Here is a 65,371-nt window from a genome sequence, read left to right as displayed (position 1 = left end):
TGTGTGGGGATGGGGTTTCAGTGTGTGGGGAAGAGGTTTCAGTGTGTGGGGAAGGGGTTTCAGTGTGTGGGGATGGGTTTCAGTGTGAGGTTAAGGGGTTTCAGTCTGTGGGGAAGGGGTTTCAGTGTTTGGGGAAGAGGTTTCAGTGTGTGGGGAAGGGGTTTCAGTGTGTGGGGCAGAGGTTTCAGTGTGTGTGGAAGGGGTTTCAGTGTGCGGGGAAGGGGTTACAGTGTGTGGGGAAGGGTTGCAGTGTGTGGGGATGGGTTTCAGTGTGTGGGGAAGGGGGTTTAGGGTGTGGGGATGGGTTTCAGTGTGTGGGGAAGGGGTTTTAGTGTATGGGGAAGAGGTTTAAGTGTGTGGGGAAGATGTTTTAAGTGTGTGGGGAGGATGTTTTAAGTGTGTGGGGAAGGGGTTTCAGAGCGTGGGGAAGTGGTTTCAGTGTGTGGGGAAGAGGTTTCAATGTGTGGGGAAGAGGTTTCAGAGTGTGGGGAAGGGGTTTCTGTCTGTGGGGATGTGGTTTCCGTGTGTGGGGAAGAGGTTTCAGTGTGTGTGGAAGGAGTTTCAGCGTGTGTGTGAGGGGTTTCAGCGTATTGGGGAAGGGTTTCAGTGCGCGGGGAAGGGGTTTCAGTGTGCGGGGAAGGGGTTTCCGTGTGTGTGAGGGGATTCAGTGTGTGGGGATGGGGTTTCAATGAGCGGGGAAGGGGTAACAGTGTGTGTGGAAGAAGTTTCAGTGCGTGGGGAAGGAGGTACAGTTTGTGTGGAAGACGTTTCAGTGTGTGAGGAAGGGGTTTCCCTGTGTGGGGATGGGTTTCAGTGCTTGTGGAAGTAGTTTCAGCGTGTGGGGAAGAGGTTTCAGTGTGTGGGGAAGAGGTTTCAGTGTGTGTGGAAGAGGTTTCAGTACGTGGGGAAGGAGTTTCAGTGTGTGGGGAAGAGGTTTCAGTCTGTGGGGAACAGGTTTCAGTTTTTGGGGAAGAGGTTTCAGTATGTGTGGAAGAGGTTTCAGTGCGTGGCGATGGGGTTTCAGTGTGTGGGGAAGGGGTTTCAGTGTGTGGGGATGGGTTTCAGTCTGAGTGGAAGAGCTTTCAGTGTGTGGGGAAGAGGAATCAGTGTGTGGGGATGGGTTACAGTGTGTCGGGAAGGGGTTTCAGTGTGTGGTTAAGGGATTTCAGTCTGTGGGGAAGGGGTTTCAGTGTGTGGGGACGGGTTTCAGTGTGTGTGGAAGGGGTTTCAGCGTGTTGGGAAGGGGTTTCAGCGTGTGGAGAAGGGGTTTCACTGCGTGGAGAAGAGGTTTCAGTGTGTGGGGATGGGTTTCAGTGTTTGGGGAACGGGTTTCAGTGTGTGGGGAAGAGGTTTCAGTGTGTGGGGAAGGGGTTTCAGTGTGTGGGGTTGGGTTTCAGTGTGAGGTTAAGGGGTTTCAGTCTTTGGGGAAGGGGTTTCAGTGTGTGGGGAAGGGGTTTCAGTGTGTGGGGAAGGGGTTTCAGTGTGTGGGGAACGGGTTTCAGTGTGTGGGGAAGAGGTTTCAGTGTGTGGGGAAGGGGTTTCAGTGTGTGGGGTTGGGTTTCAGTGTGAGGTTAAGGGTTTTCAGTCTTTGGGGAAGGGGTTTCAGTGTGTGGGGAAGGGGTTTCAGTGTGTGGGGAAGGGGTTTCAGTGTGTGGGGAAAAGGTGTCAGTGTGCAGTGAAGGGGATTCAGTGTGTGGGGAAGAGGTTTCAGTGTGTCGGGAAGAGGTTTCAGTGTGTGGGAAGTGTTTTCAGTGTGTGGGGAGGGGTTTCAGTGTGTGGGGATGGGTTTTAGTGTGTGGGGAAGGTTTTTCAGTGTGTGGTGATGGGTTTCAGTGAGTGGGGAAGGGGTTTCAGTGTGTGGGGAAGGGGTTTCAGTGCGTGGGGATGGGTTTCAGTGTGTGGGGAAGGGTTTCAGTCTGTGGCGAAGAGGTTTCAGTGTGTGGGAAGAGGTTTCAGTGTGTGGGGAAGGATTTCAGTGTGTGGGGATGGGTTTCAGTGTGTGGGGAAGAGGTTTCAGTGTGTGGGGATGGGTGTCAGTGTGTGGGGAAGGGGTTTCAGTGTGTGGGGATGGGTTTCAGTGTGTGGGGAAGGGTTTCAGTGTGTGGCGAAGAGGTTGCAGAGTGTGGGGAAGGGGTTTCAGTCTGTGGGGAAGTGGTTTCAGTGTGTGGGGAAAAGGTTTCAGTGTGTGGATAAGGCGTTTCAGTGTGTGGGGAAGAGGTTTCAGTGTGTGGGGATGCGTTTCATTGTGTGGGGAATGGTTTCAGTGTGAGGGGATGGGTTTCAGTGTTTGGGGATGGGTTTCAGTGTGTGCGGAAGGGGTTTCATTGCATGTGGAAGAGGTTTCAGTGTGTGTGGAAGGAGTTTCAGCTTGGGGGTAAGGGGTTTCAGCGTGTGGGGAAGGGTTTCAGTGTGCGGGGAAGGGGTTTCAGTGTGCGGGGAAGTGGTTTCCGTGTGTGTGAGTGGATTCAGTGTGTGGGGAAGGGGTTTCAATGTGCGGGGAAGGGGTAACAGTGTGTGTGGAATGGGTTTCAGTGCGTGGGGAAGGGGTTACAGTTTGTGTGGAAGACGTTTCAGTGTGTGTGGAAGGGATTTCAGTGTGTGGGGATGGGTTTCAGTGCGTGTGGAAGACGATTCAGTGTGTGGGGAAGATGTTTCAGTGTGTGGGGAAGAGGTTTCAGTGTGTGTGGAAGAGGTTTCAGTGCGTGGGGAAGGAGTTTCAGTGTGCGGGGAAGGGGTTACAGCGTGTTGGGAAGGGGTTTCAGCTTGTGGGGAAGGGGTTTCACTGTGTGGGGAAGAGGTTTCAGTGTGTGGGGATGGGTTTCAGTGTTTGGGGAACGGGTTTCAGAGTGTGGGAAAGGGGTTTCAGTGGGTGGGGAAGGGGTTTCAGTGTGTGGGGAAGAGGTTTCATTGTGTGGGGAAGGGGTTTCAGTGCGTGGGGAAGGGGTTTCAGTTTCTGTGGAAGACGTTTCAGTGTGTGAGGAAGGGGTTTCACTGTGTGGGGATGGGTTTCAGTGCTTGTGGAAGTAGTTTCAGCGTGTGGGGAAGATGTTTCAGTTTGTGGGGAAGAGGTTTCAGTGTGTGTGGAAGAGGTTTCAGTGCGTGGGGAAGGAGTTTCAGTGTGTGGGGAAGAGGTTTCTGTCTGTGGGGAACAGGTTTCAGTTTTTGGGGAAGAGGTTTCAGTATGTGTGGAAGAGGTTTCAGTGCGTGGGCATGGGGTTTCCGTGTGTGCGGAAGGGGTTTCAGTGTGTGGGGATGGGTTTCAGTCTGAGTGGAAGAGCTTTCAGTGTGTGGGGAAGAGGTATCAGTGTGTGGGGATGGGTTTCAGTGTGTGGGGAAGGGATTTCAGTGTGTGGTTAAGGGATTTCAGTCTGTGGGGAAGGGGTTTCAGTGTGTGGGGACGGGTTTCAGTGTGTGTGAAAGGGGTTTCAGCGTGTTGGGAAGGGGTTTCAGCGTGTGGAGAAGGGGTTTCACTGTGTGGAGAAGAGGTTTCAGTGTGTGGGGATGGGTTTCAGTGTTTGGGGACCGGGATTCAGAGTGTGGGAAAGGGGTTTCAGTGCGTGGGGAAGGGGTTTCAGTGTGTGGGGAAGAGGTTTCAGTGTGTGGGGAAGGGGTTTCAGTGTGTGGGGTTGGGTTTCAGTGTGAGGTTAAGGGGTTTCAGTCTTTGGGGAAGGGGTTTCAGTGTGTGGGGAAGGGGTTTCAGTGTGTGGGGAAGGGGTTTCAGTGTGTGGGGAAAAGGTGTCAGTGTGCAGTGAAGGGGTTTCAGTCTGTGGGGAAGAGGTTTCAGTGAGTCGGGAAGAGGTTACAGTGTGTGGGAAGAGTTTTCAGTGTGTGGGGAAGGGTTTCAGTGTGTGGGGATGGGTTTCAGTGTGTGGGGAAGTTTTTTCAGTGTGTGGTGATGGGTTTCAGTGAGTGGGGAAGGGGTTTCAGTGTGTGGGGAAGGGGTTTCAGTGTGTGGGGATGGGTTTCAGTGTGTGGGGAAGGGTTTCAGTCTGTGGCGAAGAGGTTTCAGTGTGTGGGAAGAGGTTTCAGTGTGTGGGGAAGGATTTCAGTGTGTGGGGATGGGTTTCAGTGTGTGGGGAAGAGGTTTCAGTGTGTGGGGATGGGTTTCAGTGTGTGGCGAAGGGGTTTCAGTGTGTGGGGATGGGTTTCAGTGTGTGGGGAAGGGTTTCAGTCTGTGGCGAAGAGGTTGCAGTGTGTGGGGATGGGGTTTCAGTCTGTGGGGAAGTGGTTTCAGTGTGTGGGGAAAAGGTTTCAGTGTGTGGATAAGGGGTTTCAGTGTGTGGGGAAGAGGTTTCAGTGTGTGGGGATGCGTTTCATTGTGTGGGGAATGGTTTCAGTTTGAGGGGATGGGTTTCAGTGTTTGGGGATGGGTTTCAGTGTGTGCGGAAGGGGTTTCATTGCATGTGGAAGAGGTTTCAGTGTGTGTGGAAGGAGTTTCAGCTTGGGGGTAAGGGGTTTCAGCGTGTGGGGAAGGGTTTCAGTGTGCGGGGAAGGGGTTTCAGTGTGCGGGGAAGTGGTTTCCGTGTGTGTGAGGGGATTCAGTGTGTGGGGAAGGGGTTTCAATGTGCGGGGAAGGGGTAACAGTGTGTGTGGAATGGGTTTCAGTGCGTGGGGAATTGGTTTCAGTTTGTGTGGAAGACGTTTCAGTGTGTGTGGAAGGGGTTTCAGTGTGTGGGGATGGGTTTCAGTGCGTGTGGAAGACGATTCAGCATGTGGGGAAGAGGTTTCAGTGTGTGGGGAAGAGGTTTCAGTGTGTGTGGAAGAGGTTTCAGTGCGTGGGGAAGGAGTTTCAGTGTGCGGGGAAGGGGTTACAGTGTGTGGGGTAGGGTTTCAGTGTGTGGGGATGGGTTTCAGTGTGTGGGCAAGGGGTTTCAGTGTGTGGGGATGGGTTTCAGTGTGTGGGGAAGGGGTTTCAGTGTGTGGTTAAGGGGTTTGAGTCTTTGGGGAAGGGGTTTCAGTGTGCGGGGAAGGGTTTCAGAGTGTGTGGAAGGGGTTTCAGCGTGTTGGGAAGGGGTTTCAGCTTGTGGGGAAGGGGTTTCACTGTGTGGGGAAGAGGTTTCAGTGTGTGGGGATGGGTTTCAGTGTTTGGGGAAGGGGTTTCAGAGTGTGGGAAAGGGGTTTCAGTGGGTGGGGAAGGGGTTTCAGTGTGTGGGGAAGAGGTTTCATTGTGTGGGGAAGGGGTTTCAGTGCGTGGGGAAGGGGTTTCAGTTTCTGTGGAAGACGTTTTAGTGTGTGAGGAAGGGGTTTCACTGTGTGGGGATGGGTTTCAGTGCTTGTGGAAGTAGTTTCAGCGTGTGGGGAAGAGGTTTCAGTGTGTGGGGAAGAGGTTTCAGTGTGTGTGGAAGAGGTTTCAGTGCGTGGGCAAGGAGTTTCAGTGTGTGGGGAAGAGGTTTCTGTCTGTGGGGAACAGGTTTCAGTTTTTGGGGAAGAGGTTTCAGTATGTGTGGAAGAGGTTTCAGTGCGTGGGCATGGGGTTTCAGTGTGTGGGGAAGGGGTTTCAGTGTGTGGGGATGGGTTTCAGTCTGAGTGGAAGAGCTTTCAGTGTGTGGGGAAGAGGTATCAGTGTGTGGGGATGGGTTTCAGTGTGTGGGGAAGGGGTTTCAGTGTGTGGTTAAGGGATTTCAGTCTGTGGGGAAGGGGTTTCAGTGTGTGGGGACGGGTTTCAGTGTGTGTGGAAGGGGATTCAGCGTGTTGGGAAGGGGTTTCAGCGTGTGGAGTAGGGGTTTCACTTTGTGGAGAAGAGGTTTCAGTGTGTGGGGATGGGTTTCAGTGTTTGGGGACCGGGATTCAGAGTGTGGGAAAGGGGTTTCAGTGTGTGGGGAAGGGGTTTCAGTGTGTGGGGAAGAGGTTTCAGTGTGTGGGGAAGGGGTTTCAGTGTGTGGGGTTGGGTTTCAGTGTGAGGTTAAGGGGTTTCAGTCTTTGGGGAAGGGGTTTCAGTGTGTGGGGAAGGGGTTTCAGTGAGTGGGGAAGGGGTTTCAGTGTGTGGGGAAAAGGTGTCAGTGTGCAGTGAAGGGGTTTCAGTGTGTGGGGAAGAGGTTTCAGTGAGTCGGGAAGAGGTTTCAGTGTGTGGGAAGAGTTTTCAGTGAGTGGGGAAGGGTTTCAGTGTGTGGGGATGGGTTTCAGTGTGTGGGGAAGTTTTTTCAGTGTGTGGTGATGGGTTTCAGTGAGTGGGGAAGGGGTTTCAGTGTGTGGGGAAGGGGTTCCAGTGTGTGGGGATGGGTTTCAGTGTGTGGGGAAGGGTTTCAGTCTTTGGCGAAGAGGTTTCAGTGTGTGGGAAGATGTTTCAGTGTGTGGGCAAGGATTTCAGTGTGTGGGGATGGGTTTCAGTGTGTGGGGAAGAGGTTTCAGTGTGTGGGGATGGGTTTCAGTGTGTGGCGAAGTGGTTTCAGTGAGTGGGGATGGGTTTCAGTGTGTGGGGAAGGGTTTCAGTCTGTGGCGAAGAGGTTGCAGAGTGTGGGGATGGGGTTTCAGCCTGTGGGGAAGTGGTTTCAGTGTGTGGGGAAAAGGTTTCAGTGTGTGGATAAGGGGTTTCAGTGTGTGGGGAAGAGGTTTCAGTGTGTGGGGATGCATTTCATTGTGTGGGGAATGGTTTCAGTGGGAGGGGATGGGTTTCAGTGTTTGGGGATGGGTTTCAGTGTGTGCGGAAGGGGTTTCATTGCATGTGGAAGATGTTTCAGTGTGTGTGGAAGGAGTTTCAGCTTGGGGGTAAGGGGTTTCAGCGTGTGGGGAAGGGTTTCAGTGTGCGGGGAAGGGGTTTCAGTGTGAGGGGAAGTGGTTTCCGTGTGTGTGAGGGGATTCAGTGTGTGGGGAAGGGGTTTCAATGTGCGGGGTAGGGGTAACAGTGTGTGTGGAAGGGGTTTCAGTGCGTGGGGAAGGGGTTTCAGTTTGTGTGGAAGACGTTTCAGTGTGTGTGGAAGGGGTTTCAGTGTGTGGGGATGGGTTTCAGTGCGTGTGGAAGACGATTCAGCGTGTGGGGAAGTGGTTTCAGTGTGTGGGGAAGAGGTTTCAGTGTGTGTGGAAGAGGTTTCAGTGCGTGGGGAAGCAGTTTCAGTGTGCGGGGAAGGGGTTACAGTGTGTGGGGAAGGGTTTCACTGTGTGGGGATGGGGTTTCAGTCTGTGGGGAAGGGGTTTCAGTGTGCGGGGAAGGGTTTCAGTGTGTGTGGAAGGGGTTTCAGCGTGTTGGGAAGGAGTTTCAGCGTGTGGGGAAGGTGTTTCACTGTGTGGGGAAGAGGTTTCAGTGTGTGGGGATGGGTTTCAGTGTTTGGGGAACGGGTTTCAGAGTGTGGGAAAGGGGTTTCAGTGTGTAGGGAAGGGGTTTCAGTGTGTGGGGAAGAGGTTTCAGTGTGTGGGGAAGGGGTTTCAGTGTGTGGGGATGGGTTTCAGTGTGAGGTTAAGGGGTTTCAGTGTGTAGGGAAGGGGTTTCAGTGTTTGGGGAAGAGGTTTCAGTGTGTGGGGAAGTGGTTTCAGTGTGTGGGGAAGAGGTTTCAATTTGTGGGGAAGGGGTTTCAGTGTGTGGTGAAGGGGATTCAGTGTGTGGGGAAGAGGTTTCAGTGTGCGGGGAAGGGGTTTCAGTGTGTGTGGAAGAGGTTTCAGTGCGTGGGGAAGGAGTTTCAGTGTGTGGGGAAGAGGTTTCAGTCTGTGGGGAACAGGTTTCAGTTTTTGGGGAAGAGGTTTCAGTATGTGTGGAAGAGGTTTCAGTGCGTGACGAAGGGGTTTCAGTGTGTGGGGAAGGGGTTTCAATGTGTGGGGATGGGTTTCAGTGTGTGTGGAAGGGGTTTCAGCGTGTGGGGAAGGGCTTTCAGCGTGTGTGCAAGGGTTTCAGTGTGTGCGGAAGCGGTTTCAGTGTATGGGGAAGGGGTTTCAGTGTCAGCGAAGTGGTTACAGTGTGTGGGGAAGGGTTTTAGTTTGTGGGGATGGGTTTCAGTGTGTGGGGAAGGGGTTTCATTGTGTGGGGATGGGTTTCAGTCTGTGGGGAAGGGGTTTCAGTGTGTGTTTAAGGGGTTTCAGTCTGTGGGGAAGGGGTTTCAGTGTGTGGGGACAGGTTTCTGTGTGTGTGGAAGGGGTTTCAGCGAGTTGGGAAGGGGTTTCAGCGTGTGGGGAAGGGTTTCAGTGTGCGGGGAAGGGGTTTCAGTGTGCGGGGAAGGGGTTTCACTGTGTGGGGAAGAGGTTTCAGTGTGTGGGGATGTGTTTCAGTCTTTGGGGAACGTGTTTCAGAGTGTGGGAAAGGGGTTTCAGTGTGTGGGGAAGGGGTTTCAGTGTGTGGGGAAGAGGTTTCAGTGTGTGGGGAAGAGGTTTCAGTTTGCGGGGAAGGGGTTTCAGTGAGCGGGGAAGGGGTTTCCGTGTGTGTGAGGGGATTCAGTGTGTGGGGAAGGGGTTTCAATGTGCGGGGAAGGGGTAACAGTGTGTGTGGAAGGGGTTTCAGTGCGTGGGGAAGGGGTTTCAGTTTGTGTGGAAGACGTTTCAGTGTGTGTGGAAGGGGTTTCAGTGTGTGGGGATGGGTTTCAGTGCGTATGGAAGTAGATTCAGCGAGTGGGGAAGAGGTTTCAGTGAGTGGGGTAGGAGTTTCAGTGTGCGGGGAAGGGGTTACAGTGTGTGGGGAAGGGTTTCAATGTGTGGGGATGGGTTTCAGTGTGTGGGCAAGCGGTTTCAGTGTGTGGGGATGGGTTTCAGTGTGTGGGGAAGGGGTTTCAGTGCGTGGTTAAGGGGTTTCATTCTGTGGGGAAGGGGTTTCAGTGTGCGGGGAAGGGTTTCAGGGTGTGTGGAAGGGGTTTCAGCGCGTTGGGAAGGGGCTTCAGCGTGTGGGGAAGGGGTTTCACTGTTTGGTGAAGTGGTTTCAGTGTGTGGGGACGGGTTTCAGTGTTTGGGGAACGGGTTTCAGAGTGTGGGAAATGGGTTTCAGTGTGTGGGGAAGGGGTTTCAGTGTGTGGGGAAGAGGTTTCAGTGTGTGGGGAAGGGGTTTCAGTGTGTGGGGATGGGTTTCAGTGTGAGGTTAAGGGGTTTCAGTCTGTGGGGAAGGGGTTTCAGTGTTTGGGGAAGAGGTTTCAGTGTGTGGGGAAGGGGTTTCAGTGTGTGGGGAAGAGGTTTCAGTGTGTGGGGAAGGGGTTTCAGTGTGTGTGGAAGAGGTTTCAGTGTGTGGGGAAGAGGTTTCAGTGCGTGGGGATGGGTTTCAGTGTGTGGGGAAGGGGTTTCAGTGTGTGGGGATGGGTTTCAGTGTGTGGGGAAGTCTTTCAGTCAGTGGGGCAGAGGTTGCAGAGTGTGGGGAAGTGGTTTCAGTCTGTGTGGAAGTGGTTTCAGTGTGTGGGGAAAAGGTTTCAGTGTGTGGATAAGGGGTTTCAGTGTGTGGGCAAGGGGTTTCATTGTTTGCGGAAGAGGTTTCAGTGTGTGGGGAAGGGGATTCAGTTTGTGGGGAAGTGGTTTCAGTGTGTGGGGAAGAGGTTTCAGTGTGTGGGGAAGTGGTTTCAGTGTGTGGTGAAGGGAATTCCGTGTGTGGGGAAGAGGTTTCAGAGTGTGGAGAAGGGGTTTCAGTCTGTGGGGAAGTGGTTTCAGTCTGTGGGGAAGAGGTTTCAGTGTGTGGGGAAGTGGTTTCAGTGTGTGGTGAAGGGAATTCCGTGTGTGGGGAAGAGGTTTCAGTGTGCGGGGAAGGGGTTTCAGTGTGTGGGGAAGGATTTCAGTGTGTGGGGATGGGTTTCAGTGTGTGGGGAAGAGGTTTCAGTGTGTGGGGATGGGTTTCAGTGTGTGGGGAAGGGGTTTCAGTATGTGGGGATGGGTTTCAGTGTGTGGGGAAGTCTTTCAGTCAGTGGCGCAGAGGTTGCAGAGTGTGGGGAAGTGGTTTCAGTCTGTGGGGAAGTGGTTTCAGTGTGTGGGGAAAAGGTTTCAGTGTGTGGATAAGGGGTTTCAGTGTGAGGGGATGGGTTCCAGTGTTTGGGGATGGGTTTCAGTGTGTGCGGAAGGGGTTTCAGTGCATGTGGAAGAGGTTTCAGTGTGTGTGGAAGGAGTTTCAGCGTGTGGGTAAGGGGTTTCAGCGTGTGGGGAAGGGTTTCAGTGTGCGGGGAAGGGGTTTCAGTGTGCGGGGAAGGGGTTTCCGTGTGTGTGAGGGGATTCAGTGTGTGCGGAAGGGGTTTCAATGTGCCGGGAAGGGGTTTCAGTTTGTGTGGAAGAGGTTTCAGTGTGTGTGGAAGGGGTTTCAGTGTGTGGGGATGGGTTTCAGTGCGTGTGGAAGTAGTTTCAGCGTGTGGGGAAGAGGTTTGAGTGTGTGGGGAAGAGGTTTCAGTGCGTGGGGAAGGAGTTTCAGTGTGTGGGGATGGGTTCCAGTGTTTGGGGATGGGTTTCAGTGTGTGCGGAAGGGGTTTCAGTGCATGTGGAAGAGGTTTCAGTGTGTGTGGAAGGAGTTTCAGCGTGTGGGTAAGGGGTTTCAGCGTGTGGGGAAGGGTTTCAGTGTGCGGGGAAGGGGTTTCAGTGTGCGGGGAAGGGGTTTCCGTGTGTGTGAGGGGATTCAGTGTGTGCGGAAGGGGTTTCAATGTGCCGGGAAGGGGTTTCAGTTTGTGTGGAAGAGGTTTCAGTGTGTGTGGAAGGGGTTTCAGTGTGTGGGGATGGGTTTCAGTGCGTGTGGAAGTAGTTTCAGCGTGTGGGGAAGAGGTTTGAGTGTGTGGGGAAGAGGTTTCAGTGCGTGGGGAAGGAGTTTCAGTGTGTGGGGAAGAGGTTTCAGTCTGTGGGGAACAGGTTTCAGTTTTTGGGGAAGAGTTTTCAGTATGTGTGGAAGAGGTTTCAGTGCGTGGGGATGGGGTTTCAGTGTGTGGGGAAGGGGTTTCAGTGTGTGGGGATGGGTTTCAGTCTGAGTGGAAGAGCTTTGAGTGTGTGGGGAAGAGGTTTCAGCGTGTGGGGAAGGGTTTCAGTGTGCGGAGAAGTGGTTTCAGTGTGCGGGGAAGGGATTTCAGTGTGTGTGGAAGCGGCTTCACTGTGTTGGGAAGGGGTTTCAGTGTGCGGGGAAGGGGTTACAGTGTGTGGGGAAGGGTTGCAGTGTGTGGTTTGGGTTTCAGTGTGTGGGGAAGGGGTTTCAGGGTGTGGGGATGGGTTTCAGTGTGTGGGGATGGGTTTCAGTGTGTGGGGAAGGGTTGTCAGTGTGTGGGGAAGAGGTTTCAGTGTGTGGGGATGGGTTTCAGTGTGTGGGGAAGGGGTTTCAGTCTGTGGGGAAGGGGTTTCAGTGTGTGTGGAAGAGATTTCAGTGTGTGGGGATGGGTTTCAGTGAGTGGTTAAGGGGTTTCAGTCTGTGGGCAAGGGGTTTCAGTGTGTGGGGAAGAGGTTTCAGTGTGTGGGGAAGGGGATTCAGTTTGTGGGGAAGTGGTTTCAGTGTGTGGGGAAGAGGTCTCAGTGTATGGGGAAGAGGTTTCAGAGTGTGGAGAAGGGGTTTCAGTCTGTGGGGAAGTGGTTTCTGTCTGTGGGGAAGAGGTTTCAGTGTGTGGGGAAGTGGTTTCAGTGTGTGGTGAAGGGAATTCCGTGTGTGGGGAAGAGGTTTCAGTGTGCGGGGAAGGGGTTTCAGTGTGTGGGGAAGAGGTTTCAGTGTGTGGGGAAGAGGCTTCAGTGTGTGGGGATGGGTTTCAGTCTGTTGCGAAGAGGTGTCAGTGTGTGGGACGAAGTTTCAGTGTGTGGGGAAGGATTTCAGTGTGTGGGGAAGGGGTAACAGTGTGTGTGGAAGGGGTCTCAGTGCGTGGGGAAGGGGTTTCAGTGTGTGTGGAAGATGTTTCAGTGTGTGTGGATTGGCTTTCAGTGTGTGGGGATGGGTTTCAGTGCGTGTGGAAGAAGTCTCAGCGTGTGGGGAACAGGTTTCAGTGTGTGGGAAGATGTTTCAGTGTGTGTGGAAGAGGTTTCAATGCGTCGGGAAGGAGTTTCAGTGTGTGGGGAAGAGGTTTCAGTGTGTGGGGAAGGGTTTCAGTCTGTGGGGAAGAGCTTTCAGTGTGTGCGGAAGAGGTTTCAGTCTGTGGGGAACAGGTTTCAGTTTTTGGGGAAGAGGTTTCAGTATGTGTGGGAGAGGTTTCAGTGCGTGGGGAAGGGGTTATAGTGTGTGTGGAAGGGGTTTCAGTGTGTGGGGATGGGTTTCAGTGTGTGTGGAAGGGGTTTCAGCGTGTGGGGAAGGGTTTCAGTGTGCGGGGAAGGGGTTTCAGTGTGCGGGGAAGGGATTTCAGTGTGTGTGGAAGCGGTTTCAGTGTGTGGGGATGGGTTTCAGTGTGTGGGGAAGGGGTTTCAGTGTGTTCGGAAGAGTTTTAAGAGTGTGGGGAAGATGTTTTCAGTGTGTGGCGAAGGGGTTTCAGAGTGTGGGGAAGGGGTTTCTGTCTGTGGGGATGTGCTTTCAGTGTGTGGGGAAGAGGTTTCAGTTTGTGGGGAAGGTGTTTCAGTGTGTGGTGAAGGGGATTCAGTGTGTGGGGAAGAGGTTTCAGTGTGCGGGGAAGGGGTTTCCGTGTGTGTGGAAGAGGTTTCAGTGCGTGGGGAAGGAGTTTCAGTGTGTGGGGAAGAGGTTTCAGTCTGTGGGGAACAGGTTTCAGTTTTTGGGGAAGAGGTTTCAGTATGTGTGGAAGAGGTTTCAGTGTGTGGCGAAGGGGTTTCAGTGTGTGTGGAAGGGGTCTCAGTGCGTGGGGCAGGGGTTTCAGTGCGTGTGGAAGAAGTTTCAGCGTGTGCGGAACAGGTTTCAGTGTGTGGGAAGATGTTTCAGTGTGTGTGGAAGAGGTTTCAATGCTTCGGGAAGGAGTTTCAGTGTTTGGGGAAGAGGTTTCAGTGTGTGGGGAAGGGTTTCAGTCTGTGTGGAAGAACTTTCAGTGTGTGTGGAAGAGGTTTCAGTCTGTGGGGAACAGGTTTCAGTTTTTGGGGAAGAGGTTTCAGTATGTGTGGAAGAGGTTTCAGTGCGTGGGGAAGGGGTTTCAGTGTGTGTGGAAGGGGTTTCAGTGTGTGGTGAAGGGAATTCCGTGTGTGGGGAAGAGGTTTCAGTGTGCGGGGAAGGGGTTTCAGTGTGTGGGGAAGAGGTTTCAGTGTGTGGGGAAGAGGCTTCAGTGTGTGGGGATGGGTTTCAGTCTGTTGCGAAGAGGTTTCAGTGTGTGGGAAGAGGTTTCAGTGTGTGGGGAAGGATTTCAGTGTGTGGGGAAGGGGTAACACTGTGTGTGGAAGGGGTCTCAGTGCGTGGGGAAGGGGTTTCAGTGTGTGTGGAAGATGTTTCAGTGTGTGTGGAAGGGCTTTCAGTGTGTGGGGATGGGTTTCAGTGCGTGTGGAAGAAGTTTCAGCGTGTGGGGAACAGGTTTCAGTGTGTGGGAAGATGTTTCAGTGTGTGTGGAAGAGGTTTCAATGCGTCGGGAAGGAGTTTCAGTGTGTGGGGAAGAGGTTTCAGTGTGTGGGGAAGGGTTTCAGTCTGTGGGGAAGAGCTTTCAGTGTGTGCGGAAGAGGTTTCAGTCTGTGGGGAACAGGTTTCAGTTTTTGGGGAAGAGGTTTCAGTATGTGTGGGAGAGGTTTCAGTGCGTGGGGAAGGGGTTATAGTGTGTGTGGAAGGGGTTTCAGTGTGTGGGGATGGGTTTCAGTGTGTGTGGAAGGGGTTTCAGCGTGTGGGGAAGGGTTTCAGTGTGCGGGGAAGGGGTTTCAGTGTGCGGGGAAGGGATTTCAGTGTGTGTGGAAGCGGTTTCAGTGTGTGGGGATGGGTTTCACTGTGTGGGGAAGGGGTTTCAGTGTGTGGGGATGGGTTTCAGTGTTTGGGGAAGGGGTTTCAGTGTGTTCGGAAGAGTTTTAAGAGTGTGGGGAAGATGTTTTCAGTGTGTGGCGAAGGGGTTTCAGAGTGTGGGGAAGGGGTTTCTGTCTGTGGGGATGTGCTTTCAGTGTGTGGGGAAGAGGTTTCAGTGTGTGGGGAAGGGGTTTCAGTGTGTGGTGAAGGGGATTCAGTGTGTGGGGAAGAGGTTTCAGTGTGCGGGGAAGGGGTTTCCGTGTGTGTGGAAGAGGTTTCAGTGCGTGGGGAAGGAGTTTCAGTGTGTGGGGAAGAGGTTTCAGTCTGTGGGGAACAGGTTTCAGTTTTTGGGGAAGAGGTTTCAGTATGTGTGGAAGAGGTTTCAGTGCATGGCGAAGGGGTTTCAGTGTGTGTGGAAGGGGTCTCAGTGCGTGGGGCAGGGGTTTCAGTGCGTGTGGAAGAAGTTTCAGCGTGTGCGGAACAGGTTTCAGTGTGTGGGAAGATGTTTCAGTGTCTGTGGAAGAGGTTTCAATGCGTCGGGAAGGATTTTCAGTGTTTGGGGAAGAGGTTTCAGTGTGTGGGGAAGGGTTTCAGTCTGTGTGGAAGAACTTTCAGTGTGTGTGGAAGAGGTTTCAGTCTGTGGGGAACAGGTTTCAGTTTTTGGGGAAGAGGTTTCAGTATGTGTGGAAGAGGTTTCAGTGCGTGGGGAAGGGGTTTCAGTGTGTGTGGAAGGGGTTTCAGTGTGTGGGGATGGGTATCAGTGTGTGTGGAAGGGGTTTCAGCGTGCGGGGAAGGGTTTCAGTGTGCGGGGAAGGGGTTTCAGTGTGCGGGGAAGGGGTTTCCGTGTGTGTGAGGGGATTCAGTGTGTGCGGAAGGGGTTTCAATGTGCGGGGAAGGGGTTTCAGTTTGTGTGGAAGAGGTTTCAGTGTGTGTGGAAGGGGTTTCGGTGTGTGGGGATGGGTTTCAGTGCGTGTGGAAGTAGTTTCAGCGTGTGGGGAAGAGGTTTCAGTGTGTGGGGAAGAGGTTTCAGTGTGTGTGGAACAGGTTTCAGTGCGTGGGGAAGGAGTTTCAGTGTGTGGGGAAGAGGTTTCAGTCTGTGGGGAACAGGTTTCAGTTTTTGGGGAAGAGTTTTCAGTATGTGTGGAAGAGGTTTCAGTGCGTGGGGATGGGGTTTCAGTCTGTGGGGAAGGGGTTTCAGTGTGTGGGGATGGGTTTCAGTCTGTGGGGAAGAGCTTTCAGTGTGTGCGGATGGGTTTCAGTCTGTTGCGAAGAGGTTTCAGTGTGTGGGAAGAGGTTTCAGTGTGTGGGGAAGGATTTCAGTGTGTGGGGAAGGGGTAACACTGTGTGTGGAAGGGGTCTCAGTGCGTGGGGAAGGGGTTTCAGTGTGTGTGGAAGATGTTTCAGTGTGTGTGGAAGGGCTTTCAGTGTGTGGGGATGGGTTTCAGTGCGTGTGGAAGAAGTTTCAGCGTGTGGGGAACAGGTTTCAGTGTGTGGGAAGATGTTTCAGTGTGTGTGGAAGAGGTTTCAATGCGTCGGGAAGTAGTTTCAGTGTGTGGGGAAGAGGTTTCAGTGTGTGTGGAAGAGGTTTCAGTCTGTGGGGAACAGGTTTCAGTTTTTGGGGAAGAGGTTTCAGTATGTGTGGAAGAGGTTTCAGTGCGTGGGGAAGGGGTTTCAGTGTGTGTGGAAGGGGTTTCAGTGTGTGGGGATGGGCATCAGTGTGTGTGGAAGGGGTTTCAGCGTGCGGGGAGGGGTTTCAGTGTGCGGGGAAGGGGTTTCAGTGTGCGGGGAAGGGGTTTCCGTGTGTGTGAGGGGATTCAGTGTGTGCGGAAGGGGTTTCAATGTGCGGGGAAGGGTTTCAGTTTGTGTGGAAGAGGTTTCAGTGTGTGTGGAAGGGGTTTCGGTGTGTGGGGATGGGTTTCAGTGCGTGTGGAAGTAGTTTCAGCGTGTGGGGAAGAGGTTTCAGTGTGTGGGGAAGAGGTTTCAGTGTGTGTGGAACAGGTTTCAGTGCGTGGGGAAGGAGTTTCAGTGTGTGGGGAAGAGGTTTCAGTGTGTGGGAAGATGTTTCAATGTGTGGGGAACAGGTTTCAGTGTTTGGGAAGATGTTTCAGTGTGTGTGGAGGAGGTTTCAATGCGTCGGGAAGGAGTTTCAGTGTGTGGGGAAGAGGTTTCAGTGTGTGGGGAAGGGTTTCAGTCTGTGGGGAAGAGCTTTCAGTGTGTGCGGAAGAGGTTTCAGTCTGTGGGGAACAGGTTTCAGTTTTTGGGGAAGAGGTTTCAGTATGTGTGGGAGAGGTTTCAGTGTGTGGGGAAGGGGTTACAGTGTGTGTGGAAGGGGTTTCAGTGTGTGGGGATGGGTTTCAGTGTGTGTGGAAGGGGTTTCAGCGTGTGGGGAAGGGTTTCAGTGTGCGGGGAAGGGGTTTCAGTGTGCGGGGAAGGGATTTCAGTGTGTGTGGAAGCGGTTTCAGTGTGTGGGGAAGGGGTTTCAGTGTGCGGGGAAGGGGTTACAGTGTGTGGGGAAGGGTTTCAGTGTGTGGGGATGGGTTTCACTGTGTGGGGAAGGGGTTTCAGCGTGTGGAGATGGGTTTCAGTGTGTGGGGAAGGGGTTTCAGTGTGTTCGGAAGAGTTTTAAGAGTGTGGGTAAGATGTTTTCAATGTGTGGGGAAGGGGTTTCAGAGTATGGGGAAGAGGTTTCTGTCTGTGGGGATGTGGTTTCAGTGTGTGGTGAAGAGGTTTCAGTGTGTGGGGAAGGGGTTTCAGTGTGTGGTGAAGGGGATTCAGTGTGTGGGGAAGAGGTTTCAGTGTGCGGGGAAGGGGTTTCAGTGTGTGTGGAAGAGGTTTCAGTGCGTGGGGAAGGAGTTTCAGTGTGTGGGGAAGAGGTTTCAGTCTGTGGGGAACAGGTTTCAGTTTTTGGGGAAGAGGTTTCAGTATGTGTGGAAGAGGTTTCAGTGCGTGGCGAAGGGGTTTCAGTGTTTGTGGAAGGGGTCTCAGGGCGTGGGGAAGGGGTTTCAGTGCGTGTGGAAGAAGTTTCAGCGTGTGGGGAACAGGTTTCAGTGTGTGGGAAGATGTTTCAGTGTGTGTGGAAGAGGTTTCAATGCGTCGGGAAGGAGTTTCAGTGTGTGGGGAAGAGGTTTCAGTGTGTGGGGAAGGGTTTCAGTCTGTGTGGAAGAACTTTCAGTGTGTGTGGAAGAGGTTTCAGTCTGTGGGGAACAGGTTTCAGTTTTTGGGGAAGAGGTTTCAGTATGTGTGGAAGAGGTTTCAGTGCGTGGGGAAGGGGTTTAAGTGTGTGTGGAAGGGGTTTCAGTGTGTGGGGATGGGTATCAGTGTGTGTGGAAGGGGTTTCAGCGTGTGGGGAAGGGGTTTCAGCGTGTGGGGAAGGGTTTCAGTGTGCGGGGAAGGTGTTTCAGTGTGCGGGGAAGGGATTTCAGTGTGTGTGGAAGCGGTTTCAGTGTGTGGGGAAGGGGTTTCAGTGTGTGGGGTTGGGTTTCAGTGTGTGGGGAAGGGGTTTCAGTGTGTTCGGAAGAGTTTTAAGAGTGTGGGGAAGATGTTTTCAGTGTGTGGGGAAGGGGATTCAGAGTGTGGGGAAGGGGTTTCTGTCTGTGGGGATGTGTTTTCAGTGAGTGGGGAAGAGGTTTCAGTGTGTGGGGAAGGGGTTTTTGTGTGTGTTGAAGGGGATTCAGTGTGTGGGGAAGAGGTTTCAGTGTGCGCGGAAGGGGTTTCAGTGTGTGTGGAAGAGGTTTCAGTGCGTGGGGAAGGAGTTTCAGTGTGTGGGGAAGAGGTTTCAGTCTGTGGGGAACAGGTTTCAGTTTTTAGGGAAGAGGTTTCAGTATGTGTGGAAGAGGTTTCAGTGCGTGGCGAAGGGGTTTCAGTGTGTGGGGAAGGGGTTTCAGTGTGTGGGGATGGGTTTCAGTGTGTGTGGAAAGGGTTTCAACGTGTGGGGAAGGGGTTTCAGCTTGTGTGGAAGGGTTTCAGTGTGCGGGGAAGGGGTTTCAGTGCGCGTGGAAGGGATTTCAGTGTGTGCGGAAGCGGTTTCAGTGTGTGGGGAAGGGGTTTCAGTGTGCGGGGAAGGGGTTACAGTGTGTGGGGAAGGGTTTCAGTGTGTGGGGATGGGTTTCAGTGTGTGGGCAAGGGGTTTCAGTGTGTGGGGATGGGTTTCAGTGTGTGTGGAAGAGGTTTCATTGCGTCCGGAAGGAGTTTCAGTGTGTGGGGAAGAGGTTTCAGTGTGTGGGGAAGGGTTTCAGTCTGTGGGGAAGAGCTTTCAGTGTGTGCGGAAGAGGTTTCAGTCTTTGGGGAACAGGTTTCAGTTTTTGGGGAAGAGGTTTCACTATGTGTGGGAGAGGTTTCAGTGCGTGGGGAAGGGGTTTCAGTGTGTGTGGAAGGGGTTTCAGTGTGTGGGGATGGGTTTCAGTGTGTGTGGAGGGGGTTTCAGCGTGTGGGGAAGGGTTTCAGTGTGCGGGGAAGGGGTTTCAGTGTGCGGGGATGGGATTTCAGTGTGTGTGGAAGCGGTTTCAGTGTGTGGGGAAGGGGTTTCAGTGTGCGGGGAAGGGGTTACAGTGTGTGGGGAAGGGGTTTCAGCGTGTGGGGATGGGTTTCAGTGTGTGGGGAAGGGGTTTCAGTTTGTTCGGAAGAGTTTTAAGAGTGTGGGGAAGATGTTTTCAGTGTGTGGGGAAGGGGTTTCAGAGTGTGGGGAAGGGGTTTCTGTCTGTGGGGTGTGGTTTCAGTGTGTGGTGAAGAGGTTTCAGTGTGTGGGGAAGGGGTTTCAGTGTGTGGTGAAGGGGATTCAGTGTGTGGGGAAGAGGTTTCAGTGTGCGGGGAAGAGGTTTCAGTCTGTGGGGAACAGGTTTCAGTTTTTGGGGAAGAGGTTTCAGTATGTGTGGAAGAGGTTTCAGTGCGTGGGGAAGGGGTTTCAGTGTGTGTGGAAGGGGTTTCAGTGTGTGGGGATGGGTATCAGTGTGTGTGGAAGGGGTTTCAGCGTGCGGGGAGGGGTTTCAGTGTGCGGGGAAGGGGTTTCAGTGTGCGGGGAAGGGGTTTCCGTGTGTGTGAGGGGATTCAGTGTGTGCGGAAGGGGTTTCAATGTGCGGGGAAGGGTTTCAGTTTGTGTGGAAGAGGTTTCAGTGTGTGTGGAAGGGGTTTCGGTGTGTGGGGATGGGTTTCAGTGCGTGTGGAAGTAGTTTCAGCGTGTGGGGAAGAGGTTTCAGTGTGTGGGGAAGAGGTTTCAGTGTGTGTGGAACAGGTTTCAGTGCGTGGGGAAGGAGTTTCAGTGTGTGGGGAAGAGGTTTCAGTGTGTGGGAAGATGTTTCAGTGTGTGGGGAACAGGTTTCAGTGTTTGGGAAGATGTTTCAGTGTGTGTGGAAAAGGTTTCAATGCGTCGGGAAGGAGTTTCAGTGTGTGGGGAAGGGGTTTCAGTGTGTGGGGAAGGGTTTCAGTCTGTGGGGAAGAGCTTTCAGTGTGTGCGGAAGAGGTTTCAGTCTGTGGGGAACAGGTTTCAGTTTTTGGGGAAGAGGTTTCAGTATGTGTGGGAGAGGTTTCAGTGTGTGGGGAAGGGGTTACAGTGTGTGTGGAAGGGGTTTCAGTGTGTGGGGATGGGTTTCAGTGTGTGTGGAAGGGGTTTCAGCGTGTGGGGAAGGGTTTCAGTGTGCGGGGAAGGGGTTTCAGTGTGCGGGGAAGGGATTTCAGTGTGTGTGGAAGCGGTTTCAGTGTGTGGGGAAGGGGTTTCAGTGTGCGGGGAAGGGGTTACAGTGTGTGGGGAAGGGTTTCAGTGTGTGGGGATGGGTTTCACTGTGTGGGGAAGGGGTTTCAGCGTGTGGAGATGGGTTTCAGTGTGTGGGGAAGGGGTTTCAGTGTGTTCGGAAGAGTTTTAAGAGTGTGGGTAAGATGTTTTCAATGTGTGGGGAAGGGGTTTCAGAGTATGGGGAAGAGGTTTCTGTCTGTGGGGATGTGGTTTCAGTGTGTGGTGAAGAGGTTTCAGTGTGTGGGGAAGGGGTTTCAGTGTGTGGTGAAGGGGATTCAGTGTGTGGGGAAGAGGTTTCAGTGTGCGGGGAAGGGGTTTCAGTGTGTGTGGAAGAGGTTTCAGTGCGTGGGGAAGGAGTTTCAGTGTGTGGGGAAGAGGTTTCAGTCTGTGGGGAACAGGTTTCAGTTTTTGGGGAAGAGGTTTCAGTATGTGTGGAAGAGGTTTCAGTGCGTGGCGAAGGGGTTTCAGTGTTTGTGGAAGGGGTCTCAGTGCGTGGGGCAGGGGTTTCAGTGCGTGTGGAAGAAGTTTCAGCGTGTGGGGAACAGGTTTCAGGGTGTGGGAAGATGTTTCAGTGTGTGTGGAAGAGGTTTCAATGCGTCGGGAAGGAGTTTCAGTGTGTGGGGAAGAGGTTTCAGTGTGTGGGGAATGGTTTCAGTCTGTGTGGAAGAACTTTCAGTGTGTGTGGAAGAGGTTTCAGTCTGTGGGGAACAGGTTTCAGTTTTTGGGGAAGAGGTTTCAGTATGTGTGGAAGAGGTTTCAGTGCGTGGGGAAGGGGTTTAAGTGTGTGTGGAAGGGGTTTCAGTGTGTGGGGATGGGTATCAGTGTGTGTGGAAGGGGTTTCAGCGTGTGGGGAAGGGGTTTCAGCGTGTGGGGAAGGGTTTCAGTGTGCGGGGAAGGTGTTTCAGTGTGCGGGGAAGGGATTTCAGTGTGTGTGGAAGCGGTTTCAGTGTGTGGGGAAGGGGTTTCAGTGTGTGGGGTTGGGTTTCAGTGTGTGGGGAAGGGGTTTCAGTGTGTTCGGAAGAGTTTTAAGAGTGTGGGGAAGATGTTTTCAGTGTGTGGGGAAGGGGATTCAGAGTGTGGGGAAGGGGTTTCTGTCTGTGGGGATGTGTTTTCAGTGAGTGGGGAAGAGGTTTCAGTGTGTGGGGAAGGGGTTTTTGTGTGTGTTGAAGGGGATTCAGTGTGTGGGGAAGAGGTTTCAGTGTGCGGGGAAGGGGTTTCAGTGTGTGTGGAAGAGGTTTCAGTGCGTGGGGAAGGAGTTTCAGTGTGTGGGGAAGAGGTTTCAGTCTGTGGGGAACAGGTTTCAGTTTTTAGGGAAGAGGTTTCAGTATGTGTGGAAGAGGTTTCAGTGCGTGGCGAAGGGGTTTCAGTGTGTGGGGAAGGGGTTTCAGTGTGTGGGGATGGGTTTCAGTGTGTGTGGAAAGGGTTTCAACGTGTGGGGAAGGGGTTTCAGCTTGTGTGGAAGGGTTTCAGTGTGCGGGGAAGGGGTTTCAGTGCGCGGGGAAGGGATTTCAGTGTGTGCGGAAGCGGTTTCAGTGTGTGGGGAAGGGGTTTCAGTGTGCGGGGAAGGGGTTACAGTGTGTGGGGAAGGGTTTCAGTGTGTGGGGATGGGTTTCAGTGTGTGGGCAAGGGGTTTCAGTGTGTGGGGATGGGTTTCAGTGTGTGTGGAAGAGGTTTCATTGCGTCGGGAAGGAGTTTCAGTGTGTGGGGAAGAGGTTTCAGTGTGTGGGGAAGGGTTTCAGTCTGTGGGGAAGAGCTTTCAGTGTGTGCGGAAGAGGTTTCAGTCTGTGGGGAACAGGTTTCAGTTTTTGGGGAAGAGGTTTCAGTATGTGTGGGAGAGGTTTCAGTGCGTGGGGAAGGGGTTTCAGTGTGTGTGGAAGGGGTTTCAGTGTGTGGGGATGGGTTTCAGTGTGTGTGGAGGGGGTTTCAGCGTGTGGGGAAGGGTTTCAGTGTGCGGGGAAGGGGTTTCAGTGTGCGGGGATGGGATTTCAGTGTGTGTGGAAGCGGTTTCAGTGTGTGGGGAAGGGGTTTCAGTGTGCGGGGAAGGGGTTACAGTGTGTGGGGAAGGGGTTTCAGCGTGTGGGGATGGGTTTCAGTGTGTGGGGAAGGGGTTTCAGTGTGTTCGGAAGGGTTTTAAGAGTGTGGGGAAGATGTTTTCAGTGTGTGGGGAAGGGGTTTCAGAGTGTGGGGAAGGGGTTTCTGTCTGTGGGGTGTGGTTTCAGTGTGTGGTGAAGAGGTTTCAGTGTGTGGGGAAGGGGTTTCAGTGTGTGGTGAAGGGGATTCAGTGTGTGGGGAAGAGGTTTCAGTGTGCGGGGAAGGGGTTTCAGTGTGTGTGGAAGAGGTTTCAGTGCGTGGGGAAGGAGTTTCAGTGTGTGGGGAAGAGGTTTCAGTCTGTGGGGAACAGGTTTCAGTTTTTGGGGAAGAGGTTTCAGTATGTGTGGAAGAGGTTTCAGTGCGTGGCGAAGGGGTTTCAGTGTGTGTGGAAGGGGTCTCAGTGCGTGGGGAAGGGGTTTCAGTGCGTGTGGAAGAAGTTTCAGCGTGTGGGGAACAGGTTTCAGTGTGTGGGAAGATGTTTCAGTGTGTGTGGAAGAGGTTTCAATGCGTCGGGAAGGAGTTTCAGTGTGTGGGGAAGAGGTTTCAGTGTGTGGGGAAGGGTTTCAGTGTGTGTGGAAGAACTTTCAGTGTGTGTGGAAGAGGTTTCAGTCTGTGGGGAACAGGTTTCAGTTTTTGGAGAAGAGGTTTCAGTATGTGTGGAAGAGGTTTCAGTGCGTGGGGAAGGGGTTTCAGTGTGTGTGGAAGGGGTTTCAGTGTGTGGGGATGGGTATCAGTGTGTGTGGAAGGGGTTTCAGCGTGTGGGGAAGGGGTTTCAGCGTGTGGGGAAAGGTTTCAGTGTGCGGGGAAGGTGTTTCAGTGTGCGGGGAAGGGATTTCAGTGTGTGTGGAAGCGGTTTCAGTGTGTGGGGAAGGGGTTTCAGTGTGCGGGGAAGGGGTTACAGTGTGTAGGGAAGGGTTTCAGTGTGTGGGGATGGGTTTCACTGTGTGGGGAAGGGGTTTCAGTGTGTGGGGTTGGGTTTCAGTGTGTGGGGAAGGGGTTTCAGTGTGTTCGGAAGAGTTTTAAGAGTGTGGGGAAGATGTTTTCACTGTGTGGGGAAGGGGTTTCAGAGTGTGGGGAAGGGGTTTCTGTCTGTGGGGATGTGGTTTCAGTGTGTGGGGAAGAGGTTTCAGTGTGTGCGGAAGGGGTTTCAGTGTGTGGTGAAGGGGATTCAGTGTGTGGGGAAGAGGTTTCAGTGTGCGGGGAAGGGGTTTCAGTGTGTGTGGAAGAGGTTTCAGTGCGTGGGGAAGGAGTTTCAGTGTGTGGGGAAGAGGTTTCAGTCTGTGGGGAACAGGTTTCAGTTTTTGGGGAAGAGGTTTCAGTATGTGTGGAAGAGGTTTCAGTGCGTGGCGAAGGGGTTTCAGTGTGTGGGGAAGGGGTTTCAGTGTGTGGGGATGGGTTTCAGTGTGTGGGGAAGGGGTTTCAGTGTGTGGTTAAGGGGTTTCAGTCTGTGGGGAAGGGGTTTCAGTGTGCGGGGAAGGGTTTCAGTGTGTGTGGAAGGGTTTTCAGCGTGTTGGGAAGGGGTTTCAGCGTGTGGGGGAGGTGTTTCACTGTGTGGGGAAGAGGTTTCATTGTGTGGGGATGGGTTTCAGTGTTTGGGGAACGGGTGTCAGAGTGTGGGAAAGGGGTTTCAGTGTGTGGGGAAGGGGTTTCAGTGTGTGGGGAAGAGGTTTCAGTGTGTGAGGAAGGGGTTTCAGTGTGTGGCGATGGGTTTCAGTGTGAGGTTAAGGTGTTTCAGTCTGTGGGGAAGGGGTTTCAGTATGTGGGGATGGGTTCCAGTTTGTGGGGAAGGGTTTCCGTTTGTGGCGAAGAGGTCTCAGTGCGTGGGAAGAGATTGCAGTGTGTGGGGAAGGATTTCAGTGTGTGGGGATGGGTTTCAGTGTGTGGGGAAGAGGTTTCAGTGTGTGGCGATGGGTTTCAGTGTGTGTGGAAGGGGTTTCATTGTGTGCGGATGGGTTTCAGTGTGTGGGGAATGGTTTCAGTCTGTGGCGAAGAGGTTTCAGTGTGTGGGGAAGGGGTTTCAGTCTGTGGGGAAGAGGTTTCAGTGTCTGGGGAAAAGGTTTCAGTGTGTGGTTAAGGGGTTTCAGTGTGTGGCGATGGGTTTCAGTGTGTGTGGAAGGGGTTTCAGTGTGTGGGGATGGGTTTCAGTGTGTGGGGAAGGGTTTCAGTCTGTGGCGAAGAGGTTGCAGAGTGTGGGGAAGGGGTTTCAGTCTGTGGTGAAGAGGTTTCAGTGTCTGGGGAAAAGGTTTCAGTGTGTGGTTAAGGGGTTTCAGTGTGTGTGGAAGAGGTTTCAGTGCGTGGGGAAGGAGTTTCAGTGTGTGGGGAAGAGGTTTCAGTCTGTGGGGAAAAGGTTTCAGTTTTTGGGGAAGAGGTTTCAGTATGTGTGGAAGAGGTTTCAGTGCGTGGCGAAGGGGTTTCAGTGTGTGGTGAAGGGGGTTCAGTGTGTGGGGATGGGTTTCAGTGTGTGTGGAAGGGGTTTCAGCGTGTGGGGAAGGGGTTTCAGCGTGTGTGCGAGGGTTTCAGTGTGCGGGGAAGGGGTTTCTGTGCGCGGGGAAGGGATTTCAGTGTGTGCGGAAGCGCATTCAGTGTATGGGCAAGGGGTTTCAGTGTGCGGCAAAGTGGTTACAGTGTGTGGGGAAGGGATTCAGTGTGTGGGGATGGGTTTCAGTGTTTGGGGAAGGTGTTTCATTGTGTGGGGATGGGTTTCAGTCTGTGGAGAAGGGGTTTCAGTGTGTGATTAAGGGGTTTCAGTCTGTGGGGAAGGGGTTTCAGTGTGTGGGGACAGGTTTCAGTGTGTGTGGAAGGGGTTTCAGCGTGTTGGGAAGGGGTATCAGCGTGTGGGGAAGGGTTTCAGTGTGCGGGGAAGGGGTTTCAGTGTGCGGGGAAGGGGTTTCACTGTGTGGGGAAGAGGTTTCAGTGTGTGGTGATGTGTTTCAGTGTTTGGGGAACGTGTTTCAGAGCGTGCGAAAGGGGTTTCAGTGTGTGGGGAGGGGGTTTCAGTGTGTGGGGAAGAGGTTTCAGTGTGTGGGGAAGATTTTTCAGTGTGCGGTGAAGGGGTTTCAGTGTGTGGGGAACAGGTTTCAGTGTGTCGGGAAGAGGTTTCAGTGTGTGGGAAGAGGTTTCAGTGTGTGGGGAAGGGTTTCAGTGTGTGGGGATGGGTTTCAGTGTGTGGGGAAGTGGTTTCAGTGTGTGGGGATGGGTTTCAGTGAGTGCGGAAGGGGTTTCAGTGTGTGGGGAACGGGTTTCAGTGTGTGGGGATGGGTTTCAGTGTGTGGGGAAGGGTTCCAGTCTGAGGCGAAGAGGTTTGAGTGTGTGGGAAGAGGTTTCAGTGTGTGGGGAAGGATTTCAGTGTGTGGGGATGGGTTTCAGTGTGTGGGGAAGAGGTTTCAGTGTGTGGGGATGGGTTTCAGTGTGTGGGGAAGGGGTTTCAGTGTGTGGGGATGGGTTTCAGTGTGTGGGGAAGTCTTTCAGTCAGTGGCAAAGAGGTTGCAGAGTGTGGGGAAGTGGTTTCAGTCTGTGGGGAAGTGGTTTCAGTGTGTGGGGAAAAGGTTTCAGTTTGTGGATAAGGGGTTTCAGTGTGTGGGGAAGAGGTTTCAGTGTGTGGGGATACGTTTCATTGTGTGGGGAATGGTTTCAGTGTGAGGGGATGGGTTTCAGTGTTTGGGGATGGGTTTCAGTGTGTGCGGAAGGGGTTTCAGTGCATGTGGAAGAGGTTTCAGTGTGTGTGGAAGGAGTTTCAGCGTGTGGGTAAGGGGTTCCAGCGTGTGGGGAAGGGATTCAGTGTGCGGGGAAGGGGTTTCAGTGTCCGGGAAAGGGGATTCAGTGTGTGCGGAAGAGGCTTCAGTGTGTGTGGAAGGGGTTTCAGTGTGTGGGGATGGGTTTCAGTGCGTGTGGAAGTAGTTTCAGTGTGTGGGGAAGACGTTTCAGTGAGTGTGTGGAACAGGTTTCAGTGCGTGGGGATGGGGTTTCAGTGTGTGGGGAAGGGGTTTCAGTGTGTGGGGATGGGTTTCAGTCTGAGTGGAAGAGCTTTCAGTGTGTGGGGAAGAGGTTTCAGCGTGTGGGGAAGGGTTTCAGTGTGCGGAGAAGTGGTTTCAGTGTGTGGGGAAAGGATTTCAGTGTGTTGGAAGCGGTTTCAGTGTGTTGGGAAGGGGTTTCAGTGTGCGGGGAAGGGTTACAGTGTGTGGGGAAGGGTGGCAGTGTGTGGAGATGGGTTTCAGTGTGTGGGGAAGGGGTTTCAGGGTGTGGGGATGGGTTTCAGTGTGTGGGGATGGGTTTCAGTGTGTGGGGAAGGGGTTTCAGTGTGTGGGGAAGAGGTTTCAGTGTGTGGGGATGGGTTTCAGTGTGTGGGGAAGGGGTTTCAGTCTGTGGGGAAGGGGTTTCAGTGTGTGTGGAAGAGATTTCAGTGTGTGGGGATGGGTTTCAGTGAGTGGTTAAGGGGTTTCAGTCTGTGGGCAAGGGGTTACAGTGTGTGGGGAAGAGGTTTCAGTGTGTGGGGAAGGGGATTCAGTTTGTGGGGAAGTGGTTTCAGTGTGTGGGGAAGAGGTTTCAGTGTATGGAGAAGAGGTTTCAGAGTGTGGGGAAGGGGTTTCAGTCTGTGGGGAAGTGGTTTCAGTCTGTGGGGAAGAGGTTTCAGTGTGTGGGGAAGTGGTTTCAGTGTGTGGTGAAGGGAATTCAGTGTGTGGGGAAGAGGTTTCAGTGTGCGGGGAAGGGGTTTCAGTGTGTGGGGAAGAGGTTTCAGTGTGTGGGGAAGAGACTTCAGTGTGTGGGGAAGGGTTTCAGTCTGTTGCGAAGAGGTTTCAGTGTGTGGGAAGAGGTTTCAGTGTGTGGGGAAGGATTTCAGTGTGTGGGGAAGGGGTAACAGTGTGTGTGGGAGGGGTCTCAGTGCGTGGGGAAGGGGTTTCAGTGTGTGTGGAAGATGTTTCAGTGTGTGTGGAAGGGCTTTCAGTGTGTGGGGATGGGTTTCAGTGCGTGTGGGAGATGTTTCAGCGTGTGGGGAACAGGTTTCAGTGTGTGGGAAGATGTTTCATTGTGTGTGGAAGAGGTTTCAATGCGTCGGGAAGGAGTTTCAGTGTGTGGGGAAGAGGTTTCAGTGTGTGGGGAAGGGTTTCAGTCTGTGGGGAAGAGCTTTCAGTGTGTGCGGAAGAGGTTTCAGTCTGTGGGGAACAGGTTTCAGTTTTTGGGGAAGAGGTTTCAGTATGTGTGGGAGAGGTTTCAGTGCGTGGGGAAGGGGTTTCAGTGTGTGTGGAAGGGGTTTCAGTGTGTGGGGATGGGTTTCAGTGTGTGTGGAAGGGGTTTCAGCGTGTGGGGAAGGGGTTTCAGCGTGTGGGGAAGGGTTTCAGTGTGCGGGGAAGGGTTTTCAGTGTGCGGGGAAGGGATTTCAGTGTGTGTGGAAGCGGTTTCAGTGTGTGGGGAAGGGGTTTCAGTGTGCGGGGAAGGGGTTACAGTGTGTGGGGAAGGGTTTCAGTGTGTGGGGATGGGTTTCACTGTGTGGGGAAGGGGTTTCAGTGTGTGGGGATGGGTTTCAGTGTGTGGGGAAAGGGTTTCAGTGTGTTCGGAAGAGTTTTAAGAGTGTGGGGAAGATGTTTTCTGTGTGTGGGGAAGGGGTTTCAGAGTGTGGGGAAGGGGTTTCTGTCTGTGGGGATGTGGTTTCAGTGTGTGGGGAAGAGGTTTCAGTGTGTGGGGAAGGGGTTTCAGTGTGTGGTGAAGGGGATTCAGTGTGTGGGGAAGAGGTTTCAGTGTGCGGGGAAGGGGTTTCAGTTTGTGTGGAAGGGGTTTCAGTGTGTGGGGATGGGTTTCAGTGCGTGTGGAAGTAGTTTCAGCGTGTGGGGAAGAGGTTTCAGTGTGTGGGGAAGAGGTTTCAGTGTGTGTGTGGAACAGGTTTCAGTGCGTGGGGATGGGGTTTCAGTGTGTGGGGAAAGGGTTTCAATGTGTGGGGATGGGTTTCAGTCTGAGTGGAAGAGCTTTCTGTGTGTGGGGAAGAGGTTTCAGCGTGTGGGGAAGGGTTTCAGTGTGCGGAGAAGTGGTTTCAGTGTGTGGGGAAGGGATTTCAGTGTGTGTGGAAGCGGTTTCAGTGTGTTGGGAAGGGGTTTCAGTGTGCGGGGAAGGGGTTACAGTGTGTGGGGAAGGGTGGCAGTGTGTGGAGATGGGTTTCAGTGCGTGGGGAAGGGGTTTCAGGGTGTGGGGATGGGTTTCAGTGTGTGGGGATGTGTTTCAGTGTGTGGGGAAGGGGTTTCAGTGTGTGGGGAAGAGGTTTCAGTGTGTGGGGATGGGTTTCAGTGTGTGGGGAAGGGGTTTCAGTCTGTGGGGAAGGGGTTTCAGTATGTGTGGAAGAGATTTCAGTGTGTGGGGATGGGTTTCAGTGAGTGGTTAAGGGGTTTCAGTCTGTGGGCAAGGGGTTTCAGTGTGTGGGGAAGAGGTTTCAGTGTGTGGGGAAGGGGATTCAGTTTGTGGGGAAGTGGTTTCAGTGTGTGGGGAAGAGGTTTCAGTGTATGGGGAAGAGGTTTCAGAGTGTGGGGAAGGGGTTTCAGTCTGTGGGGAAGTGGTTTCAGTCTGTGGGGAAGAGGTTTCAGTGTGTGGGGAAGTGGTTTCAGTGTGTGGTGAAGGGAATTCAGTGTGTGGGGAAGAGGTTTCAGTATGCGGGGAAGGGGTTTCAGTGTGTGGGGAAGAGGTTTCAGTGTGTGGGGAAGAGACTTCAGTGTGTGGGGAAGGGTTTCAGTCTGTTGTGAAGAGGTTTCAGTGTGTGGGAAGAGGTTTCAGTGTGTGGGGAAGTATTTCAGTGTGTGGGGAAGGGGTAACAGTGTGTGTGGGAGAGGTCTCAGTGCGTGGGGAAGGGGTTTCAGTGTGTGTGGAAGATGTTTCAGTGTGTGTGGAAGGGCTTTCAGTGTGTGGGGATGGGTTTCAGTGCGTGTGGAAGAAGTTTCAGCGTGTGGGGAACAGGTTTCAGTGTGTGGGAAGATGTTTCAGTGTGTGTGGAAGAGGTTTCAATGCGTCGGGAAGGAGTTTCAGTGTGTGGGGAAGAGGTTTCAGTGTGTGGGGAAGGGTTTCAGTCTGTGGGGAAGAGCTTTCAGTGTGTGCGGAAGAGGTTTCAGTCTGTGGGGAACAGGTTTCAGTTTTTGGGGAAGAGGTTTCAGTATGTGTGGGAGAGGTTTCAGTGCGTGGGGAAGGGGTTTCAGTGTGTGTGGAAGGGGTTTCAGTGTGTGGGGATGGGTTTCAGTGTGTGTGGAAGGGGTTTCAGCGTGTGGGGAAGGGGTTTCAGCGTGTGGGGAAGTGTTTCAGTGTGCGGGGAAGGGTTTTCAGTGTGCGGGGAAGGGATTTCAGTGTGTGTGGAAGCGGTTTCAGTGTGTGGGGAAGGGGTTTCAGTGTGCGGGGAAGGGGTTACAGTGTGTGGGGAAGGGTTTCAGTCTGTGGGGATGGGTTTCACTGTGTGGGGAAGGGGTTTCAGTGTGTGGGGATGGGTTTCAGTGTGTGGGGAAGGTGTTTCAGTGTGTTCGGAAGAGTTTTAAGAGTGTGGGGAAGATGTTTTCAGTGTGTGGGGAAGGGGTTTCAGAGTGTGGGGAAGGGGTTTCTGTCTGTGGGGATGTGGTTTCAGTGTGTGGGGAAGAGGTTTCAGTGTGTGGGGAAGGGGTTTCAGTGTGTGGTGAAGGGGATTCAGTGTGTGGGGAAGAGGTTTCAGTGTGCGGGGAAGGGGTTTCCGTGTGTGTGGAAGAGGTTTCAGTTCGTGGGGAAGGAGTTTCAGTGTGTGGGGAAGAGGATTCAGTCTGTGGGGAACAGGTTTCAGTTTTTGGGGAAGAGGTTTCAGTATGTGTGGAAGAGTTTTCAGTGCGTGGCGAAGGGGTTTCAGTGTGTGTGGAAGGGGTCTCAGTGCGTGGGGAAGGGGTTTCAGTGCGTGTGGAAGAAGTTTCAGCGTGTGGGTAACAGGTTTCAGTGTGTGGGAAGATGTTTCAGTGTGTGTGGAAGAGGTTTCAATGCGTCGGGAAGGAGTTTCAGTGTGTGGGGAAGAGGTTTCAGTGTGTGGGGAAGGGTTTCAGTCTGTGGGGAAGACCTTTCAGTGTGTGCGGAAGAGGTTTCAGTCTGTGGGGAACAGGTTTCAGTTTTTGGGGAAGAGGTTTCAGTATGTGTGGAAGAGGTTTCAGTGCGGGGGGAAGGGGTTTCAGTGTGTGTGGAAGGGGTTTCAGTGTGTGGGGATGGGTTTCAGTGTGTGTGGAAGGGGTTTCAGCGTGTGGGGAAGGGGTTTCAGCGTGTGGGGAAGGGTTTCAGTGTGCGGGGAAGGGGTTTCAGTGTGCGGGGAAGGGATTTCAGTGTGTGTGGAAGCGGTTTCAGTGTGTGGGGATGGGTTTCACTGTGTGGGGATGGGGTTTCAGTGTGTGCGGATGGTTTTCAGTGTGTGGGGAAGGGGTTTCAGTGTGTTCGGAAGAGTTTTAAGAGTGTGGGGAAGATGTTTTCAGTGTGTGGGGAAGGGGTTTCAGAGTGTGGGGAAGGAGTTTCTGTCTGTGGGGATGTGGTTTCAGTGTGTGGGGAAGAGGTTTCAGTGTGTGGGGAAGGGGTTTCAGTGTGTGATGAAGGGGATTCAGTGTGTGGGGAAGAGGTTTCAGTGTGCGGGGAAGGGGTTTCAGTGTGTGTGGAAGAGGTTTCAGTGCGTGGGGAAGGAGTTTCAATGTGTGGGGAAGAGGTTTCAGTCTGTGGGGAACAGGTTTCAGTTTTTGGGGAAGAAGTTTCAGTATGTGTGGAAGAGGTTTCATTGCGTGGCAAAGGGGTTTCAGTGTGTGGGGAAGGGGTTTCAGTGTGTGGGGATGGGTTTCAGTGCGTGTGGAAAGGGTTTCAGCGTGTGGGGAAGGGGTTTCAGCGTGTGTGGAAGGGTTTCACTGTGCGGGGAAGGGGTTTCAGTGCGCGGGGAAGGGATTTCAGTGTGTGCGGTAGCGGTTTCAGTGTGTGGGGAAGGGGTTTCAGTGTGCGGGGAAGCGGTTACAGTGTGTGGGGAAGGGTTTCAGTGTGTGGGGATGGGTTTCAGTGTGTGGGCAAGGGGTTTCAGTGTGTGGGGATGGGTTTCAGTGTGTGGGGAAGGGGTTTCAGTGTGTGGTTAAGGGGTTTCAGTCTGTGCGGAAGGGGTTTCAGTGTGTGGGGAAGGGTTTCAGTGTGTATGGAAAGGGTTTCAGCGTGTTGGGAAGGGGTTTCAGCGTGTGGGGAAGGTGTTTCACTGTGTGGGGAAGAGGTTTCAGTGTGTGGGGATGGGTTTCAGTGTTTGGGGAAAGGGTTTCAGAGTGTGGGGAAGGGGTTACAGTGTGTGGGGAAGGGTTTCAGTGTGTGGGGATGGGTTTCACTGTGTGGGGAAGGGGTTTCAGTGTGTGGGGATGGGTTTCAGTGTGTGGGGAAGGGGTTTCAGTGTGTTCGGAAGAGTTTTAAGAGTGTGGGGAAGATGTTTTCAGTGTGTGGCCAAGGGGTTTCAGTGTGTGGGGAAGGGGTTTCTGTCTGTGGGGATGTGCTTTCAGTGTGTGGGGAACAGGGTTCAGTGAGTGGGGAAGGGGTTTCAGTGTGTGGTGAAGGGGATTCAGTGTGTGGGGAAGAGGTTTCAGTGTGCGGGGAAGGGGTTTCCGTGTGTGTGGAAGAGGTTTCAGTGCGTGGGGAAGGTGTTTCAGTGTGTGGGGAAGAGGTTTCAGTCTGTGGGGAACAGGTTTCAGTTTTTGGGGAAGAGGTTTCAGTATGTGTGGAAGAGGTTTCAGTGCGTGGCGAAGGGATTTCAGTGTGTGTGGAAGGGGTCTCAGTGCGTGGGGAAGGGGTTTCAGTGCGTGTGAAAGAAGTTTCAGCGTGTGGGGAACAGGATTCAGTGTTTGGGAAGATGTTTCAGTGTGTGTGGAAGAGGTTTCAATGCGTCGGGAAGGAGTTTCAGTGTGTGGGGAAGAGGTTTCAGTGTGTGGGGAAGGGTTTCAGTCTGTGGGGAAGAGCTTTCAGTGTGTGCGGAAGAGGTTTCAGTCTGTGGGGAACAGGTTTCAGTTTTTGCGGAAGAGGTTTCAGTATGAGTGGAAGAGGTTTCAGTGCGTGGGGAAGGGGTTTCAGTGTGTGTGGAAGGGGTTTCAGTGTGTGGGGATGGGTTTCAGTGTGTGTGGAAGGGGTTTCAGCGTGTGGGGAAGGGGTTTCAGCGTGTGGGGAAGGGTTTCAGTGTGCGAGGAAGGGGTTTCAGTGTGCGGGGAAGGGATTTCAGTGTGTGTGGAAGCGGTTTCAGTGTGTGGGGAAGGGGTTTCAGTGTGCGGGGAAGGGGTTACAGTTTGTGGGGAAGGGTTTTAGTGTGTGGGGATGGGTTTCACTGTGAGGGGAAGGGGTTTCAGTGTGTGGGGATGGGTTTCAGTGTGTGGGGAAGGGGTTTCAGTGTGTTCGGAAGAGTTTTAAGAGTGTGGGGAAGATGTTTTCAGTGTGTGGGGAAGGGGTTTCAGTGTGTGGGGAAGGGGTTTCAGTGTGTGAGGATGGGTTTCAGTGTGTGTGGAAAGGGTTTCAGCGTGTGGGGAAGGGGTTTCAGCGTGTGTGGAAGGGTTTCAGTGTGCGGGGAAGGGTTTTCAGTGCGCGGGGAAGGGATTTCAGTGTGTGCGGAAGCGGTTTCAGTGTGTGGGGAAGGGGTTTCAGTGTGCGGGGAAGGGGTTACAGTGTGTGGGGAAGGGTTTCAGTGTGTGGGGATGGGTTTCAGTGTGTGGGCAAGGGGTTTCAGTGTGTGGGGATGGGTTTCAGTGTGTGGGGAAGGGGTTTCAGTGGGTGGTTAAGGGGTTTCAGTCTGAGCAGAAGGGGTTTCAGTGTGCGGGGAAGGGTTTCAGTGTGTGTGGAAGGGGTTTCAGCGTGTTAGGAAGGGGTTTCAGCGTGTGGGGAAAGTGTTTCACTGTGTGGGGAAGAGGTTTCAGTGTGTGGGGATGGGTTTCAGTGTTTGGGGAACGGGTTTCAGAGTGTGTGTAAGAGGTTTCAATGCGTCGGGAAGGAGTTTCAGTGTGTGGGGAAGAGGTTTCAGTGATTGGGGAAAGGTTTCAGTCTGTGGGGAAGAGCTTTCAGTGTGTGCGGAAGAGGTTTCAGTCTGTGGGGAACAGGTTTCAGTTTTTGTGGAAGAGGTTTCAGTATGTGTGGAAGAGGTTTCAGTGCGTGGGGAAGGGGTTTCAGCGTGTGGGGAAGGGTTTCAGTGTGCGGGGAAGGGGTTTTAGTGTGCGGGGAAGGGATTTCAGTGTGCGTGGAAGCGGTTTCAGTGTGTGGGGAAGGGTTTCAGTGAGCGGGGAAGGGGTTTCAGTGTGCGGGGAAGGGATTTCAGCGTGTGTGAATGCGGTTTCTGTGTGTGGGGAAGGGGTTACAGTGTGCGGGGAAGGGGTTACAGAGTGTGGGGAAGGGTTTCAGTGTGTGGGGAAGAGGTTTCAGTGTGTGGGGAAGTGGTTTCAGTGTGTGGTGAAGGGAATTCAGTGTGTGGGGAAGAGGTTTCAGTGTGCGGGGAATAGGTTTCAGTGAGTGGGGAAGAGGTTTCAGTGTGTGGGGAAGAGGCTTCAGTGTGTGGGGAAGGGTTTCAGTCTGTTGCGAAGAGGTTTCAGTGTGTGGGAAGAGGTTTCAGTGTGTGGGGAAGGATTTCAGTGTGTGGGGAAGGGGTAACAGTGTGTGTGGAAGGGGACTCAGTGCGTGGGGAAGGGGTTTAAGTGTGTTTGGAAGATGTTTCAGTGTGTGTGGAAGGGCTTTCAGTGTGTGGGGATGGGTTTCAGTGCGTGTGGAAGAAGTTTAAGCGTGTGGGGAACAGGTTTCAGTGTGTGGGAAGATGTTTCAGTGTGTGTGGAAGAGGTTTCAATGCGTCGGGAAGGAGTTTCAGTGTGTGGGGAAGAGTTTTCAGTGTGTGGGGAAGGGTTTCAGTGTGTGTGGAAGGGGTTTCAGTGTGTGGGGATGGGTTTCAGTGTGTGTGGAAGGGGTTTCAGCGTGTGGGGAAGGGGTTTCAGCGTGCGGGGAAGTGTTTCAGTGTGCGGGGAAGGGGTTTCAGTGTGCGGGGAAGGGATTTCAGTGTGTGTGGAAGCGGTTTCAGTGTGTGGGGAAGGGGTTTCAGTGTGCGGGGAAGGGGTTACAGTGTGTGGGGAAAGGTTTCAGTGTGTGGGGAAGGGGTTTCACTGTGTGGGGAAGGGGTTTCAGTGTGTGGGGATGGGTTTCAGTGTGTGGGGAAGGGGTTTCAGTGTGTTCGGAAGAGTTTTAAGAGTGTGGGGAAGATGTTTTCAGTGTGTGGGGAAGATGTTTTCAGTGTGTGGGGAAGGGGTTTCAGAGTGTGGGGAAGGGATTTCAGAGTGTGGGGAAAGGGTTTCTGTCTGTGGGGATGTGGTTTCAGTGTGTGGGGAAGAGGTTTCAGTGTGTGGGGAAGAGGTTTCAGTGTGCGGGGAATGGGTTTCAGCGTGTGTGGAAGAGGTTTCAGTGCGTGGGGAAGGAGTTTCAGTGTGTGGGGAAGAGGTTTCAGTCTGTGGGGAACAGGTTTCAGTTTTTGGGGAAGAGGTTTCAGTATGTGTGGAAGAGGTTTCAGTGCGTGGTGAAGGGGTTTCAGTGTGTGTGGAAGGGGTCTCAGTGCGTGGGGAAGGGGTTTCAGTGTGTGTGGAAGATGTTTCAGTGTGTGTGGAAGGGCTTTCAGTGTGTGGGGACGGCTTTCAGTGCGTGTGGAAGAAGTTTCAGTGTCTGGGGAACTGGTTTCAGTGTGTGGGAAGATGTTTCAGTGTGTGTGGAAGAGGTTTCAATGCGTCGGGAAGGAGTTTCAGTGTGTGGGGAAGAGGTTTCAGTGTGTGGGGAAGTGTTTCAGTCTGTGGGGAAGAGCTTTCAGTGTGTGCGGAAGAGGTTTCAGTCTGTGGGGAACATGTTTCAGTTTTTGGGGAAGCGGTTTGAGTATGTGTGGAAGAGGTTTCAGTGCGTGGGGAAGGGGTTTCAGCGTGTGGGGAAGGGTTTCAGTGTGCGGGGAAGGGGTTTTAGTGTGCGGGGAAGGGATTTCAGTGTGTGTGGAAGCGGTTTCAGTGTGTGGGGAAGGGTTTCAGTGAGCGGGGAAGGGGTTTCAGTGTGCGGGGAAGGGATTTCAGTGTGTGTGAAAGCGGTTTCAGTGTTTGGGGAAGGGGTTTCAGTGTGCGGGGAAGGGTTACAGTGTGTGGGGAAGGGTTTCAGTGTGTGGGGATGGGTTTCACTGTGTGGGGAAGGGGTTTCAGTGTGTGGGGATGGGTGTCAGTGTGTGGGGAAGGGGTTTCAGTGTGTTCGGAAGAGTTTTAAGAGTGTGGGGAAGATGTTTTCAGTGTGAGGGGAAGGGGTTTCAGAGTGTGAGGAAGGGGTTTCTGTCTGTGGGGATGTGGTTTCAGTGTGTGGGGAAGAGGTTTCAGTGTGTGGGGAAGGGGTTTCAGTGTGTGGTGAAGGGGATTCAGTGTGTGGGGAAGAGGTTTCAGTGTGCGGGGAAGGGGTTTCAGTGTGTGTGGAAGAGGTTTCAGTGCGTGGGGAAGGAGTTTCCGAAGGGCGGGAAAAAGAGTGGAAGGGCTATAGTCGTAGGGGATTCGATTGTAAGGGGAGTAGATAGGCGGTTCTGTGGTCGAAAACGAGGCTCCCGAATGGTATGTTGCCTCCCAGGTGCACGGGTCAGGGACGTCTCAGATCGGCTGCAGAACATTCTAAAGGGGGAGGGTGAACAGCCAGTTGTCATTGTGCACATAGGCACTAATGATATAGGTAAAAAACGGGATGAGGTCCTACATGCAGAGTTTAGGGAGTTAGGAGCCAAGTTAAAAAGTAGGACCTCAAAGGTAGTAATCTCAGGATTACTACCAGTGCCACGTGATAGTCAGAGTAAAAATGAAAGAATAGTCAGGATGAATGCGTGGCTTGAGAGATGGTGCAGGAAGGAGGGGTTCAGATTTTTGGGACATTGGGACCGGTTCTGGGGGAGGTGGGACTATTACAAATTGGACGGTCTACACCTGGGCCGGACTGGAACCAATGTCCTTGGAGGTGCTTTTGCTAACGCTGTTGGGGAGGGTTTAAACTAATGTGGCAGGGGGATGGGAACCAATTGAGGTCAGTTGACAGTAAGGAGGTAGTAACAAAAGCCTGTAAGGAACTAGATAATGAAGTCAGTGTGACTAAGGGGAAGAGCAGGCAGGGAGCAGATGATGAATATAAAGGGACTGGTGGTCTGAGGTGCATTTGTTTTAATGCAAGAAGTGTAGTAGGTAAGGCAGATGAACTTAGGGCTTGGATTAGTACCTGGGAGTATGATGTTATTGCTATTACTGAGACTTGGTTGAGGGAAGGGCATGATTGGCAACTAAATATCCCAGGATATCGATGCTTCAGGCGGGATAGAGAGGGAGGTAAAAGGGGTGGAGGAGTTGCATTACTGGTCAAAGAGGATATCACAGCTGTGCTGAAGGAGGGCACTATGGAGGACTCGAGCAGTGAGGCAATATGGACAGAACTCAGAAATAGGAAGGGTGCGGTAACAATGTTGGGGCTGTACTACAGGCCTCCCAACAGCGAGCGTGAGATAGAGGTACAAATATGTAAACAGATTATGGAAAGATGTAGGAGCAACAGGGTGGTGGTGATAGGAGATTTTAATTTTCCCAACATTGACTGGGATTCGCTTAGTGTTAGAGGTCCAGATGGAGCAGAATTTGTAAGGAGCATCCAGGAGGGTTTTCTAGAGCAGTATGTAAATAGTCCAACTCGGGAAGGGGCCATACTGGACCTGGTGTTGGGGAATGAGCCCGGCCAGGTTGTTGAAGTTTCAGTAGGGGACTACTTTGGGAATAGTGATCACAATTCCGTAAGCTTTAAAATACTCATGGACAAAGACGAGAGTGGTCCAAAAGGGAGAGTGCTAAATTGGGGGAAGGCCAACTACACCAAAATTCGGCAGGAGCTGGGAAATGTAGATTGGGAGCAGCTGTTTGAAGGTAAATCCACATGTGATATGTGGGAGGCTTTTAAAGAGAGGTTGATTAGCGTGCAGGAGAGACATGTTCCTGTGAAAATGAGGGATAGAAATGGCAAGATTAGGGAACCATGGATGACAGGTGAAATTGTGAGACTAGCTAAGGAGGAAAAAGGAAGCATACATAAGGTCTAGGGGGCTGATGAAAGACGATGGGCAGGAAGAAAAGAGATACAGAACCTTAGAAAATAGGCGACATGTTTAGAGAGAGGATCTGGATCGGCGCAGGCTTGGAGGGCCGAAGGGCCTGTTCCTGTGCTGTAATTATCTTTGTTCTTTGTTCTTTGAGTTTCAGTGAGTGGGGAAGAGGTTTCAGTCTGTGGGGAACAGGTTTCAGTTTTTGGGGCAGAGGTTTCAGTATGTGTGGAAGAGGTTTCAGTGCGTTGCGAAGGGGTTTCAGTGTGTGGGGAAGGGGTTTCAGTGTGTGGGGAAGGGGTTTCAGTGTGTGGAGATGGGTTTCAGTGTGTGTGGAAAGGGTTTCAGCGTGTGGGGAAGGGGTTTCAGCGTGTGTGGAAGGGTTTCAGTGTGCGGGGAAGGGGTTTCAGTGCGCGGGGAAGGGATTTCAGTGTGTGCGGAAGCGGTTTCAGTGTGTGGGGAAGGGGTTTCAGTGTGCGGGGAAGGGGTTACAGTGTGTGGGGAAGGGTTTCAGTGTGTGGGGATGGGTTTCAGTGTGTGGGCAAGGGGTTTCAGTGTGTGGGGATGGGTTTCAGTGTGTGGGGAAGGGGTTTCAGTGGGTGGTTAAGGGGTTTCAGTCTGTGGGGAAGAGGTTTCAGTGTGTGGGGAAGGGTTTCAGTGTGTGTGGAAGGGGTTTCAGCGTGTTGGGAAGGGGTTTCAGCGTGTGGGGAAGGTGTTTCACTGTGTGGGGAACAGGTTTCAGTGTGTCGGGATGGGTTTCAGTGTTTGGGGAACGGGTTTCAGAGTGTGGGAAAGGGGTTTCAGTGTGTGGGGAAGGGGTTTCAGTGTGTGGGGAAGAGGTTTCAGTGTGTGAGGAAGGGGTTTCAGTGTGTGGGGATGGGATTCAGTGTGAGGTTAAGGGGTTTCGGTCTGTGGGGAAGGGGTTTCAGTGTTTGGGGAAGAGGTTTCAGTGTGTGGGGAAGGGGTTTCAGTGTGTGGGGCAGAGGTTTCAGTGTGCTGTGAAGGGGTTTCAGTGTGTCGGGAAGAGGTTTCAGTGTGTCGGGGAGAGGTTTCAGTGTGTGGGAAGAGGTTTCAGTGTGTGGGGAAGGGTTTCAGTGTGTGGGGATGGGTTTCAGTGTGTGGGGAAGGGGTTTCAGTGTGTGGGGAAGGGGTTCCAGTGTGTGGGGATGGGTTTCAGTGTGTGGGGAAGGGTTTCCGTTTGTGGCGAAGAGGTCTCAGTGTGTGGGAAGAGATTTCAGTGAGTGGGGAAGGATTTCAGTGTGTGGGGATGGGTTTCAGTGTGTGGGGAAGAGGTTTCAGTGTGTGGCGATGGGTTTCAGTGTGTGGGGAAGGGGTTTCAGTGTGTGGGGATGGGTTTCAGTGTGTGGGGAAGGGTTTCAGTCTGTGGCGAAGAGGGTGCAGAGTGTGGGGAAGGGGTTTCAGTCTGTGGGGAAGTGGTTTCAGTGTCTGGGAAAAAGGTTTCAGTGTGTGGTTAAGGGGTTTCAGTGTGTGGGGAAGAGGTTTCAGTGTGTGGGGATGCGTTTCATTGTGTGGGGAATGGTTTCAGTGTGAGGGGATGGTTTTCAGTGTTTGGGGATGGGTTTCAGTGTGTGCGGAAGGGGTTCCAGTGCATGTGGAAGAGGTTTCAGTGTGTGTGGAAGGAGTTTCAGCGTGTGGGTAAGGGGTTTCAGCGTGTGGGGAAGGGTTTCAGTGTGCGGGGAAGGGGTTTCAGTGTGCGGGGAAGGTGTTTCCGTGTGTGTGAGGGGATTCAGTGTGTGGGGAAGGGGTTTCAATGTGCGGGGAAGGGGTAACAGTGTGTGTGGAAGGGGTATTCAGTGCGTGGGGAATGGGTTTCAGTTTGTGTGGAAGAGGTTTCAGTGTGTGTGGAAGGGGTTTCAGTGTGTGGGGATGGGTTTCAGTGCGTGCAGAAGTAGTTTCAGCGTGTGGGGAAGAGGTTTCAGTGTGTGGGGAAGAGGTTTCAGTGTGTGTGGAAGAGTTTTCAGTGCGTGGGGAAGGAGTTTCAGTGTGTGGGGAAGAGGTTTCAGTCTGTGGGGAACAGGTTTCAGTTTTTGGGGAAGGGGTTTCAGTATGTGTGGAAGAGGTTTCAGTGCGTGGGGATGGGGTTTCAGTGTGTGGGGAGGGGTTTCAGTGTGTGGGGATGGGTTTCAGTCTGAGTGGAAGAGCTATCAATGTGTGGGGAAGAGGTTTCAGCGTGTGGGGAAGGGTTTCAGTTTGCGGGGAAGTGGTTTCAGTGTGCGGGGAAGGGATTTCAGTGTGTGTGGAAGCGGTTTCAGTGTGTGGGGAAGGGGTTTCTGTGTGCGGGGAAGGGTTTCAGTGTGTGTGGAAGTGGTTTCAGCGTGTTGGGAAGGGGTTTCAGCGTGTGGGGAAGGTGTTTCACTGTGTGGGAAACAGGTTTCAGTGTGTCGGGATGGGTTTCAGTGTTTGGGGAACGGGTTTCAGAGTGTGGGAAAGGGGTTTCAGTGTGTGGGGAAGAGGTTTCAGTGTGTGAGGAAGGGGTTTCAGTGTGTGGGGATGGGTTTCAGTGTGAGGTTAAGGGGTTTCGGTCTGTGGGGAAGGGGTTTCAGTGTTTGGGGAAGAGGTTTCAGTGTGTGGGGAAGGGGTTTCAGTGTGTGGTGAAGAGGTATCAGTGTGCGGTGAAGGGGTTTCACAGTGTCGGGAAGAGGTTTCAGTGAGTCGGGGAGAGGTTTCAGTGTGTGGGAAGAGGTTTCAGTGTGTGGGGAAGGGTTTCAGTGTGTGGGGATGGGTTTCAGTGTGTGGGGAAGGGGTTTCAGTGTGTGGGGAAGGGCTTCCAGTGTGTGGGGATGGGTTTCAGTGTGCGGGGAAGGGTTTCCGTTTGTGGCGAAGAGGTCTCAGTGTGTGGGAAGAGATTTCAGTGTGTGGGGAAGGATTTCAGTGTGTGGGGATGGGTTTCAGTGTGTGGGGAAGAGGTTTCAGTGTGTGGCGATGGGTTTCAGTGTGTGGGGAAGGGGTTTCAGTGTGTTTGGATGGGTTTCAGTGTGTGGGGAAGGGTTTCAGTCTGTGGCGAAGAGGTTGCAGAGTGTGGGGAAGGGGTTTCAGTCTGTGGGGAAGTGGTTTCAGTGTCTGGGAAAAAGGTTTCAGTGTGTGGTTAAGGTGTTTCAGTGTGTGGGGAAGAGGTTTCAGTGTGTGGGGATGCGTTTCATTGTGTGGGGAATGGTTTCAGTGTGAGGGGATGGTTTTCAGTGTTTGGGGATGGGTTTCAGTGTGTGCGGAAGGGGTTTCAGTGCATGTGGAAGAGGTTTCAGTGTGTGGGGAAGGGATTTCAGTGTGTGTGGAAGCGGTTTCAGTGTGTGGGGAAGGGGTTTCTGTGTGCGGGGAAGCGGTTACAGTGTGTGGGGAAGGGTTGCAGTGTGTGGGGATGGGTTTCAGTGTCTGGGGATGGGGTTTCAGGGTGTGGGGATGGGTTTCAGTGTGTGGGGAAGGGGTTTCAGTGTATGTGGAAGAGATTTAAGAGTGTGGGGAAGATGTTTTAAGTGTGTGGGGAGGATGTTTTAAGTGTGTGGGGAAGGGGTTTCAGAGCGTGGGGAAGTGGTTTCAGTGTGTGGGGAAGAGGTTTCAATGTGTGGGGAAGAGGTTTCAGAGTGTGGGGAAGGGGTTTCTGTCTGTGGGGATGTGGTTTCAGTGTGTGGGGAAGAGGTTGCAGTGTGTGTGGAAGGAGTTTCAGCGTGTGGGTGAGGGGTTTCAGCGTGTGGGGAAGGGTTTCTGTGCGCGGGGAAGGGGTTTCAGTGTGCGGGGAAGAGGTTTCAGTGTGTGTGGAAGAGGTTTCAGTGTGTGGGGAAGAGGTTTCAGTGTGTGGGGAAGGGTTTCAGTCTGTGGGGAAGAGATTTCAGTGTGTGCGGATGAGGTTTCAGTCTGTGGGGAACAGGTTTCAGTTTTTGTGGAAGAGGTTTCAGTATGTGTGGAAGAGGTTTCAGTGCGTGGGGAAGGGGTTTCCGTGTGTGTGGAAGGGGTTTCAGTGTGTGGGGATGGGTTTCAGTGTGTGTGGAAGGGGTTTCAGCGAGTGGGGAAGGGGTTTCAGCGTGCGGGGAAGGGTTTCAGTGTGCGGGGAAGGTGTTTCAGTGTGCGGGGAAGGGATTTCAGTGTGTGTGGAAGGGGTTTCAGTGTGTGGGGATGGGTTTCAGTGCGTGCAGAAGTAGTTTCAGCGTGTGGGGAAGAGGTTTCAGTGTGTGGGGAAGAGGTTTCAGTGTGTGTGGAAGAGTTTTCAGTGCGTGGGGAAGGAGTTTCAGTGTGTGGGGAAGAGGTTTCAGTCTGTGGGGAACAGGTTTCAGTTTTTGGGGAAGAGGTTTCAGTATGTGTGGAAGAGGTTTCAGTGCGTGGCGAAGGGGTTTCAGTGTGTGTGGAAGGGGTCTCAGTGCGTGGGGAAGGTGTTTCAGTGCGTGTGGAAGACGTTTCAGCGTGTGGGGAACAGGTTTCAGTGTGTGGGAAGATGTTTCAGTGTGTGTGGAAGAGGTTTCAATGCGTCGGGAAGGAGTTTCAGTGTGTGGGGAAGAGGTTTCAGTGTGTGGGGAAGGGTTTCAGTCTGTGGGGAAGAGCTTTCAGTGTGTGCGGAAGAGGTTTCAGTCTGTGGGGAACAGGTTTCAGTTTTTGCGGAAGAGGTTTCAGTATGTGTGGAAGAGGTTTCAGTGCGTGGGGAAGGGGTTTCAGTGTGTGTGGAAGGGGATTCAGTGTGTGGGGATGGGTTTCAGTGTGTGTGGAAGGGGTTTCAGCGTGTGGGGAAGGGGTTTCAGCGTGTGGGGAAGGGTTTCAGTGCGCGGGGAAGGGGTTTCAGTGTGCGGGGAAGGGATTTCAGTGTGTGTGGAAGCGGTTTCAGTGTGTGGGGAAGGGGTTTCTGTGTGCGGGGAAGCGGTTACAGTGTGTGGGGAAGGGTTGCAGTGTGTGGGGATGGGTTTCAGTGTCTGGGGAAGGGGATTCAGGGTGTGGGGATGGGTTTCAGTGTGTGGGGAAGGGGTTTCAGTGTATGGGGAAGAGATTTAAGAGTGTGAGGAAGATGTTTTAAGTGTGTGGGGAGGATGATTTAAGTGTGTGGGGAAGGGATTTCAGTGTGTGTGGAAGCGGTTTCAGTGTGTGTGGAAAGGGTTTCAGCGTGTGGGGAAGGGGTTTCAGCGTGTGTGGAAGGGTTTCAGTGTGCGGGGAAGGGGTTTCAGTGCGCGGGGAAGGGATTTCAGTGTGTGCGGAAGCGGTTTCAGTGTGTGGGGAAGGGGTTTCAGTGTGCGGGGAAGGGGTTACAGTGTGTGGGGAAGGGTTTCAGTGTGTGGGGATGGGTTTCAGTGTGTGGGCAAGGGGTTTCAGTGTGTGGGGATGGGTTTCAGTGTGTGGGGAAGGGGTTTCAGTGTGCGGGGAAGGGTTTCAGTGTGTGTGGAAGGGGTTTCAGCGTGTTGGGAAGGGGTTTCAGCGTGTGGGGAAGGTGTTTCACTGTGTGGGGAACAGGTTTCAGTGTGTCGGGATGGGTTTCAGTGTTTGGGGAAAGGGTTTCAGAGTGTGGGAAAAGGGTTTCAGTGTGTGGGGAAGGGGTTTCAGTGTGTGGGGAAGAGGTTTCAGTGTGTGAGGAAGGGGTTTCAGTGTGTGGGGATGGGTTTCAGTGTGAGGTTAAGGGGTTTCGGTCTGTGGGGAAGGGGTTTCAGTGTTTGGGGAAGAGTTTTCAGTGTGTGGGGAAGGGGTTTCAGTGTGTGGGGAAGAGGTTTCAGTGTGCGGTGAAGGGGTTTCAGTGTGTCGGGAAGAGGTTTCAGTGTGTCGGGGAGAGGTTTCAGTGTGTGGGAAGAGGTTTCAGTGTGTGGGGAAGGGTTTCAGTGTGTGGGGATGGGTTTCAGTGTGTGGGGAATGGGTTTCAGTGTGTGGGGATGGGGTTCCAGTGTGTGGGGATGGGGTTCAGTGTGCGGGGAAGGGTCTCCGTTTGTGGCGAAGAGGTCTCAGTGTGTGGGAAGAGATTTCAGTGTGTGGGGAAGGATTTCAGTGTGTGGGGATGGGTTTCAGTGTGTGGGGAAGAGGTTTCAGTGTGTGGCGATGGGTTTCAGTGTGTGGGGAAGGGGTTTCAGTGTGTGGGGATGGGTTTCAGTGTGTGGGGAAGGGTTTCAGTCTGTGGCGAAGAGGTTGCAGAGTGTGGGGAAGGGGTTTCAGTCTGTGGGGAAGTGGTTTCAGTGTCTGGGAAAAAGTTTTCAGTGTGTGGTTAAGGGGTTTCAGTGTGTGGGGAAGAGGTTTCAGTGTGTGGGGATGCGTTTCATTGTGTGGGGAATGGTTTCAGTGTGAGGGGATGGTTTTCAGTGTTTGGGGATGGGTTTCAGTGTGTGCGGAAGGGGTTTCAGTGCATGTGGAAGAGGTTTCAGTGTGTGTGGAAGGAGTTTCAGCGTGTGGGTAAGGGGTTTCAGCGTGTGGGGAAGGGTTTCAGTGTGCGGGGAAGGGGTTTCAGTGTGCGGGGAAGGGGTTTCCGTGTGTGTGAGGGGATTCAGTGTGTGGGGAAGGGGTTTCAATTTGAGGGGATGGGGTAACAGTGTGTGTGGAAGGGGTTTCAGTGCGTGGGGAAGGGGTTTCAGTTTGTGTGGAAGAGGTTTCAGTGTGTGTGGAAGGGGTTTCAGTGTGTGGGGATGGGTTTCAGTGCGTGCAGAAGTAGTTTCAGCGTGTGGGGAAGAGGTTTCAGTGTGTGGGGAAGAGGTTTCAGTGTGTGTGGAAGAGTTTTCAGTGCGTGGGGACGGAGCTTCAGTGTGTGGGGAAGAGGTTTCAGTCTGTGGGGAACAGGTTTCAGTTTTTGGGGAAGAGGTTTCAGTATGTGTGGAAGAGGTTTCAGTGCGTGGGGATGGGGTTTCAGTGTGTGGGGAAGGGGTTTCAGTGTGTGGGGATGGGTTTCAGTGTGTGTGGAAGCGGTTTCAGTGTGTGGGGAAGGGGTTTCTGCGTGCGGGGAAGGGTTTCAGTGTGTGTGGAAGGGGTTTCAGCGTGTTGGGAAGGGGTTTCAGTGTGTCGGGATGGGTTTCAGTGTTTGGGGAACGGGTTTCAGAGTGTGGGAAAGGGGTTTCAGTGTGTGGGGAAAGGGTTTCAGTGTGTGGGGAAGAGGTTTCAGTGTGTGAGGAAGGGGTTTCAGTGTGTGGTGATGGGTTTCAGTGTGAGGTTAAGGGGTTTCGGTCTGTGGGGAGGGGTTTCACTGTTTGGGGAAGAGGTTTCAGTGTGTGGGGAAGGGGTTTCAGTGTGTGGGGAAGAGGTTTCAGTGTGCGGTGAAGGGGTTTCAGTGTGTCGGGAAGAGGTTTCAGTGTGTCGGGGAGAGGTTTCAGTGTGTGGGAAGAGGTTTCAGTGTGTGGGGAAGGGTTTCAGTGTGTGGGGATGGGTTTCAGTGTGTGGGGAAGGGGTTTCAGTGTGTGGGGAAGGGGTTCCAGTGTGTGGGGATGGGTTTCAGTGTGCGGGGAAGGGTTTCCGTTTGTGGCGAAGAGGTCTCAGTGTGTGGGAAGAGATTTCAGTGTGTGGGGAAGGATTTCAGTGTGTGGGGATGGATTTCAGTGTGTGGGGAAGAGGTTTCAGTGTGTGGCGATGGGTTTCAGTGTGTGGGGAAGGGGTTTCAGTGTGTGGGGATGGGTTTCAGTGTGTGGGGAAGGGTTTCAGTCTGTGGCGAAGAGGTTGCAGAGTGTGGGGAAGGGGTTTCAGTCTGTGGGGAAGTGGTTTCAGTGTCTGGGAAAAAGGTTTCAGTGTGTGATTAAGGGGTTTCAGTGTGTGGGGAAGAGGTTTCAGTGTGTGGGGATGCGTTTCATTGTGTGGGGAATGGTTTCAGTGTGAGGGGATGGTTTTCAGTGTTTGGGGATGGGTTTCAGTGTGTGCGGAAGGGGTTTCAGTGCATGTGGAAGAGGTTTCAGTGTGTGTGGAAGGAGTTTCAGCGTGTGGGTAAGGGGTTTCAGCGTGTGGGGAAGGGTTTCAGTGTGCGGGGAAGGGGTTTCAGTGTGCGGGGAAGGGGTTTCCGTGTGTGTGAGGGGATTCAGTGTGTGGGGAAGGGGTTTCAATGTGCGGGGAAGGGGTAACAGTGTGTGTGGAATGGGTTTCAGTGCGTGGGGAAGGGGTTTCAGTTTGTGTGGAAGAGGTTTCAGTGTGTGTGGAAGGGGTTTCAGTGTGTGGGGATGGGTTTCAGTGCGTGCAGAAGTAGCTTCAGCGTGTGGGGAAGAGGTTTCAGTGTGTGGGGAAGAGGTTTCAGTGTGTGTGGAAGAGTTTTCAGTGCGTGGGGAAGGAGTTTCAGTGTGTGGGGAAGAGGTTTCAGTCTGTGGGGAACAGGTTTCAGTTTTTGGGGAAGAGGTTTCAGTATGTGTGGAAGAGGTTTCAGTGCGTGTGGATGGGGTTTCAGTGTGTGGGGAAGGGGTTTCAGCGTGTGGGGATGGGTTTCAGTCTGAGTGGAAGAGCTTTCAATGTGTGGGGAAGAGGTTTCAGCGTGTGGGTAAGGGTTTCAGTGTGCGGGGAAGTGGTTTCAGTGTGCGGGGAAGGGATTTCAGTGTGTGTGGAAGCGGTTTCAGTGTGTGGGGAAGGGGTTTCTGTGTGCGGGGAAGCGGTTACAGTGTGTGGGGAAGGGTTGCAGTGTGTGGGGATGGGTTTCAGTGTCTGGGGAAGGGGTTTCGGGGTGTGGGATGGGTTTCAGTGTGTGGGGAAGGGGTTTCAGTGTATGGGGAAGAGATTTAAGAGTGTGGGGAAGATGTTTTAAGTTTGTGGGGAGGATGTTTTAAGTGTGTGGGGAAGGGGTTTCAGAGCGTGGGGAAGTGGTTTCAGTGTGTGGGGAAGAAGTTTCAATGTGTGGGGAAGAGGTTTCAGAGTGTGGGGAAGGGGTTTCTGTCTGTGGGGATGTGGTTTCAGTGTGTGGGGAAGAGGTTTCAGTGTGTGTGGAAGGAGTTTCAGCGTGTGGGTGAGGGGTTTCAGCGTGTGGGTAAGGGTTTCAGTGCGCGGGGAAGGGGTTTCAGCGTGCGGGGAAGAGGTTTCAGTGTGTGTGGAAGAGGTTTCAGTGCGTGGGGAAGGAGTTTCAGTGTGTGGGGAAGAGGTTTCAGTGTGTGGGGAAGGGTTTCAGTCTGTGGGGAAGAGATTTCAGTGTGTGCGGAAGAGGTTTTAGTCTGTGGGGAACAGGTTTCAGTTTTTGTGGAAGAGGTTTCAGTATGTGTGGAAGAGGTTTCAGTGCGTGGGGAAGGGGTTTCCGTGTGTGTGGAAGGGGTTTCAGTGTGTGGGGATGGGTTTCAGTGTGTGTGGAAGGGGTTTCAGCGTGTGGGGAAGGGGTTTCAGCGTGCGGGGAAGGGTTTCAGTGTGCCGGGAAGGGGTTTCAGTGTGCGGGGAAGGGATTTCAGTGTGTGTGGAAGGGGTTTCAGTGTGTGGGGAAGGGGTTTCAGTGCGTGCAGAAGTAGTTTCAGCGTGTGGGGAAGAGGTTTCAGTGTGTGGGGATGAGGTTTCAGTGTGTGGGGAAGAGGTTTCAGTCTGTGGGGAACAGGTTTCAGTTTTTGGGGAAGAGGTTTCAGTATGTGTGGAAGAGATTTCAGTGCGTGGGGATGGGGTTTCAGTGTGTGGGGAAGGGGTTTCAGTGTGCGGGGAAGGGATTTTAGTGTGTGTGGAAGCGGTTTCAGTGTGTGGGGAAGGGGTTTCTGTGTGCGGGGAAGCGGTTACAGTGTGTGGGGAAGGGTTGCAATGTGTGGGGATGGGTTTCAGTGTCTGGGGAAGGGGTTTCAGGGTGTGGGGATGGGTTTCAGTGTGTGGGGAAGGGGTTTCAGTGAATGGGGAAGAGATTTAAGAGTGTGGGGAAGATGTTTTAAGTGTGTGGGGAGGATGTTTTAAGTGTGTGGGGAAGGGGTTTCAGTGCGTGGGGAAGTGGTTTCAGTGTGTGGGGAAGAGGTTTCAATGTGTGGGGAAGAGGTTTCAGAGTGTGGGGAAGGGGTTTCTGTCTGTGGGGATGTGGTTTCAGTGTGTGGGGAAGAGGTTTCAGTGTGTGTGGAAGGAGTTTCAGCGTGTGGGTGAGGGGTTTCAGCGTGTGGGGAAGGGTTTCAGTGCGCGGGGAAGGGGTTTCAGTGTGCGTGGAAGAGGTTTCAGTGTGTGTGGAAGAGTTTTCAGTGCGTGGGGAAGGAGTTTCAGTGTGTGGGGAAGAGGTTTCAGTGTGTGGGGAAGGTTTTCAGTCTGTGGGGAAGAGCTTTCAGTGTGTGCGGAAGAGGTTTCAGTCTGTGGGGAACTGGTTTCAGTTTTTGTGGAAGCGGTTTCAGTATGTGTGGAAGAGGTTTCAGTGCGTGGGGAAGGGGTTTCAGTGTGTGTGGAAGGGGTTTCAGTGTGTGGGGATGGGTTTCAGTGTGTGTGGAAGGGGTTTCAGCGTGTGGGGAAGGGGTTTCAGCGTGCGGGGAAGGGTTTCAGTGTGCGGGGAAGGGGTTTCAGTGTGCGGGGAAGGGGTTACAGCGTGTGGGGAAGGGTTTCAGTGTGTGGGGATGGGTTTCACTGTGTGGGGAAGGGGTTTCAGTGTGTGGGGATGGGTTTCAGTGTGTGGGGAAGGGGTATCAGTGTGTTCGGAAGAGTTTTAAGAGTGTGGGGAAGATGTTTTCAGTGTGTGGGGAAGGGGTTTCAGAGTGTGGGGAAGGGATTTCAGAGTGTGGGGAAAGGGTTTCTGTCTGTGGGGATGTGGTTTCAGTGTGTGGGGAAGAGGTTTCAGTGTGTGGGGAAGAGGTTTCAGTGTGCGGGGAAGGGGTTTCAGCGTGTGTGGAAGAGGTTTCAGTGCGTGGGGAAGGAGTTTCAGTGTGTGGGGAAGAGGTTTCAGTCTGTGGGGAACATGTTTCAGTTTTTGGTGGACGAGGTTTCAGTATGTGTGGAAGAGGTTTCAGTGCGTGGCGAAGGGGTTTCAGTGTGTGTGGAAGGGGTCTCAGTGCGTGGGGAAGGGTTTCAGTGTGTGTGGAAGATGTTTCAGTGTGTGTGGAAGGGCTTTCAGTGTGTGGGGATGGGTTTCAGTGCGTGTGGAAGAAGTTTCAGTGTGTGGGGAACAGGTTTCAGTGTGTGGGAAGATGTTTTCAGTGTGTGTGGAAGAGGTTTCAATGCGTCGGGAAGGAGTTTCAGTGTGTGGGGAAGAGGTTTCAGTGTGTGGGGAAGGATTTCAGTCTGTGGGGAAGAGCTTTCAGTGTGTGCGGAAGAGGTTTCAGTCTGTGGGGAACAGGTTTCAGTTTTTGGGGAAGAGGTTTCAGTATGTGTGGAAGAGGTTTCAGTGCGTGGGGAAGGGGTTTCAGCGTGTGGGGAAGGGGTTTCAGTGTGCGGGGAAGGGGTTTTAGTGTGCGGTGAAGGGATTTCAGTGTGTGTGGAAGCGGTTTCAGTGTGTGGGGAAGGGGTTTCAGCGTGTGGGGAAGGGTTTCAGTGTGCGGGGAAGGGGTTTCAGTGTGCGGGGAAGGGATTTCAGTGTGTGTGAAAGCGGTTTCAGTGTGTGGGGAAGGGGTTTCAGTGTGCGGGGAAGGGGTTACAGTGTGTGGGGAAGGGTTTCAGTGTTTGGGGATGGGTTTCACTGTGTGGGGAAGGGGTTTCAGAGTGTGGGGATGGGTTTCACTGTGTGGGGAAGGGGTTTCAGTGTGTTCGGAAGAGTTTTAATAGTGTGGGGAAGATGTTTTCAGTGTGAGGGGAAGGGGTTTCAGTGTGCGGGGAAGGGTTTCAGTGTGTGGGGATGGGTTTCAGTTTGTGGGCAAGGGGTTTCAGTGTGTGGGGATGTGTTTCAGTGTGTGGGGAAGGGGTTTCAGTGGGTGGTTAAGGGGTTTCAGTCCGTGTGGAAGGGGTTTCAGCGTGTTGGGAAGGGGTTTCAGCGTGTGGGGAAGGTGTTTCACTGTGTGGGGTACAGGTTTCAGTGTGTCGGGATGGGTTTCAGTGTTTGGGGAACGGGTTTCAGAGTGTGGGAAAGGGGTTTCAGTGTGTGGGGAAGAGTTTTCAGTGTGTGAGGAAGGGGTTTCAGTGTGTGAGGATGGGTTTCAGTGTGAGGTTAAGGGGTTTCGGTCTGTGGGGAAGGGGTTTCAGTGTTTGGGGAAGAGGTTTCAGTGTGTGGGGAAGGGGTTTCAGTGTGTGGGGAAGAGGTTTCAGTGTGCGGTGAAGGGGTTTCAGTGTGTGGGGTAGAGGTTTCAGTGTGTCGGGGAGAGGTTTCAGTGTGTGGGAAGAGGTTTCAGTGTGTGGGGAAGGGTTTCAGTGTGTGGGGATGGGTTTCAGTGTGTGGGGAAGGGGTTTCAGTGTGTGGGGAAGGGGTTCCAGTGTGTGGGGATGGGTTTCAGTGTGTGGGGAAGGGTTTCCGTTTGTGGCGAAGAGGTCTCAGTGTGTGGGAAGAGATTTCAGTGTGTGGGGATGGGTTTCAGTGTGTGGGGAAGAGGTTTCAGTGTGTGGCGATGGGTTTCAGTGTGTGGGGAAGGGGTTTCAGTGTGTGGGGATGGGTTTCAGTGTGTGGGGAAGGGTTTCAGTCTGTGGCAAATAGGTTGCAGAGTGTGGGGATGGGGTTTCAGTCTGTGGGGAAGTGGTTTCAGTGTCTGGGGAAAAGGTTTCAGTGTGTGGTTAAGCGGTTTCAGTGTGTGGGGAAGAGGTTTCAGTGTGAGGGGATGGATTTCAGTGTGTTTGGAAGGGGTTTCAGTGCATGTGGAAGAGGTTTCAGTGTGTGTGGAAGGAGTTTCAGCGTGTGGGTAAGGGGTTTCAGCGTGTGGGGAAGGGTTTCAGTGTGCGGGGAAGGGGTTTCAGTGTGCGGGGAAGGGGTTTCCGTGTGTGTGAGGGGATTCAGTGTGTGGGGAAGGGGTTTCAATGAGCGGGGAAGGGGTAACAGTGCGTGGGGAAGGGGTTTCAGTTTGTGTGGAAGAGGTTTCAGTGTGTGTGGAAGACGTTTCAGTGTGTGGGGATGGGTTTCAGTGCGTGCAGAAGTAGTTTCAGCGCCTGGGGAAGAGGTTTCAGTGTGTGGGGAAGAGGTTTCAGTGTGTGTGGAAGAGTTTTCAGTGCGTGGGGAAGGAGTTTCAGTGTGTGGGGAAGAGGTTTCAGTCTGTGGGGAACAGGTTTCAGTTTTTGGGTAAGAGGTTTCAGTATGTGTGGAAGAGGTTTCAGTGCGTGGGGATGGGGTTTCAGTGTGTGGGGAAGGGGTTTCAGTGTGTGGGGATGGGTTTCAGTCTGAGTGGAAGAGCTTTCAATGTGTGGGGAAGAGGTTTCAGCGTGTGGGGAAGGGTTTCAGTGTGCGGGGAAGTGGTTTCAGTGTCCGTGGAAGGGATTTCAGTGTGTGTGGAAGCGGTTTCAGTGTGTGGGGAAGGGGTTTCTGTGTGCGGGGAAGCGGTTACAGTGTGTGGGGAAGGGTTGCAGTGTGTGGGGATGGGTTTCAGTGTCTGGGGAAGGGGTTTCAGGGTGTGGGGATGGGTTTCAGTGCGCGGGGAAGGGGTTTCAGTGTGCGGGGAAGAGGTTTCAGTGTGTGTGGAAGAGGTTTCAGTGCGTGGGGAAGGAGTTTCAGTGTGTGGGGAAGAGTTTCAGTCTGTGGGGAACAGGTTTCAGTTTTTGGGGAAGAGGTTTCAGTATGTGTGGAAGAGGTTTCAGTGCGTGGGGATGGGGTTTCAGTGTGTGGGGAAGGGGTTTCAGTGTGTGGGGATGGGTTTCAGTCTGAGTGGAGGAGCTTTCAGTTTGTGGGGAAGAGGTTTCAGTGTGTGGGGATGGGTTTCAGTGTGTGGGGAAGGGGTTTCAGTGTGTGGTTAAGGGGTTTCAGTCTGTGGGGAAGGGGTTTCAGTGTGTGGGGAAGGGTTTCAGTGTGTGTGCAAGGGGTTTCAGCGTGTTGGGAAGGGGTTTCAGAGTGTGGGGAAGGGGTTTCACTGTGTGGGGAAGAGGTTTCAGTGTGTAGGGATGGGTTTCAGTGTTTGGGGAACGGGTTTCAGAGTGTGGGAAAGGGGTTTCAGTGTGTGGGGAAGGGGTTTCAGTGTGTGGGGAAGAGGTTTCAGTGTGTGGGGAAGGGGTTTCAGTGTGTGGGGATGGGTTTCAGTGTGAGGTTAAGGGGTTTCAGTCTTTGGGGAAGGTGTTTCAGTGTGTGGGGAAGAGGTTTCAGTGTGTGGGGAAGGGGTTTCAGAGTGTGGGGAAGAGGTGTCAGTGTGCGGTGAAGGGGTTTCAGTGTCTGGGGAAGAGGTTTCAGTGTGTCGGGAAGAGGTTTCAGTGTTTGGGAAGAGTTTTCAGTGTGTGGGGAAGGGTTTCAGTGTGTGGGGATGGGTTTCAGTGTGTGGGGAAGTGTTTTCAGTGTGTGGGGTTTGGTTTCAGTGAGCGATGAAGGGGTTTCAGTGTGTGGGGAAGGGGTTTCAGTGTGTGGGGAAGAGGTTTCAGGGAGTGGGGAAGGGGTTTCAGTGTGTGGGGATGGGTTTCAGTGTGTGGGAAGAGGTTTCAGTGTGTGAGGAAGGGGTTTCAGTGTGTGGGGAAGAGGTTTCAGGGAGTGGGGAAGGGGTTTCAGTGTGTGGGGATGGGTTTCAGTGTGTCGTTAAGGGGTTTCAGTCTTTGGGGAATGGGTTTCAGTGTGTGGGGAAGAGGTTTCAGTGTGTGGGGAAGGGGTTTCAGAGTGTGGGGAAGAGGTGTCAGTGTGCGGTGAAGGGGTTTCAGTGTGTGGGGAAGAGGTTTCAGTGTGTCGGGAAGAGGTTTCAGTGTGTGGGAAGAGTTTTCAGTGTGTGGGGAAGGGTTTCAGTGTGTGGGGATGGGTTTCAGTGTGTGGGGAAGTGTTTTCAGTGTGTGGGGTTGGGTTTCAGTGAGTGGGGAAGGGGTTTCAGTGTGCGGGGAAGGGGTTTCAGTGTGTGGGGATGGGTTTCAGTGTGTGGCGAAGAGGTTTCAGTGTGTGGGAAGAGGTTTCAGTGTGTGGGGAAGGATTTCAGTGTGTGGGGATGGGTTTCAGTGTCTGGGGAAGAGGTTTCAGTGTGTGGGGATGGGTTTCAGTGTGACGTTAAGGGGTTTCAGTCTTTGGGGAAGGGATTTCAGTGTGTGGGGAAGAGGTTTCAGTGTGTGGGGAAGGGGTTTCAGAGTGTGGGGAAGAGGTGTCAGTGTGCGGTGAAGGGGTTTCAGTGTGTGGGGAAGAGGTTTCAGTGTGTCGGGAAGAGGTTTCAGTGTGTGGGAAGAGTTTTCAGTGTGTGGGGAAGGGTTTCAGTGTGTGGGGATGGGTTTCAGTGTGTGGGGAAGTGTTTTCAGTGTGTGGGGTTGGGTTTCAGTGTGTGGGGATGGGTTTCAGTGTGTGGCGAAGAGGTTTCAGTGTGTGGGAAGAGGTTTCAGTGTGTGGGGAAGGATTTCAGTGTGTGGGGATGGGTTTCAGTGTCTGGGGAAGAGGTTTCAGTGTGTGGGGATGGGTTTCAGTGTGTGGGGAAGGGGTTTCAGTCTGTGGGGATGGGTTTCAGTGTGTGGGGAAGGGTTTCAGTCTGTGGCGAAGAGGTTGCAGAGTGTGGGGAAGGGGTTTCAGTCTGTGGGGAAGTGGTTTCAGTGTGTGGGGAAAAGGTTTCAGTGTGTGGATAAGGGGTTTCAGTGTGTGGGGAAGAGGTTTCAGTGTGTGGGGATGCGTTTCATTGTGTGGGGAATGGTTTCAGTGTGAGGGGATGGGTTTCAGTGTTTGGGGATGGGTTTCAGTGTGTGCGGAAGGAGTTTCAGCGTGGGGGTAAGGGGTTTCAGCGTGTGGGGAAGGGTTTCAGTGTGCGGGGAAGGGGTTTCAGTGTGCGGGGAAGGGGTTTCCGTGTGTGTGAGGGGATTCAGTGTGTGGGGAAGGGGTTTCAATGTGCGGGGAAGGGGTAACAGTGTGTGTGGAAGGGGTTTCAGTGAGTGGGGAAGGGGTTTCAGTTTGTGTGGAAGGGGTTTCAGTGTGTGAGGAAGGGGTTTTAGTGTGTGGGGATGGGTTTCAGTGTGTGGGGATGTATTTTAGTGAGTGGGGAAGCTGTTTCACTGTGTGGGGAAGGGGTTTCAGAGTGTCGGGATGTGTTTCAGTGTGTGGGGAAGTGTTTTGAGTGTGTGGGGAAGGGGTTTCAGTGTGTGGGGAAGAGTTTCAGTGTGTGGGGAAGGGATTGCATTGTGTGGGGAAGGGGTTTCAGAGTGTGGGGAAGGGGTTTCAGTGTGTGGGGAAGGTGTTTCAGTGTGTGGGGAAGGGGTTTCAGTGTGTGGGGAAGCTGTTTCAGTGTGTGGGGAAGGGCTGTCAGTGTGTGGGGAAGTGATCCAGTGTGTGGGGAAGGCGTTTCAGTGTGTGGGAAAGCGGTTTCAGTGAGTGGGGATGGTATTTCAGTGTGTGGGGTAGTTGTTTCAGTGTGTGGGGAAGGTGTTTCAGTGTGTGTGGGGAAGTGGTTTCAGTGTGTGGGGGAGGTGTGTCAGTGTGTGGAGATGTTTTTCAGTGTGTGGGGATGTGTTTCAGTGTGTGGGGAAGGGTTTCAGTGTGTGGTGAATGTGTTTCAGTGTGTGGGGATGGGTTTCAGTGTGTGGGGATGGGTTTCAGTGTGTGCGGAAGGGGTTTCAGTGTTTGGGAAAGGGTTTCAGTCTGTGGGGAAGGGGTTTCAGTGTGTCGGGAATGTGTTTCAGTGTGTGGGGATGTGTTTCACTGTGTGAGGATGGGGTTTCAGTGTGTGGGGAATGTGTTTCAGTGTGTGAAGAAGGTGTTTCAGCTTGTGGGGAAGGGGTTTCAATGTGTGGGGAACGTGTTTCAGTGTGTGGCGAAGTGTTTCAGTGTGTGGTGAAGGGTTTCAGTGTGTGGGAAAGGTGTTACAGTGTGTGCGGAAGGGGTTTCAGTGTGTTGGCAAGGTGTTTCAGTGTATGGGGAAGGTGTTTCAGTGTATGGGGAAGGTGTCTCAGTATGTGGGGAAGGGGTTTCAGTGTGTGTGAGGAAGGTGTTTCAGTGTGCGGGGAAGTTTTTTCAGTGTGTGGGAAGGGTTTCAGTGTGTGGGGAAGGGGTTTCAGTGTGTGGGGAAGGGTTTCAGTGTGTGGGGAAGGTGTTTCAGTGTGTGCGGAAGGGGTTTCAGTGTGTGGAAAAGGTGTTTCAGTGTGTGGGGAAGGTGTTTCAGTGTGTGCGGAAGGTGTTTCAGTGTGTGGGGAAGGGGTTTCAGTGTGTGGGGAAGGTTTTCACTGCGTGAGGAAGGGGTTTCAGTGTGTGGGGCAGGTGTTTCAGTGTGTGTGGAAGGGGTTTCAGTGTGTGGGGAAGGAGTTTCAGTGTGTGGGGAAGGGTTTCAGTGTGTGGGGATGGGTTTCAGTGTGTGGGGAAGTGTTTTCAGTGTGTGGGGTTTGGTTTCAGTGAGCGATGAAGGGGTTTCAGTGTGTGGGGAAGGGGTTTCAGTGTGTGGGGAAGAGGTTTCAGGGAGTGGGGAAGGGGTTTCAGTGTGTGGGGATGGGTTTCAGTGTGTGGGAAGAGGTTTCAGTGTGTGAGGAAGGGGTTTCAGTGTGTGGGGAAGAGGTTTCAGGGAGTGGGGAAGGGGTTTCAGTGTGTGGGGATGGGTTTCAGTGTGTCGTTAAGGGGTTTCAGTCTTTGGGGAAGGGGTTTCAGTGTGTGGGGAAGAGGTTTCAGTGTGTGGGGAAGGGGTTTCAGAGTGTGGGGAAGAGGTGTCAGTGTGCGGTGAAGGGGTTTCAGTGTGTGGGGAAGAGGTTTCAGTGTGTCGGGAAGAGGTTTCAGTGTGTGGGAAGAGTTTTCAGTGTGTGGGGAAGGGTTTCAGTGTGTGGGGATGGGTTTCAGTGTGTGGGGAAGTGTTTTCAGTGTGTGGGGTTGGGTTTCAGTGAGTGGGGAAGGGGTTTCAGTGTGACGTTAAGGGGTTTCAGTCTTTGGGGAAGGGGTTTCAGTGTTTGGGGAAGAGGTTTCAGTGTGTGGGGAAGGGGTTTCAGAGTGTGGGGAAGAGGTGTCAGTGTGCGGTGAAGGGGTTTCAGTGTGTGGGGAAGAGGTTTCAGTGTGTCGGGAAGAGGTTTCAGTGTGTGGGAAGAGTTTTCAGTGTGTGGGGAAGGGTTTCAGTGTGTGGGGATGGGTTTCAGTGTGTGGGGAAGTGTTTTCAGTGTGTGGGGTTGGGTTTCAGTGAGTGGGGAAGGGGTTTCAGTGTGCGGGGAAGGGGTTTCAGTGTGTGGGGATGGGTTTCAGTGTGTGGCGAAGAGGTTTCAGTGTGTGGGAAGAGGTTTCAGTGTGTGGGGAAGGATTTCAGTGTGTGGGGATGGGTTTCAGTGTCTGGGGAAGAGGTTTCAGTGTGTGGGGATGGGTTTCAGTGTGTGGGGAAGGGGTTTCAGTCTGTGGGGATGGGTTTCAGTGTGTGGGGAAGGGTTTCAGTCTGTGTCGAAGAGGTTGCAGAGTGTGGGGAAGGGGTTTCAGTCTGTGGGGAAGTGGTTTCAGTGTGTGGGGAAAAGGTTTCAGTGTGTGGATAAGGGGTTTCAGTGTGTGGGGAAGAGGTTTCAGTGTGTGGGGATGCGTTTCATTGTGTGGGGAATGGTTTCAGTGTGAGGGGATGGGTTTCAGTGTTTGGGGATGGGTTTCAGTGTGTGCGGAAGGAGTTTCAGCGTGGGGGTAAGGGGTTTCAGCGTGTGGGGAAGGGTTTCAGTGTGCGGGGAAGGGGTTTCAGTGTGCGGGGAAGGGGTTTCCGTGTGTGTGAGGGGATTCAGTGTGTGGGGAAGGGGTTTCAATGTGCGGGGAAGGGGTAACAGTGTGTGTGGAAGGGGTTTCAGTGAGTGGGGAAGGGGTTTCAGTTTGTGTGGAAGGGGTTTCAGTGTGTGAGGAAGGGGTTTTAGTGTGTGGGGATGGGTTTCAGTGTGTGGGGATGTATTTTAGTGAGTGGGGAAGCTGTTTCACTGTGTGGGGAAGGGGTTTCAGAGTGTCGGGATGGGTTTCAGTGTGTGGGGAAGTGTTTTGAGTGTGTGGGGAAGGGGTTTCAGTGTGTGGGGAAGAGTTTCAGTGTGTGGGGAAGGGATTGCATTGTGTGGGGAAGGGGTTTCAGAGTGTGGGGAAGGGGTTTCAGTGTGTGGGGAAGGTGTTTCAGTGTGTGGGGAAGGGGTTTCAGTGTGTGGGGAAGCTGTTTCAGTGTGTGGGGAAGGGCTGTCAGTGTGTGGGGAAGTGATCCAGTGTGTGGGGAAGGCGTTTCAGTGTGCGGGAAAGCGGTTTCAGTGAGTGGGGATGGTATTTCAGTGTGTGGGGTAGTTGTTTCAGTGTGTGGGGAAGGTGTTTCAGTGTGTGTGGGGAAGTGGTTTCAGTGTGTGGGGGAGGTGTGTCAGTGTGTGGAGATGTTTTTCAGTGTGTGGGGATGTGTTTCAGTGTGTGGGGAAGGGTTTCAGTGTGTGGTGAATGTGTTTCAGTGTGTGGGGATGGGTTTCAGTGTGTGGGGATGGGTTTCAGTGTGTGCGGAAGGGGTTTCAGTGTTTGGGAAAGGGTTTCAGTCTGTGGGGAAGGGGTTTCAGTGTGTCGGGAATGTGTTTCAGTGTGTGGGGATGTGTTTCACTGTGTGAGGATGGGGTTTCAGTGTGTGGGGAATGTGTTGCAGTGTGTGAAGAAGGTGTTTCAGCGTGTGGGGAAGGGGTTTCAATGTGTGGGGAACGTGTTTCAGTGTGTGGCGAAGTGTTTCAGTGTGTGGTGAAGGGTTTCAGTGTGTGGGAAAGGTGTTACAGTGTGTGCGGAAGGGGTTTCAGTGTGTTGGCAAGGTGTTTCAGTGTATGGGGAAGGTGTTTCAGTGTATGGGGAAGGTGTCTCAGTATGTGGGGAAGGGGTTTCAGTGTGTGTGAGGAAGGTGTTTCAGTGTGCGGGGAAGTTTTTTCAGTGTGTGGGAAGGGTTTCAGTGTGTGGGGAAGGGGTTTCAGTGTGTGGGGAAGGGTTTCAGTGTGTGGGGAAGGTGTTTCAGTGTGTGCGGAAGGGGTTTCAGTGTGTGGAAAAGGTGTTTCAGTGTGTGGGGAAGGTGTTTCAGTGTGTGGGGAAGGGTTTCACTGCGTGAGGAAGGGGTTTCAGTGTGTGGGGCAGGTGTTTCAGTGTGTGTGGAAGGGGTTTCAGTGTGTGGGGAAGGAGTTTCAGTGTGTGGGGATGGGTTTCAGTGTGTGGGGATAGGTTTCAGTGTGTGCGGAATGGGTTACAGTGTGTGGGGAAGGTGTTTCAGCGTGTGGGGAAGGGTTTCAGTGTGCGGGGAAGGGGTTTCAGTGTGCGGGGAAGGGGTTTCCGTGTGTGTGAGGGGATTCAGTGTGTGGGGAAGGGGTTTCAATGAGCGGGGAAGGGGTAACAGTGCGTGGGGAAGGGGTTTCAGTTTGTGTGGAAGAGGTTTCAGTGTGTGTGGAAGACGTTTCAGTGTGTGGGGATGGGTTTCAGTGCGTGCAGAAGTAGTTTCAGCGCGTGGGGAAGAGGTTTCAGTGTGTGGGGAAGAGGTTTCAGTGTGTGTGGAAGAGTTTTCAGTGCGTGGGGAAGGAGTTTCAGTGTGTGGGGAAGAGGTTTCAGTCTGTGCGGAACAGGTTTCAGTTTTTGGGGAAGAGGTTTCAGTATGTGTGGAAGAGGTTTCAGTGCGTGGGGATGGGGTTTCAGTGTGTGGGGAAGGGGTTTCAGTTTGTGGGGATGGGTTTCAGTCTGAGTGGAAGAGCTTTCAATGTGTGGGGAAGAGGTTTCAGCGTGTGGGGAAGGGTTTCAGTGTGCGGGGAAGTGGTTTCAGTGTCCGTGGAAGGGATTTCAGTGTGTGTGGAAGCGGTTTCAGTGTGTGGGGAAGGGGTTTCTGTGTGCGGGGAAGCGGTTACAGTGTGTGGGGAAGGGTTGCAGTGTGTGGGGATGGGTTTCAGTGTCTGGGGAAGGGGTTTCAGGGTGTGGGGATGGGTTTCAGTGTGTGGGGAAGGGGTTTCAGTGTATGGGGAAGAGATTTAAGAGTGTGGGGAAGATGTTTTAAGTGTGTGGGGAAGGGGTTTCAGAGCGTGGGGAAGTGATTTCAGTGTGTGGGGAAGAGGTTTCAATGTGTGTGGAAGAGGTTTCAGAGTGTGGGGAAGGGGTTTCTGTCTGTGGGGATGTGGTTTCAGTGAGTGGGGAAGAGGTTTCAGTGTGTGTGGAAGGAGTTTCAGCGTGTGGGTGAGGGGTTTCAGCGTGTGGGGAAGGGTTTCAGTGCGCGGGGAAGGGGTTTCAGTGTGCGGGGAAGAGGTTTCAGTGTGTGTGGAAGAGGTTTCAGTGCGTGGGGAAGGAGTTTCAGTGTGTGGGGAAGAGTTTCAGTCTGTGGGGAACAGGTTTCAGTTTTTGGGGAAGAGGTTTCAGTATGTGTGGAAGAGGTTTCAGTGCGTGGGGATAGGGTTTCAGTGTGTGGGGAAGGGGTTTCAGTGTGTGGGGATGGGTTTCAGTCTGAGTGGAGGAGCTTTCAGTTTGTGGGGAAGAGGTTTCAGTGTGTGGGGATGGGTTTCAGTGTGTGGGGAAGGGGTTTCAGTGTGTGCTAAAGGGGTTTCAGTCTGTGGGGAAGGGGTTTCAGTGTGTGGGGAAGGGTTTCAGTGTGTGTGCAAGGGGTTTCAGCGTGTTGGGAAGGGGTTTCAGAGTGTGGGGATGGGTTTCAGTGTTTGGTGAACGGGTTTCAGAGTGTGGGAAAGGGGTTTCAGTGTGTGGGGAAGGGGTTTCAGTGTGTGGGGAAGAGGTTTCAGTGTGTGGGGAAGGGGTTTCAGTGTGTGGGCATGGGTTTCAGTGTGAGGTTAAGGGGTTTCAGTCTTTGGGGAAGGTGTTTCAGAATGTGGGGAAGAGGTTTCAGTGTGTGGGGAAGGGGTTTCAGAGTGTGGGGAAGAGGTGTCAGTGTGCGGTGAAGGGGTTTCAGTGTCTGGGGAAGAGGTTTCAGTGTGTCGGGAAGAGGTTTCAGTGTTTGGGAAGAGTTTTCAGTGTGTGGGGAAGGGTTTCAGTGTGTGGGGATGGGTTTCAGTGTGTGGGGAAGTGTTTTCAGTGTGTGGGGTTTGGTTTCAGTCAGTGATGAAGGGGTTTCAGTGTGTGGGGAAGGGGTTTCAGTGTGTGGGGAAGAGGTTTCAGGGAGTGGGGAAGGGGTTTCAGTGTGTGGGGATGGGTTTCAGTGTGTGGGAAGAGGTTTCAGTGTGTGAGGAAGGGGTTTCAGTGTGTGGGGAAGAGGTTTCAGGGAGTGGGGAAGGGGTTTCAGTGTGTGGGGATGGGTTTCAGTGTGACGTTAAGGGGTTTCAGTCTTTGGGGAAGGGGTTTCAGTGTGTGGGGAAGAGGTTTCAGTGTGTGGGGAAGGGGTTTCAGAGTGTGGGGAAGAGGTGTCAGTGTGCGGTGAAGGGGTTTCAGTGTGTGGGGAAGAGGTTTCAGTGTGTCGGGAAGAGGTTTCAGTGTGTGGGAAGAGTTTTCAGTGTGTGGGGAAGGGTTTCAGTGTGTGGGGATGGGTTGCAGTGTGTGGGGAAGTGTTTTCAGTGTGTGGGGTTGGGTTTCAGTGAGTGGGGAAGGGGTTTCAGTGTGCGGGGAAGGGGTTTCACTGTGTGGGGATGGGTTTCAGTGTGTGGCGAAGAGGTTTCAGTGTGTGGGAAGAGGTTTCAGTGTGTGGGGAAGGATTTCAGTGTGTGGGGATGGGTTTCAGTGTCTGGGGAAGAGGTTTCAGTGTGTGGGGATGGGTTTCAGTGTGTGGGGAAGGGGTTTCAGTGTGTGGGGATGGGTTTCAGTGTGTGGGGAAGGGTTTCAGTCTGTGGCGAAGAGGTTGCAGAGTGTGGGGAAGGGGTTTCAGTCTGTGGGGAAGTGGTTTCAGTGTGTGGGGAAAAGGTTTCAGTGTGTGGATAAGGGGTTTCAGTGTGTGGGGAAGAGGCTTCAGTGTGTGGGGATGCGTTTCATTGTGTGGGGAATGGTTTCAGTGTGAGGGGATGGGTTTCAGTGTTTGGGGATGGGTTTCAGTGTGTGCGGAAGGAGTTTCAGCGTGGGGGTAAGGGGTTTCAGCGTGTGGGGAAGGGTTTCAGTGTGCGGGGAAGGGGTTTCAGTGTGCGGGGAAGGGGTTTCCGTGTGTGTGAGGGGATTCAGTGTGTGGGGAAGGGGTTTCAATGTGCGGGGAAGGGGTAACAGTGTGTGTGGAAGGGGTTTCAGTGAGTGGGGAAGGGGTTTCAGTTTGTCTGGAAGGGGTTTCAGTGTGTGAGGAAGGGGTTTTAGTGTGTGGGGATGGGTTTCAGTGTGTGGGGATGTATTTCAGTGAGTGGGGAAGCTGTTTCACTGTGTGGGGAAGGGGTTTCAGAGTGTCGGGATGGGTTTCAGTGTGTGGGGAAGTGTTTTGAGTGTGTGGGGAAGGGGTTTCAGTGTGTGGGGAAGAGTTTCAGTGTGTGGGGAAGGGATTGCATTGTGTGGGGAAGGGGTTTCAGAGTGTGGGGAAGGGGTTTCAGTGTGTGGGGAAGGTGTTTCAGTGTGTGGGGAAGGGGTTTCAGTGTGTGGGGAAGGGCTGTCAGTGTGTGGGGAAGTGATCCAGTGTGTGGGGAAGGCGTTTCAGTGTGTGGGGAAGGCGTTTCAGTGTGTGGGAAAGCGGTTTCAGTGAGTGGGGATGGTATTTCAGTGTGTGGGGTAGTTGCTTCAGTGTGTGGGGAAGGTGTTTCAGTGTGTGTGGGGAAGTGGTTTCAGTGTGTGGGGGAGGTGTGTCAGTGTGTGGAGATGTTTTTCAGTGTGTGGGGATGTGTTTCAGTGTGTGGGGAAGGGTTTCAGTGTGTGGTGAATGTGTTTCAGTGTGTGGGGATGGGTTTCAGTGTGTGGGGATGGGTTTCAGTGTGTGCGGAAGGGGTTTCAGTGTTTGGGAAAGGGTTTCAGTCTGTGGGGAAGGGGTTTCAGTGTGTCGGGAATGTGTTTCAGTGTGTGGGGATGTGTTTCACTGTGTGAGGATGGGGTTTCAGTGTGTGGGGAATGTGTTTCAGTGTGTGAAGAAGGTGTATCAGCGTGTGGGGAAGGGGTTTCAATGTGTGGGGAACGTGTTTCAGTGTGTGGCGAAGTGTTTCAGTGTGTGGTGAAGGGTTTCAGTGTGTGGGAAAGGTGTTACAGTGTGTGCGGAAGGGGTTTCAGTGTGTTGGCAAGGTGTTTCAGTGTATGGGGAAGGTGTTTCAGTGTATGGGGAAGGTGTCTCAGTATGTGGGGAAGGGGTTTCAGTGTGTGTGAGGAAGGTGTTTCAGTGTGCGGGGAAGTTTTTTCAGTGTGTGGGAAGGGTTTCAGTGTGTGGGGAAGGGGTTTCAGTGTGTGGGGAAGGGTTTCAGTGTGTGGGGAAGGTGTTTCAGTGTGTGCGGAAGGGGTTTCAGTGTGTGGAAAAGGTGTTTCAGTGTGTGGGGAAGGTGTTTCAGTGTGTGCGGAAGGTGTTTCAGTGTGTGGGGAAGGGGTTTCAGTGTGTGGGGAAGGGTTTCACTGCGTGAGGAAGGGGTTTCAGTGTGTGGGGCAGGTGTTTCAGTGTGTGTGGAAGGGGTTTCAGTGTGTGGGGAAGGAGTTTCAGTGTGTGGGGATGGGTTTCAGTGTGTGGGGATAGGTTTCAGTGTGTGCGGAATGGGTTACAGTGTGTGGGGAAGGTGTTTCAGAGTGTGGGGATGTGTTTCAGTGTGTGGGGAAGGGGTTTCAGTGTGTGGGGAAGGGGTTTCAGTGTGTGGGGATGGGTTTCAGTGTGTGGGGATGGGTTTCAGTGTGTGGGGATCGGTTTCAGTGTGTGCGGAAGGGCTTTCAGTCTGTGGGGAAGGTGTTTCAGTGTGTGGGGAAGTGTTTCAGTGTGTGGGAAAGTTTTTTCAGTGTGTGGTGAAGGTGTTTCAGACAGTGGGGAAGGGGTTTCAGTGTGTGGGGAAGGGTTTCAGTGTGTGGGCAATTGGTTGCAGAGTGTGGGGAAGGGTTTCAGTGTTTGGGGAAGGTGTTTCAGTGTGTGCGGAAGGGGTTTCAGTGTGTGGAAAAGGTGTTTCAGTATGTGGGGAAGGTGTTTCAGTGTGTGCGGAAGGTGTTTCAGTGTGTGGGGAAGGGATTTCAGTGTGTGGGGAAGCTGTTTCAGTGTGTGGGGAAGGGGTTTCAGTGTATGGGGAAGTGATCCAGTGAGTGGGGATGGTATTTCAGTGTGTGGGGTAGTTGTTTCAGGGAGTGGTGAAGGTGTTTCAGTGTGTGTGGGGAAGGGGTTTCAGTGTGTGGGGGACGTGTGTCAGTGTGTGGAGATGTGTTTCAGTGTGTGGGGATGCGTTTCAGTGTGTGGGGAAGGGTTTCAGTGTGCGGTGAATGTGTTTCAGTGTGTGGGGATGGGTTTCAGTGTGTGGGGATGGGTTTCAGTGTGTGCGGAAGGGCTTTCAGTCTGTGGGGAAGGTGTTTCAGTGTGGGGGGAAGTGTTTCAGTGTGTGGGGAAGGGGTTTCAGTGTGTGGGGAAGGGGTTTCAGTGTGTGGGGATGGGTTTCAGTTTGTGCGGATGGGTTTCATTGTGTGCGGAAGGGATTTCAGTGTGTGGGGAAGTTGTTTCAGAGTGTGGGGAAGGTGTTTCAGTGTGTGGGCATGGGTTTCAGTGTGTGGGGATGGGCTTCAGTGTGTGCGGAAGGTGTTACAGTGTGTGGGAAAGGTGTTTCAGTGTGTGGGGAAGTTGTGGCAGTGTGTGGGGAAGGGGTTTCAGTGTGTGGGGAAGGTGTTTCAGTGCGTGGGGATGTGCTTCAGTGTGTGGGGATGTGTTTCAGTGTGTGGGGAAGGGCTTCAGTGTGTGGGGAAGGAGTTTCAGTGTGTGGGGATGGGTTTCAGTGTGTGGGGATGGGTTTTAGTGTGTGCGGAAGGGGTTACAGTGTGTGGGGAAGGTGTTTCAGAGTGTGGGGATGTGTTTCAGTGTGTGGGGAAGGGGTTTCAGTGTGTGGGGAAGGGGTTTCAGTGTGTGGGGATGGGTTTCAGTGTGTGGGGATGTGTTTCAGTGTGTGGGGAAGCTGTTTCATTGTGTGGGGAAGGGGTTTCAGAGTGTCGGGATGGGTTTCAGTTTGTGGGGAAGGGTTTTGAGTGTGTGGGGAAGGGGTTTCAGTGTGTGGGGAAGGGTTTCAGTGTGTGGGGAAAGGATTGCATTGTGTGGGGAAGGTGTTTCAGTGTGTGGGGAAGGTGTTTCAGTGTGTGGGGAAGTGTTTCAGTGTGTGGGGAAGGATTACAGTGTGTGGGGAAGATGTTTCAGTGTGTGGGGAAGGGGTTTCAGTGTGTGGGGAAGGGTTTCAGTGTGTGGGGAAGGGATTGCATTGTGTGGGGAAGGGGTTTCAGTGTGTGGGGAAGGGGTTTCAGTGTGTGGGGAAGTGTTTCAGTATGTGGGGAAGGGGTTTCAGTGTGTGGGGAAGATGTTTCAGTGTGTGCGGAATTGGTTTCAGTGTGTGCGGAAGTTGTTTCAGTGGGTGGGAAAGGGGTTTCAGTGTGGGAGGAAGGTGTTTCATTGTGTGCGGAAGCGGTTTCAGTGTGTGGGGAAGGGGTTTCAGTGTGTGAGGAAGGTGTTTCTGTGTGTGGGGGAGGTGTTTCAGTGTGTGGTGAAAGGGTTTCAGTGTTTGGGAAAGGGTTTCAGTCTGTGGGGAAAGGGTTTCAGTGTGTCGGGAATGTGTTTCAGTGTGTGGGGATGTGTTTCAGTGTGTGGGGAAGGTGTTTCAGTGTGTGGGGAATGTGTTTCAGTGTGTGGCGAAGGTGTTTCAGTGTGTGGGGAAGGGGTTTCAGTGTGTGGGGAACGTGTTTCAGTGTGTGGCGAAGTGTTTCAGTGTGTGGTGAAGGGTTTCAGTGTGTGGGAAAGGTGTTACAGTGTGTGCGGAAGGGGTTTCAGTGTGTTGGCAAGGTGTTTCAGTGTATGGGGAAGGTGTTTCAGTGTATGGGGAAGGTGTCTCAGTATGTGGGGAAGGGGTTTCAGTGTGTGTGAGGAAGGTGTTTCAGTGTGCGGGGAAGGGTTTCAGTGTGTGGGGAAGGGGTTTCAGTGTGTGGGTAAGGGTTTCAGTGTGTGGGGAAGGTGTTGCAGTGTGTGCGGAAGTGGTTTCAGTGTGTGGAAAAGGTGTTTCAGTGTGTGGGGAAGGTGTTTCAGTGTGTGCGGAAGGTGTTTCAGTGTGTGGGGAAGGGGTTTCAGTGTGTGGGGAAGCTGTTTCAGTGTGTGGGGAAGGGGTTTCAGTGTGTGGGGAAGTGATCCAGTGTGTGGGGAAGGGGTTTCAGTGTGTGGGAAAGCGGTTTCAGTGAGTGGGGATGGTATTTCAGTGTGTGGGGTAGTTGTTTCAGTGTGTGGGGAAGGAGTTTCAGTGTGTGTGGGGAAGGTGTTTCAGTGTGTAGGGATGGGTTTCAGTGCGTGGGGATGGGTTTCAGTGCGTGGGGATGTGTTTCAGTGTGTGGGGAAGCTGTTTCATTGTGTGGGGAAGGGGTTTCAGAGTGTCGGGAAGGGTTTCAGTGTGTGGGGAAGGGTTTTGAGTGTGTGGGGAAGGGGTTTCAGTGTGTGGGAAGGGTTTCAGTGTGTGGGGAATGGATTGCATTGTGTGGGGAAGGGGTTTCAGTGTGTGGGGAAGGGGATTCAGTGTGTGGGGAAGTGTTTCAGTGTGTGGGGAAGGATTACAGTGTGTGGGGAAGATGTTTCAGTGTGTGGGGAAGGGGTTTCAGTGTGTGGGGAAGGGTTTCAGTGTGTGGGAAAGGGATTGCATTGTGTGGGGAAGGGGTTTCAGTGTGTGGGGAAGGGGTTAAAGTGTGTGGGGAAGTGTTTCAGTATGTGGGGAAGGGGTTTCAGTGTGTGGGGAAGATGTTTCAGTGTGTGCGGAATTGGTTTCAGTGTGTGCGGAAGTTGTTTCAGTGGGTGGGAAAGGGGTTTCAGTGTGGGAGGAAGGTGTTTCATTGTGTGCCGAAGCGGTTTCAGTGTGTGGGGAAGGGGTTTCAGTGTGTGAGGAAGGTGTTTCTGTGTGTGGGGGAGGTGTTTCAGTGTGTGGTGAAAGGGTTTCAGTGTTTGGGAAAGGGTTTCAGTCTGTGGGGAAAGGGTTTCAGTGTGTCGGGAATGTGTTTCAGTGTGTGGGGATGTGTTTCAGTGTGTGGGGATGGGGTTACAGTGTGTGGGGAATGTGTTTCAGTGTGTGGCGAAGGTGTTTCAGTGTGTGGGGAAGGGGTTTCAGTGTGTGGGGAACGTGTTTCAGTGTGTGGCGAAGTGTTTCAGTGTGTGGTGAAGGGTTTCAGTGTGTGGGAAAGGTGTTACAGTGTGTGCAGAAGGGGTTTCAGTGTGTTGGCAAGGTGTTTCAGTGTATGGGGAAGGTGTTTCAGTGTATGGGGAAGGTGTCTCAGTATGTGGGGAAGGGGTTTCAGTGTGTGTGAGGAAGGTGTTTCAGTGTGCGGGGAAGGGTTTCAGTGTGTGGGGAAGGGGTTTCAGTGTGTGGGTAAGGGTTTCAGTGTGTGGGGAAGGTGTTGCAGTGTGTGCGGAAGTGGTTTCAGTGTGTGGAAAAGGTGTTTCAGTGTGTGGGGAAGGTGTTTCAGTGTGTGCGGAAGGTGTTTCAGTGTGTGGGGAAGGGGTTTCAGTGTGTGGGGAAGCTGTTCCAGTGTGTGGGGAAGGGGTTTCAGTGTGTGGGGAAGTGATCCAGTGTGTGGGGAAGGGGTTTCAGTGTGTGGGAAAGCGGTTTCAGTGAGTGGGGATGGTATTTCAGTGTGTGGGGTAGTTGTTTCAGTGTGTGGGGAAGGTGTTTCAGTGTGTGTGGGGAAGGGGTTTCAGTGTGTGGGGGAGTTGTGTCAGTGTGTGGAGATGTGTTTCAGTGTGTGGGGATGCGTTTCAGTGTGTGGGGAAGGGTTTCAGTGTGTGGTGAATGTGTTTCAGTGTGTGGGGATGGGTTTCAGTGTGTGGGGATGGGTTTCAGTGTGTGGGGATGGGTTTCAGTGTGTGCGGAAGGGCTTTCAGTCTGTGGGGAAGGTGTTTCAGTGTGTGGGGAAGTGTTTCAGTGTGTGGGGAAGGGGTTTCAGTGTGTGGGGATGGGTTTCAGTTTGTGCGGATGGGTTTCATTGTGTGCCTAA

This window comes from Heterodontus francisci, chromosome 35 (genome assembly GCF_036365525.1).
Source record: "Heterodontus francisci isolate sHetFra1 chromosome 35, sHetFra1.hap1, whole genome shotgun sequence".
NCBI lineage: Eukaryota > Metazoa > Chordata > Chondrichthyes > Heterodontiformes > Heterodontidae > Heterodontus > Heterodontus francisci.
Note: the sequence above shows the minus strand (reverse complement) of the source record.